At 36.1% G+C, this 72,089-nt stretch overlaps 1 protein-coding gene across 1 annotated transcript; it reads left to right on the forward strand.

Moving 5' to 3' along the window:
• The first annotated feature begins 21,302 nt into the window (after positions 1-21,302).
• On the forward strand, positions 21,303-23,738 carry LOC149166019 (myb-related protein 306-like). Its single transcript, XM_089432449.1, has 3 exons — positions 21,303-21,598; positions 21,788-21,917; positions 22,684-23,738. Exons 1-3 carry the CDS (start codon positions 21,466-21,468, stop codon positions 23,369-23,371), a joined length of 951 nt encoding a protein of 316 aa, XP_089288575.1. The 5' UTR covers positions 21,303-21,465; the 3' UTR covers positions 23,372-23,738.
• The last annotated feature ends 48,351 nt before the right edge of the window (positions 23,739-72,089 follow it).

A 72,089-nucleotide genomic window follows, 5' to 3' on the forward strand; every position in this document is an offset into this window, starting at 1 on the left:
CCTTATGGAAATCATGATAGCGATCAAGCGCAATTAAATAAGGACTGTTGATCAAGCACGCAGATCAACGGTCCAGATCTACTCGCGCAATATCACATCACTCATATGCATACATAGAAGGACTTAGCCCACTGTTTGAAGGATTGGCGACATGCGATTGCGATATATCACATCGCAGCTTTGTAAGGGGTGATGCCAAGAAGGCCAGCGACCATGCGGTAGCGATGCACCAATAGCCAATAAGGCCGATTGGCACATCTGGCTATCGAAAGTCAAAAGGGGTATGCAACATGCGATATAGCCAGACCCGAAAGGGTTTATGAATGCGCTATGATATATTTTGAAGTCCAATATGGAGCAATTTTTTGGGTTTTCTTGTGTATTTGGGGTTTTTCATTATAAACCCAAATACAAAGGAACCCACAACTAGCCACTTGTGATAGCGATATAAAGGTGGACCCAATGGAGTTTAGGACAGGTTCAATAATATTTCAAGTCCAATAAAAGGCGTTTTGGAAAAATTTTCAGTGTTTCTGTGTATTTCTCTATGTAAACAGAGAAACGACTATTTCAGGATTTCAAATGCGCTGATGGTCCCTTCTGTTTAAATATAGGTGGCCACCATACCTGAAGATGTTACACCATGATTGGTTAATTCTCAGAGGGGATTTGAGCGGACAAAGGCCGGAGCCAGAAAGCCCGAAAGGCAAAACGAACAGACAAGCGCCGATAGGCTTAAAAGCCACTCAGTGTTAGAGATAGAGACAAGGCAGTGCTGAGACAGAGAGAGAACAAAGGCAGAGAGCGAGAGGGAGAGTCTGTGTACTGAGAAAGACTTGAGGGATTCAAACAAAACCCTATTTTTTGTTCCTGTTGTGTTGAGACTCAATTTGAGCTCACATTTGTAAAAACTCTACTCTTGAAGATATAATAGAGAGGTCACCACTGAAAGCTGGACCAGGAGACGTAGCCCAAGAGTTTTGGGTGAACTCTTTGATTATTTTTTGTGTTATGTGTGTGTGTTTGTTATGTTTCTCTAACTGCTCCTTGTCTATATTATTCTCAATATTTTCAATCCATTGCACTAAGTAATATAGGTAAATCTTGCACATGAGTCTGTAATACCTTAATATTAATCTAAGATCACATTTTCAGATCATAAGAAAATCAAGACTCTGTAATATGACCCCTTTTAAATACTGGAATAGGTGGGAGATAATGCCTATAGATTTAAAGTACCCCCATACATACACATTTACTCAGTTGTGAATGTAGATAATTTGAAGCTCTACGAGCCTTCCATGCCAGGCCACAAATTTGGCATCAGATGCTTAGGAAAAGTTGAAAAAATACACATTTTTACAAAATAGGTCTAGAACTACAAGATAGGTGAAGCATGACCTTTGGTAGATTGGGTTGAAAGTCAACTTCTAGGAAAACCTAAATGGTACACCTGAGAGAAGGTTATGGAACAAATTTCCTCACTTCATTCAGTAAAAGCTTTTGGGGACGAAAAGCATACCAAAATGAGTAGGTCTAATTCTTATTGGATCATTAGATTGTTTTCCATCCATATTGATTCTTAGAGAGTCGAAAATGTGGAGGAATGAATTCACATGACCAATTTTTCTGGTGGTATCACTTTAGAAAATTTCGAGTCAAAAACTTCAAGATTGAATTTTAGGCCTTAAATGAACACCTATTTTGTTCCCAACCTTAATATGGACCTATCTTCCATAATCTACACGTCAATAACTTTCCAACGATGTAAGAATCACCTCAATCGAAGCTCATATGAGGAAGTTAAGCCTCCTCAAAGTTGACCTATCAAAATTGACAACCATAATTCAAGAGGATGTCATGTCAACCCTCATTACTCATGGAAAAGGGAATGGCCATGTGATCATGATGAATAAAACTCTACAAGACTCCATATTTTAAATTTAGTTCAGGGTTGAAGGAATCATACCTAACCAATAGTAGACTATTTGTTTGTGTTATAACTAACTCACTAGGAGGAAAAGGAAGTTCCATTCTTTCTAAGTGCATTTTTGTTCTATAGGTGAGAAGAGTAGCCAAGAAAGATAGGGAGAGATCATAGAGAGAGGATTTGTTCACTGTATTAGACCACGAAACACAATCCTAGTTCCTTTGTACTCGCATCCATTTTCTATTCAGAGAAAGGGAGTAGAGCAGCCTCACCTTCTAGTTGGGTTTTCTCCCAAAAGGTTTTCCCAAGCTATATCTTGTGTCAATCATAGTTTGTGAGGTTTTATTTTTTTGTTCTCTATTTTCTACATAATTATAATTTGCATTCATACGTAATAAACAATAATTTACAAATCCATAAATCTAATTAGAAATAACCCATCATAATGTACATTTCATATTTTTAAGTATAGTTTTATTAGATCTATTGTGACAAACTATCTCGTGGAATATCCACAACAGTTTATGGACCAATCCCTCCTTCCCAATACCTGTAAGCCTGCTTCAATTATGAAACAAATTGTTGCAATTCCACTCCACCCCTATCCCCAATTAATATAAAACAATATATTGACTTGATTTTTAACAATTTTAAAACCCCTTGTTATGAATGAATTTGATATGATATTGACCGACAAGTGAAACCTCTATGCTTAGATACTAGCGGATCACCCTCTAGCCTAAGCATGTTTGTTTGGATTTCCCCTAATTATAGGCATGGCCTTCCAACATGAGATAGAAAAATGATATCTTTTACACTTTTATTATGTTATGAACATTGAAAAACGATTTTAATTGTTGCAACTATTGGTTCAACTTAACTATATCATTCTCACCTTGATTGGCCTTGATGTCTACTTTTTCTTCCCCTTTGAATAAATATTTGGAAGAGGTATTATTGAAAATTGGTATGCCTTTCAATGTATCCTTTTATAGTTTTTCTTTTTCTTTCTTTTTTATCTAAGACAAATTTTGTGTTAGAGCTACCAAGCTCCTCAAAATGTTTAAACTTACTCTCTATAGTTTCCATGAGGATCGTCATATTATGAGAGATGTCAAAAACATATACTTCGAATTTTGAAAGCCTCTCATCAAAGTCATCCATTGGAATTTTATTATAATCATTTGTCATTGCTAAGGGTTCAGAATATCTTTCTTAAGCCAATTTCTTGATCTTCCAAATTCCCACAAAGACCTTAAAGAGAATGATGATGATACCAATATGATCTATGAACAATTGAAAATTGTGGATCATTACACTAAAATAATTTGTCTAATATATTTTGTATTTTTTTCATAAACTCTTGCTATGTAGTGTTTTTCTTAAGATTTAAAATTCAATATTACTATCTTAGTGCCCAAAATACTAAAATAAGTTGAGATTAAGTCCATGCAATGAACATAAGATGTTCCTTTGGGGAAACCTGGCCAAAATATGAAGACTATGCCTTTCTCTTTTTTTGTTAGCTGTGAAACATAAATACAAAGGAAAAAGAACTCAATATGGATTTACCATGGACATTATGGCTTGCATAGTTTCTATAAGGTCTTTTACTTACTTTGTTATGCTCATCCCTCATCATGAATAACTATTGGAGAATAATAGATTAAAAAAGATGAAATTCATTCTTTTTCTAATGGTCCAATATTTCACATAGGCATGGGTTAGGGTTTTTTGCATGCCTTCATTAAGGATTTCCTTTTGGACCAACTAGAATCTTCTTGTAAGCCCACATGTATGTGACTATCTAGACATGAGTGAGTAATGGGCACTAAAGTGGCATCTATTTAGTACCATACTTGCAAGACTTATAGCTTCCTCATATGAACTTTGACTAAGATGAACTTTGTATCATTAGAAAGATCTCAATATGTAGAACAAAGTTAATAGTCTAGGGCCTATGTTCTCAGAAGTTTAAACCCAAAAGTGAATTTTTTTTTAATGCTCAGATAACATCGCAAAAATTCACAAACCTAATTTTTTGAAATAAGACTTCTCCCTCCTAATATAAATTCTACAAGCTGATAGTTCTAATTTATCAATTTAAAAATATCAAAATAAATCAAATTATTAAATATCCAAAAAATTAAATATACAAGTATCCAAATTTACTTTAAAAATTCAAAATTATAATTACTCTATATTATTATATATTAAATAATTATCTAGTTTCAAATTTTAAGTTATAGAAGTGAATGCATGTGGAATGCATACATAATTTTAATAAATCATTATACATATTAATTTATTTTTCGCAAACCTAAATTAAAGAGATGTTGGAATTACTCCACGTGTTTTATAGAATAATGATTCATATAATTTTATTTTATTATACAATTTAATTAAATATGTGTGGTCTATTTTGGAATAGGTCTGATAGAATTTCCATTCTTTGAAAAATAAAAGTTATGAATAGTCTAGATCTAATAAGTTGATAATATTTTTCATCATATACATAATTCAACTAATGAAAGAAAATATTCCAAATCATTTTTCAGTTTTTCCAAATCTTTTTTTCAATTTTGACCTCCACTCTTATCCTAACATAACAAATTATGGACATTACAAATGACACATGATGACTTTCACAATTTATTTCCAAGGTCCATCTATCTGAGCACATTGTAGAGGCAACTGAAGAGATCCCTTGAGATAGAAGTTCCTTCAAAGACTAGGCCACCCAACCATCATAATTATAATGTTTTTAGTTTCCTCACTTAAGTTGCTACTATGATGGTTCTCTATTAAACATTGCAACTACCAGACGACTCTCCCTCAACTTGAAACTCCTTGGAACTCTCCATGGAAGCAACATATTAGACATAAATGAAAACATTTTTCCCAATAATATCCCATTTGACATAAACAACCTTGTTTGACATCAATTTCAACATTTTTCCCAATAATTTCAACACTCATTATATGGAGGAAGAATAGAAGATTTCATTTATGCAACTGAAAATAGAGGGTCATGCCATGACCTAATGGGAAATCCACACAAAGACCTTGAGGTTTGAGTGATATCCTTCAATGAATAAGTGGGAGGACTTCAAAACCCTCATAAAGTCATAAGTTTATCTTGTTGGGTATGTAGAGGACCAATGGATCCACTGGAAATACTTTAAGCAGAAGCAAGGGTAGAGTGTACAAGAGTACACCACATAATTTATAAAGATGAGCATAGTGTTTAGTATCTCTGAAAAGAACCCATACGTACTCCTGAAGTATCTAAGGGGTCTACACAACCATATACAAAATCAAGTGATGTTTTTCAATCCGAGAATGGTGGACAAGGCTTGTGGACATGCACAATACCCTGAGAACATAAGATTGAACAAAGAAAATTTAGTGGATCAAAGCAGAAGGAGCACTACGATGATTCTAAGGAGGGAAATAATAATTTGAAAGGAGGAAAAATAAGAATACAATAGGCATAGCACACCAGTGAAAAGGCCCAAACAACCACTGTAACATTATTGATCATATCGAAGAGAAGTGTTGGAAGTTGCAACACGGGCTTAACTCAAAGAAAAAAAGATAAGAAGAAGAAGAATCTCATGTCCATTTATTTGAGAAACCGGGTTGAAAGTAGCTCATATGTGGATGAGAAGATCATTTGTAATCAGTATAAAAGGAGGCAAATATAAGTAGCCTTCAACAATAGGAAGAGAACGAAAAGAGCACTCTTCCATATAAGGATATAGGTTTAAAAGATGAAGATTAATGCTTTGTTTGACTTAGTATTGTAGGCAAATCTCATTGTAGTAGAGCTGGTAAAAAATTTGGGATTGGAAGTTCATGATCATACAATCCCATATCCATGATTAGCCAAACCCATGTCCATTGGGTTGGGTAAATAAGGATGAAAAAATAAAGGTAACCAAACAATGCAAAATTATACTTTCTAGCAGTGTTGATTTTATTGATAAAGTAGAACTAGGTGTAGTACTTATTAATGTATGTGGAGTGCTCTTTAGAGGTCCCTACGTATACATGCAAAATGCAATCTTCATGTAGAGAGATAACCAGTACCAGCTCATCAAGGATGGAAAAGCGTTCACCATTAATGAACACAAATGAAAGTACAAAATTTCGCTGGTAAGTTCCAACCAAGCCAAGAAACTGACCAGTTCTAGAAAGAAGCATGTTTTATTATTTTTAAGAGAAAATAAATCTCTAGAAGAGTCGGCGAGAGAAAATGAATCATTGGAGGGGTGTACTAATAAATAGAAACAACAACTTGAAGAGTTTTTACAAGAATACATGGATGTGTTCCATGAACCTAAAGGGCTACCACCCAAGAGGGAAGTGGAGCAAGAGATCCAACTATTGCTAGACTCCCCATTTCCAAACACTGGGCTATACATATATTCTGTTATAAAAGCGAGTGAGGTGAAGAAATAGTTGCAGGAGCTATTAAAATAGGGCATCATTCGGCCAAGTACATCATCATATGGGTCACCCATCATTATTGGTCCAAAGAAGGATGAGACTTAGCAAATGTGCATATATTACAGGGTGTTGAACAAAATTACACTCAATAACAAGTACCTCCTTCCTAGATTAGATGACTTGATGGATCAATTGGAGTAAGAGAAATGCTTTAGCAATCTAGGCTTAAAGTATATATATCACTAGGTTTGAGTCAGAGAAGAGGATTCCTAGAAGATTTCCTTCAAAACTAGGAAATGTTTGTTTGAGTGGTTAGTCCTACAATTCGTCTTATGTAATGCACCGACTACATTTATGAGGTTAATGAATGATGTACAAATCCCTTTTATAGATTCATTTGGTATTGTCTATTTGGATTATATATTGGTATATAGTGCTACCTGGGAGGAGAACATCTGACATTTGGCACAGGTGCTAAAGACATTAAAGAAGCAACAACTATTAGAAAATATCTAGAAGTGTGAGTTTACACATTTGTATTTGGTGTATCTAGGGTATGTGATAAGTAGAGGAGAGATAAAAATAGACCCTACCAAGATGTAGGTCACCATGAAATGACCAGTGACTACTAATGTTTCTAAGGTTAGGAGTTTCAGGTGGCATAGTATCTAAGGAAATTCATAGCCTCATTTTTAGTTGTAGCAACACCATTCCATGACATAATAGTGAGTGGCAAGAGTTTCTAGTGGGGAAAGGGTTGACAGAGGGAATTTCAAGAGCTAAATAATAATTTTAGTTAAGCATTGATTCTAGCATTACTAAACATGCAATGAACCTTTGAAGTGGAGATATATGCAAGTGGGTATACTATGGGAATGATCTTGATGTAAGGAGGAAGGCCTGTATGCTTCCATTCTAAATTATTTCATGGGGAAGTTCTTAAGTATCGTACCTATGAAAAGGAGCCATAGGTCAGAGCGCAAGATGTGAAGAAGTGGAAACACTATCTAATGGGAAATGAGACATTAATCCACACAGATCAACAACCACTATAGTAATTGCATGCCCAAAGTAAGCTACAATAGTCCATGCATTACAAGTAGACGAGATTCTACAATAGTTTCATTTAGTCATCGAGTATAAGAAGGGAAGCACAAATAAGTTTTCCAATATGCTTTCAGGGCCACCCACATTAGGGATCACAACTTTGGGAACTCTGATGCACATGGAACCATTCACCCATGATGCATATAGAGAGGCATATTCAAAGGATGAGGACTTCAAGGAGGTGTTTTAGTAGTTCCAAAACTAGAGTCATGTGCATAATGGTGAAAAAACCATTGACTACCATCTCTAGGTTGGGTTACTCTATAGGATGGATAATTTATTTTTCATAAAGGTGAGTGATTGTTGTTGATTAGAGAGGCTCACACCTTTGAGGTTGCAGATCAGTTTTTTGTAGGGAAGATAGTGGCCAACTTGCAAAGGTAAGTGTATTGGCCTAAGATGCAAGAACAAGTTGCTAGATTTATAAGAAGATGTATGATTTGTTGTACCTAGAATCCTAGTAACATTAAATAGGCTCTCTATCATCCATCACTTGTACTCACTTGTCCTTGTGAAAGAATTTCCATGGAATTTATGGTAGGTTTACCAACAACTAGGAAAGGACATGACTACATGTTCGTGGTAGTTGATAGGTTCAACAAGCTGCGTGTTTTGATGCCCTTTAAAAATACCATTAGTGGGTGAGAAGTAACAAAATTATTCTTTAGACAGGTCTGGGTGCACTTTGGATACCAAGGAGCATCCTTTCAAACATGAACATAAGATTTCTCAGTGCATTTTAGAATACATTATGGGAGAAGATGGAAATGAAGTTAAAGAGGTTTACAACATTTCATCCATGGATATATGGGTATACAAAAGTAGCCATAATTAGGGGAATTTTGAGGTATAAAATGGGCCTCCTAAGGAAATTATAAAATAATAGTGGAAATAATAATAAGATTAGATTACATCATCACATTTAGAGGGAAAAAATAAAAAACTATTTTTTCAACTCGTATTTTCAACTTATCTCCCTATGGGTTTACTCAAATTCAATGCAGCAACATTCATCGGATGAAAATTTTGATTCTTCATCTAAGGAGTACCCATGTTGCATACTTTCGATGGACCCTGCTACAAAAAGAATGAGAAATACATGAAAAATGTGATTGCAATCATGTTTTTTCATGTATTTCTCATTTTTCATGTAGAAGGGTCCATCGAAAGTATGCAACATGGGTACTCCTTGGATGAGGAATTAAATTTTTCATCTAATGAGTACTTCCATCCAAAATTTGAGTAAAACCTTAGGGAGATAAGTTGAAAAAGTAGTTTTATTATTTTATTATTTTTTAATATTTATATTTTTTTACTCCAAAAATGGTGAATCATCCCCCATGGTTGACATCATCATCTTGAATCCTATTGGTTCTTGTAAAGCTTATTTTGGTAGTACATTTTTCTTAGAAGTCCCATTTTATACCTCAAAATTCCCCTAATGTAGGAATTTGGTACAACTTTTGAGGAGTTACAATTAGAAGCATATGAATACCTAGGATGAAAATATGGTATATATACAATGCTCTTATAACATAGTAGTCCACACCTCTATTGGTAAGTCCCCATTTGAATTTTTTTTTGACATTTTCCACCTTCACCTTTGGTTATTACATATCCAAAGTAAGGAGGTGTAAGGGGGGATCTTACATAGGATGCCTTGACGGTTGAAAATTTGATTGAGAAGATCTCGTAGATCCATATATAGGTATATGAGACATTGTAGACGTGACTTGAAAATATAAGACTAGGCATGATCAACACATAACAGATAAGATGTTCAAGTTGGGAGATAGAGTATGATTATAGTTGAAGAAGGAGAGGTTATAGGGTCTTAGTAAGAAAATCAAGGCTCTGCAATATGAACCCTTTGAGATACTAGAAGAGGTGGGAGATAATTCCTATAAACTCAATGTACCCCAATACATGCACATTTACTTAGTTGTGAATGTAGTGAATCTGAAACTCTATGAGCCTTCCATGCTAGACTTAGAAGAGGAATATGTCCTACATTATATAAAGGATTTAGCACCATATTATTAGGAAAAGTTGACAAAAGATACATCTTTTCAAAATAGGTCTAGAACTGTAAGACAAGGGAAGCATGACCTTTGGTAGAATGGGTTGAAAGGACAACTTCTAGGAAAAGCTAAATGGTACACCTGAGAGAAGGTGGAGGAAAATTTTCGTCACCTCACTAAGTAGAAGCTTTTGGGGACAAAAGCCTCCCAAAATGGGTAGATGTGATTCATATTGGATCATTATATTGTTTTTCATCTATCTTGATTCTTTCAGAGAGGAGAAAGTCGAGGAATTAAGTCATAAGACCATTTTGCTGGTCATCCTAGTTTGGAAATTTTCGAGTCAAAAACTTCAAGAGACAATTTTAGGCATTAAATGAACACCTTTTTTGGTCCCAAACTTTATATGGACCCATCTTCCACAATCTACATGTCAATAATTTTCTAATGATGCAAGAAGCACCTCAATTAGAGCTCACATGAGAAAGTCACTCCTCCCAAAAGTTGACCTATTAAAATTGACCACCATAATTTGAGAGGATGGCATGTCGGTGCCCATTACTCATGGAAAAGGGATTGGTTGTGTGATCATGATGAATAAAATTCTGGAAGATTCCACATTTTAACTTTAGAAGAGTTGAAGGTGTCAAACCTAACCAACAGTAGGCTATCGAGTTATGTTATAATCGAGTCACTAGGAGGAAAATGGGTTCCAATCTTTCTAAGTGCTTTTTTGTTCCATAGGTGAGTAGATTAACTGAGAGGGATAGGGAGAGAGCACAAGGAGAGGATTTTTGCACTATAATAGACCACAGGCCATAAGCCTTGATCATTTGTACTTGCAACCATTTTTTATTTAGAGGAAAGGAGTCAAGCAAACCACCTTCCAGTTGGGTTTTCTCGCAAAAGGTTTTCCCAAGTTATATCTTGTGTCAATTGTGGTTTATGATGTTTTATTTTATCGTTCCCTATTTTCTGCATAATTATAATTTGCATGCATACATAATAAACAATAATTTACATATCCATAAATCTAATGAGAAATAACCCATCATAGTGTAGATTTCATATTTTTAAGTATAATTTTATCATATTTATTATGAAAAACTATCTAGTGGAATATTCACAACAATTTACGGACAAATCCCCCCTTCACCATACCTATAAACTTGCTTCAGTTATAAAATAACTTGTTGCAATCCCCCTCTACCCCTCTCCCCAATTAATACAAAACAATATATTGACTTGATTTTAAAGAATTTTAAAACCCCCATTATGAATGAATTTGATATGTTATTGACCAACAAGTGAAACCTTTATGCTTAGATACCAGGGGATCACCCTCTAGCCTAAGTGCCTTTGTATGGCTTTCCCACGAAGTATGGTCATGGCCCTCCAACATGACATGGGAAAATGATATAGTTTACACTTTTCTTATGTTATCAACATTGAAATATAATTTTAATTGTTGCAACTATTGGTTGAACACAACTATATCAATCTCACCTTGATTGGGCTTGATGTCCACTTTTGCTTCCCCTTAAATAAAGATTGGGAAGAGGTTTTATTGGAACTTGGTATGTCATTCTATGTATCCTTTTATAGCTTTTCTTTCTTTCTATATAAGACAACTTCTAAGTTAGAGCTCCCAAACTCCTCAAAATGTTTAAACTTTCTCCCTAGGGTTGCCATGAGTATCATCATATTGTGAGAGATGTCAAAAACTTATGATTCAAACTCTAAAAGCCGCTCCTCAAATCCATCCATTGGATTGTTATTCATTTCTCGTGGCTAAGGTTTCAAGACATCTTTCTTAAGCTGATTTCTTGATCTTCCAAATTCCCACAAAAACCTCAAAGATAATGTTGATGATAACAATGAGATCTATGAACCATTGACAACTGTGGATATTACACTAGAATAGTTTGTCTAATAATTTTGCAGTTTTTCCGTAAACTCTTGTTATGTAGCGCTTCACTTAAGATTTAAAATTCAATATCACTAGCTTATTGCCGAACGTACTAAAATAAGTTGATAGTAAAAGACCACAGGCCAACACAATGGGCATAAGATATTCCGTTGGGGAAACCTAGCCAAAAGGTGAGGACTGTGCCTTTATGTTTTTCCTTAGTTGTGAAATATAAATACAAATAAAAAAAAACTCACTATGGAGTTACCATGGACACTGTGGCTTGCATAGTTTCTATAAGGTCTTTTACATGCTTTGTTAAGCTCATCCCTCACTTTGAATAACTATAGATCAATAATAGATACAACAAAAAATTGAAATTCATTCTTTTCCTAATGGCACAATATTTCACATCGACATCGAGGGTTAGGGTTAGGGTTTTTGCATGCCTCAAGTAAGGATTTCTTTTTGGACCAACAAGAGTCTTCTTGAAATCCCACATGCATGTGACTAGCTAGACATGAGTGAGTAATGGGCACTAATGTCGCATCTATTTAGTATCATACTTGCATGAATTATAACTTCCTCATATGAACTTCGACTAAGGTAATCTTCATATGATTGTAAAGCTCTCAATATGTGGAACCATGTTAATAGGCTAGGGCCTATGTTCTCAAAAAATTTACTCCAAAAATGTGTTTTTTCTCAATGCTCAAATAAGATCCAAAAAATTCACAAACCTAATTTGTTGAAATAAGACTTCTCCATCTTAATATAAATTCTACTAGTTAATAACCCTAATTTATCATTTTAAAAAATATCATAATAAATCAAATAATTAAAAAAAATAAAAATAAGTATCCACTGTTAAGATTCAAAATTATAATTATTCTATATTAGTATACATCTTGAGTGGGCCTAATGGTTAAGAGCATGTGTTTCCTCCTAAAAGATCACAAGTTCAAAACTAGAGGGGTTTAGATAACAATTAAAAGTAATATATATTAAATAATTATCTAATTTTAATTTTAATTTATAAATTATTTCAATAAATCATTATACATATTATTATTTTTTTTCAAAACTAAATTAAAGAGAAGCTAAAATTAGTCCAAGTGTTGTATAGATAATGATCCATCTAATTTGTTTTTATTATACATATTAATTTTTTTTTCCAAAACTAAATTAAAGAGAGGTTAGAATTAGTGAAATGTTGTATAGATAATGATCCATCTAATTTGTTTTTGTTATACAATTTAATTTAATAGCTATGGTTTATTTTAGAATAGGTTTTTTAGAATTTCCATTCTTTGAAAAATAAAAATTACCAGTGACCTAAATGTAATAAGTTGATAATATTTTTTATCATATAGAGAAATAAAAAATTGTCCCACAAACAAAGGAGTCCCATACACAAATTTAAAATTAGATAATAATTAAAAATATTAAATATTAAATAATTATCTAGTTTTAAATTTTAATTTATAAATGATTTTAATAAATCATTATACATACTAATTTTCTTTTTCAAAACTAAATTAAAGAGAGGCTAGAATTTGTCCAAGTGTTATATAGATAATGATCCATCTAATTTGTTTTTATTATACATATTAATTTTTTTTCCAAAACTAAAGAGAGGTTAGAATTAGTCCAAGTGTTGTATAGATAATGATGTATATAATTTGCTTTTATTATACAATTTAATTTAATAGCTGTAGTTTATTTTAGAATAGGTCTTTTAGAATTTTCATTCTTTGAAAAATAAAAACTATGAATAGTCTAAATTTAATAAGTTGATATATGAGTAGTCTAAATTTAATAAGTTGATAATATTTTTTATGTTGAAATAAAAAATTTCAAAATCATTTTTTAATTTTGACTTCAACCTATAATGATTTTAATGACTATCAACCTTTATCAACTATCATTTATAAAAAAAAAAAAACCAATCAATTATAAAATAAAATGACGTCAGGCTCTCCATATCATGATGGCCATATGATATCACTTTCCGTAATTATGGGGTGCTCAAAACACGAGTGATTATAACCAGAGAACTGCTCACTCTGATTGCGTTTTGCAAACCTATCCTTATCCATCTAATTTTTTATTTAAATAAATATGACTACGTTTTACGCATATCTGTCCTCTTAGTTTTAGGTTAAGATCTCACCATTCTTGCACTCGATAAAGACGCTGCACACTTCTCACGCATCCTTTATGATAGAGAATTAAATTTCTATTCCATTCCTGGAATGGGTTGCGTACACATGGAAACTGAAATAAATCATCGCCAATCAAATCAATCAATTAAGCAACTTTCTCGTCGTGAGAATTAATGGTAAAATTTTGGTGAGAATCTTTTGTAAAATCCTGTACACCTCTGTACGAAAAACGTGTGTACTTTGTTGAAATTTTGGATCTTGTCCATTGACTAAGTAACAATAATATGTTTATGGAAAAGTTTATCTGGGTGGAGGAATTGTCTAGAAGGTTGTTCGTAGAAAAAATTCAACAAAGGCGGAAGCAGCGTTTAAATCTTGTTTTTGAAAGTGGTAATGAATTCAGCGCCATCAAAAATGTCTAACAACCTAAAATTTTGAAATTTAACAACTTTAATCTAGATATTCAACGAAGGCAGAAGCAATATTTAAATCATGTTTTTGAAAGTGACAATAAATTCAGCGTCATCAGAAACTTCTAACCACCTAAATTTTGAAATTTAACAACTTTAACCTAGATTTACAAAATTCCCCACCAAAATTTATCAAAATATCCAGAACCTATTTTATCCCAATCCTAAAAAGGATGCAGGTATATCAATGGCAGTCGACATGGGTTTTCAGTGTCGGGTTAGGTCGAGCGATATATTAAATGGCGACGTTGACTCGGGACTAAACCAGACGAGTTAAAGCACAAAGAAAGAAAAAATTGTACGTGTGGACTGTTCGGTATTGTGTGTACGGGGCCACGGTTCAGACACGTTGAAAAAGCCTTTGACAAACGGCAAATTTCCCAAAAAAAAAAACCAAACTGTCATAAATGTTAGAGGAATCTTATGTTTTACGGGATTTCAAGTTTAAACAACACGTTACGTCAAGATTCGCGAATTCTGGCAGGCCCGCCTCATAATTAGGTTCCACAGTCTTCATCCCTGCGAAAAATTCACACCTTCTTTAGCTATGGATTTGATTTTGCCTTATTTGAGAGCAACAGTTACATGTTATTCAAAAAAGGATCTCGGTGCTTTTATATGATACTTACTTTTAACAGCAACAGCTTTGACACCAGGTAAAAATTCGGCAACAGCTTTCATACCAGGTAAAAATTCAGTTCAGTTTTTTAATGCTTAGCTGGCATACATGCAAATTCAGTTCAATTTTGTAATGGATAGTCTATTAATTTTGTAGAGAATTTAATATGTAAAGTTAGAATGTTTTATAGTCTTTTCAGAGTTTATTTATGTATTCAAAAGTATATTTTAAACATTGAAAAATCACAATGTTATTCAAAAATTCTATGGCTAGATTGAAGAAAAAAAGACCATTTAGCGCCCTTTTTTAACACAAAATTTGATTCATTGGAAAACAATGTGATTTAACAATGATCTTGAAAAAGGGTACTTTAACATTGTTTCTATTAATAAAAACCAAACAATTGGATTAGGAATTTTAAGCACCATAAGTTTAAGTTGTTTAATCTATAAAGTTAAACTCAGAGTTTTCTAAAATGCCTAATCCATTTATGCATTTTAAATAATGAGAAATTACAATATTGCTAAAATATTGTATTGCTAGATTGAAGGAAAAAAACTCATTTTGCCTCATTTTTAACACAAAATTTGATTTGTTGGAAAGCAATGTGGTTTAAACAATGATCTAAAAAAAAGTACTTTAACGTTGTTTCCATTGGATTGAGAATTTTAAGCACCATAAGTTTAAGTTGTTTAATCTCTAAAGTTAGAGTCTATCAAAGTTCTTTAGGATGCTTAATCCATTTATGCATTCAAAAGTGCATTTTAAACAATGAGAAATTACAATCTTACTCAAAAATTTAATTCTTAGATTGAAGAAAAAAAATTGTTTGGCCCTATTATTTTACACCAAATTTGATTTATTGCAAAGTAACGTGGTTTAAAAATTATCTAAAAAAAGGTACTTTAAAGTTGTTTCCATTAATAAAAACTAGACAATTGGATTAGGATGTTCAAGCACCATAAATTTAAGTTGTTTAATCTTAAAGTTAGAGCCTCTTAGAGTTTTTTAGGATACCGAATCCATTTATGTATTCAAAAGTGCATTTTAAACAATACTAAATTAAAATATTGCTCAAAACTTGTACTACTAGATTGAAGATAAAAAACATTTTGGCCCTTTTTTAACACAAAATTTGATTTATTGGAAAACAACTTGGTTTAACAATGATATAAAAAAAAAGTACTTTAACGTTGTTTCCATTAATAAAAACTACAAATGGATTAGGAATTTTAAGCACCATAAGTTTAAGTTGTTTAATATGTAAAGTTAGAGTCTGTCAGAGTTTTTTAGGATGTAGAATACATTTATGCATTCAAAAGTGTCTTTTAAACAATGAGAAATTATAATCTTGCTCTAAAATTGTGCTACTAGATTGAAGAGAAAAAAATCATTTGGCCCCATTTTTTAACACAAAATTTGATTTATTGAAAAACAAGGTGGTTTAACAATGATCTCAAAAATGGTACTTTAACGTTGTTTCCATTAAGAAAAACTAGACAATTGGATTAGGAATTTTAAGCATTATGAGTTTAAATTGTGTAATATGTAAAATTTGAGTCTTTTAGAGTTTTTTAAGATGCCTAATCTATTTATGCATTCAAAAATGCATTTTAAACAATGAAAAATTACAATCTTATTTAAAAATTATATTACTAAATAAAAAAAAAAATATCATTTTACGGATTTTAACACAAAATTTGATTTATTGAAATACAACGTAATTTAACCATGATTTAAAAAAAAAAAAAAAAACAAAACTCTAACGTTGTTTCCATTAATAAAAACGAGATAATTGGATTAATGGGGGCGCCGAGATAACACTTTGAGGAATTTCTCAGTGGTCACATAAGGCGAACTTTAGACTCTCTTTAATCCTGAATTTGATTTGGTGGAGTGGCTTTTCGTTAAAATTGTGAAAATGCTATGCTCTTTAATATTAAAAAGTCAGAAAGTAGCCTTCATCTCAATGCTTTTATCGTAAGAAAAATTGTACTTTGAAACGATTCATCAAAAACAGACATGGAAGCAATGAGCTGCTCATATCACACTTGTGAGAAACCAGTTGATAGAGAATGTGAAAATTTACACACTCTAATTCTGATTTGATTTAGTGCATATCAAGGCTGAAAACTCCGCATTATATTCAATGATTTATCCCTTTGACCTACAATATGTCTTCCAGTAAGAAATAGACACGCTTCCTTTATTTTGTTTGCTTGTTTCTAAGGTCAAGAGAACTTGTTTTCTAAGATTAAGAAAAAGTTGATGGTTAAGATTAAATGTTTTGTCTTTTTTATATTCCTTTTTTGTAAGGTTAGGAGAACTTGTATTTTAAGGCTAAGAGAAAGTTGATTGTTAAGGTGGACTGTTTTTCTATTTTATTTGTTCAAGGTTGGGATAATTTTGAAGGTGAAAGTTAATTGTTTATTTATTTATTATCAAGTCGAGAGAAAACTAAAAGTGAAGGTTAATTGTTTTATTATTTATTATTATTATTATAGTTTTTAAGTGCTTGCTTGCCATTGCTTGCCTTTGCTTTCCTTTTGGGAGTGATGGGTTAATGGATGGATCTCAACCTTCAATTATATAATATATATATTATTTATAAAATTGAATATTTAAATTTAATAAATTAATAATAATTGAAGTTAAATATAAAATTATAAAAATTTAATATAAAATTATTTTTTCCACGATGTTTTAGATAGATGATGATCGGGTGTTTGTTAAGGCATTTTTTGATGTGAATTTATTGGTTCAATTCCTTGTCCTAATTAAGGTGATCCGGTATTCTGTTAAGCCACTCTTTAATGTAAAGTCATTGGTTCAATTTCGTGCTCCAATTGAGGTGATATATTAGACATGTTGAAGAAGATATAGTCCTACCAAATTTACAAAAAAATATAAAATTATTTGAAATTATAATTTATAATAGTTTTACAAAAGTATTCAAAAATAATAATAATTTTTTAATTATAAAATTCTATAATTTATAAATTTAACTGTATATTTTTATTAAATATAATATCGGAGTTCTTTTTATAAAAGAATTTTAATTATATTTACATGATATAATTATTAATTAATATTTTAGAATAATAAGTTACTATTTCAATAATTTTTAAATTTGTTTTTAAATTAATTTTAGTAAATTGGAAATAAGTAAAATTATTTATTAATTGGATATAAGGAAACACGTTAATAGGTTTTTCTGCTATTTAAAACTAAAAATTATTGATTAGTGATCCTATTGAAAAGGAATTTAAGCTATTTTAATGTTTTAAATCATGATAAATTTGTTTTAATTTAGACAATATTACATATTATTAATATTTAAATAGAAATATAAAAGTAATTTTCCTTTGTTATATAAAAATGAATTTAATATATAAAATTAATAGGAAATTTCGGAAATAGAAATATATCAAGCTTATATCATAAAAGTTATTTTTTTTATTAAAAACACATTAACTAGTATAGATTCATCTTAATCTTGTATTTATAAGTACTTAGAGAGATCAAATATTTTGAGGTGAAAAATTCTTTTTTTAATGAAAAACTTGAAAAATTGTTTACACATCGAGAGATTTAACCCTCTCAAGGCTCGATAAATTTGGGTTAAAATGGATCTATGATAGTTTAATAGAATATAATTTATAATAATATATTAAAAATATCTCTCTTTCAAGCACACATACATTTATATATTATATCTTGAAAATGGTTGTAGATGCCAAATAATTTATTATTAAGAATGGTATACTAAAAATATGAAATGAATTGAAGCAACATCCCTATGTTCATATATTTTTTATTGATTTGAAAAGACAACTTTTAAACTTAGTTTAAAATCAAATTAAAATATATTGATACTACCCATTTCTTAAAGCAAGTGTTTAAAAAAGAATTTTGAACATTCATTCATAATCAAATGGAGATATATTGATGTTGCTATTTTTTTTTGTGTGATGCATTTATATCTTTAGATTTAACACTCTCTATTGAAATGGAGTATAAATCCATCGTAAATCTAAATATGTTGAGAATTCAAGGGATCAAAAATCAAATTTATTAAGGTGTAATATTTTTTTTATTTAATTTATTAATTTTTTATATTAAAATACTACATTAAAAAAAAATTAATCTTTTTGATACTTACTAGATCCAACAATTAAGATGGATTTACATTAGTTTTTTTAAGATGTTTTCATATGTTATTATTTATTTTTTGTTTAATTATCTATTCCCAATTACTTAAATTAATATATAAGTAGTTATTTATTTATTTTGTTGTCATATAATGTAATTACTTAAATTAATATATAAGTAGTTATTTATTTATTTTGTTGTTATATAATGTTACTTCAAAACATATTTTCTAAACTTAGCCTCTTAATCAACTATCAAAAGAGTCCAATATATTTTTTGAATTGTCAATTAATAAAAAACAATTATTTTTCTAATTTCATTAAAACCTCAAAAGTATAAAGCAATAATTATTTTTTTTTGTTAGGAACTAATTGAGTAAGTGTATTTTTTTCTATTTCTAAAATTCATAATCAAAAGAAAATATTTGTTATTATTATTCTTATAAAATATTTGTTATTATTATTCTTATAAAATAAAATTAGCAATAATTTTTATTTTCAGTTCCACTCAAAAACATAAATTTAAATTTATTTTACTTTAATTTAATTTATAATCTTTTAAAAGTAAATCTTCTATTATTATTAATAACATAAAGAAAATTAACCATTCATTTTAATTTTTAATTCTAATCAAAAGAACATAGATTTAAATATATTTTAAAGTCACTATTGATATAACATATATCCATGTAAAACTTCTTCCTCGTGCCTTTTTTCCTTTTCTTCTAAATGGGTATTGAAGTAAATATTTATATTTTATTAGTTTTAGATATATTTTATTATGTTGAAATACATAACATGTTTTTCATATTAGATTGTAGAATATTTTTTAGGGTTATAATAATTAAAATTTTATTTCTAAGTTATATATATATGTTTATATATTTTACATAAAGAATATATATATTTCATTTATTACATCAAAGTTAATAGTTTTACTTGGCGAAGTTGAATTTAGGTAGAAGGATTCCAATAATTTTTTATAAATGATATATTTTGAATTATATTTATCAATTAAGTTTGTTTTAAATTATCAGAAAGAATGTTTTTTTGTCCTCCAACTCAATTTGGCTAACTGACATAATAAATTTATATGGAATATATTGTTACAATGACTTTTAACTTGATTATGGAATAATTTTGAATAATAAAAAATATCTATTTTTTATCATATAATTTCAACAACTTATCAATTTACTATAATTATGTATATATTAAATCAATTAAATTTATAAACAATTTATTGCTATTTTTAATTTAAATTTGGTAAGACTACATCTTCATCATGTCTAATATATCACTCTATAAAAATGGGAAATTGAATGAATAACATTTTAACACTATTTTACTATTTTAAATCACAAAATTTACATTTATCTTTTAATTTTTAATAAATTTGAACATAAAATTAATTTACAATAATATTTTATAAATAAATAACGTATTCATGACCTATTCAAAACATGACGATATCAAATAAATCAGATTCTGTTTCCTGGTCAATGTGGTATTGATATTCAGAAAGTGATATCCAGTACCCAGCCATGGGATTTCAAATTACATGCAAAGCATGATTATAATAACACCCACTTCAAATAAACACGATTATGGTAACACCAACTTCAAATAAACCTGCAGGTCGTGCCTTGCCTTGTCAAATTCAACGCAAAGCATGATTATGGGCACACCCACTTCAAATAAACCGGCAGGCTGTGCCTTGCCTTGCCCCGCCTCGCCTCGTCAATGTGATGTTTCTACCCATGGAATGTATATTCACGGTGTCCAGCTATAGGATTTGAAATTAATGCTGATGGTGTCATGTTATGGGCAATGGTTCGCTGGGCTGAAACGTGGCAGCGAAGCGAAAACCCAGATGAAAGAGTCGGCAAAGCAAAATTGAAATGAGCAAACACGGGTCGCAGAGTTCTAAGGGTGATCCTGATTCTAAAGCACGAAGCATTATTGACTTGAGTAGATACGATGGTCCATCATTGACAAGCAGCCGTCCAGGACCGTCCAAACTTGCGCAGTACGCCACATTGCAGTGGCATAACGTCTTTCTCTGCCGACTGCCTTTTGTCAATATGTGTGAGAAACCTGACAGAACGGCTTTTGGTGCTGGATAGTGATGATAAGGGCCTCGGAAAGTGTTTTTCTGGACGCATACGGCGGTGAGACAGAAGTTTCACACTCACACCACAGCACCTAAGTCCCGCACCCACCTAATGTTTGACAAGGTCCGATGCCTCCGCCGGTGCTCATTTAATGCACGCGGAACTGGAAGCCCGAGCTGTGTTTAATGGTCGAATTCTTAGGCTGACTCTGCAACATGAATTTAATGGCCGTCACGATCTCCGAATTGTTGACTTTTTCATGATCCATCTGTCTAGCAATGAGTCAGCGAGCTGTGGGAGGGTATACACTGAGTTTTTTTCTCCCAGAAATATATAAATAAATAGGGATGGTATGGCCATGACATGTCATTGTGGTCATGCTCTCTGGTGAGATAATAAATATTAATCTTTATCCACATTTGCAAGCTATATGTGCAGGCAGCCATTGTGTCCTGAAAGTACCAGAGAACACACCAATTCTTACATTCTTTGAGTGAATTCAGGGCTTCCACCGAGAAGATATCAAGATGGTGAGGTCTCCTTGCTGTGATAAAGTTGGGGTGAAGAAAGGTCCATGGACTCCGGAGGAAGATATCGCTCTTGTGTCTTATATTCAAGAACATGGCCCGGGGAATTGGAGATTGATCCCTGTTCGAACTGGTATGATTGTTGTTTAATCCATATTCAGATATCGGTTAAGATGGATCTATGTTATCACTATTCCAGTTTGGATGGGATTAAGATGCATTTATGTTATGTGGATTCAAATTTATAATGATAGATGTTTTTGAATTTCAAATTGAAATGATATTAATAAATGGTTTGTTGTGATGCATGAATATGATTCAGGTTTGTTGAGATGCAGTAAGAGCTGCAGATTAAGATGGACGAACTATTTGAGGCCCGGAATCAGGCGGGGAAACTTTACTCCATATGAGGACAAGATTATTATTCATCTTCAGGCTCTATTGGGTAACAGGTATTCATCATACTCATTGCAGTACTTATGCTGCAACAGCATCAGATAGAATACATATTTGGGGATAATTGTTTTCCATGGACCCAATTGAAATCCTTGCCTGAGAATGTTCAAGTGAGAATTCTGAGCAGATCTTGGATTGCGATTTTTCAGTCTGAAATCCATTGTTTTGTGAATGCTGGATTTGCTTTGCCAATAAGAAATGACATTATAGTTTGCAAATTGGATTTAGTGCTTTGGATAAATGTTTTTAAGTCCAAGTTTTGTTTTTCAATCTCGAGCATTTGAAAAAAATAAATTGCAGAGGCCGAAGCATTATTTAGTGTCAGCTGACTTTATGATAAATATTAGTTTGTGCCAGTTCAACATGCATGTGTAAGGGCTGAAATACTGCTGCTGTTATTGCAAAGCTGCCATATTGTGAACATTACTCTTTCTTTTTTTCCAGAATGAGTGCGCTTTTCATGAAGAGACCCCGTGATTTCCTGCAGTACAACTGTTAAAATTTGAACTTTATACTGTCCCCACATTTGGACTTGGAATCACTTATGTCCTTGTATATATCGAATAAAAAAATCTCTACTGTCATTAATAAGGTCTATATTAATAATTTCACATGTTGAAAGTTTATGAATTCTGAAATAAGTACCATATAATAAACTTAGATATTATTATATTAAGTACTTCTAAAGTTATTTATTTGGTCATATTTTTTGCCACATCTTGAATCAACAGAGCTGTTACAAATTTTGATCTTGTTTTGCAGATGGGCTGCCATTGCCTCCTATCTTCCTCAGAGGACAGATAATGACATCAAAAACTATTGGAATACCCATTTGAAGAAAAGACTCACCAAGCTGCAAACAATGCTTGCAGGCAATGAGCTAAATCATGATGATTCCATCAGAAGATCTTCGTTTTCATCAGATGATTATCGTTCATCCAGAGGTCAGTGGGAAACAAAACTTCAAACTGATATACATCGTGCAAAGAAGGCTCTGTTTGAAGCCCTAAACATGCGGGACCCTTCTTCAAGCCTGCAAACCAGTGGAACAACGTTGGATTCAACTTTTATGGAGAGAAATTCAAATTCATCATATGCAGTCAGTATGGAGAATTTAACAAAACTTTTGGAGGGTTGGAAGCAATCCTCTCCTAATGAAATAAAGGCCTCATCAAATACAATAAATCCTCTTGAAGGGAACCAGTCCCAAAGTTCTCAGTATTCAGCAGAAGTACCCATATCATGTGAGAGTGAAATTGATTGCTTGCATGATGTGGATAATGGAAGCTTAGCATGGGTATCACCGTTTAATTCTTCTCAAGATTATGGTGATGATGGGGGTTCTCTTCATGATTTTTATCTCTGTCAAAGTGACAGTTATCAGAACACTATGGACAGCAATCTTCCTTTTTCTGTACTTGAGAACTGGCTTATGGAAGAAACCAATTAGGACAAGTTCAGTTACAGCATGAAAAAAGGTTCAGTATGTATAGTCAGGGCCAACTCGGCACATGAATCGGGTAGTGTGTGTTTTATTGTATCATCCATGTTCTCATTAATATTCTTAATGAGGGGATCTGCGTTTGAGGAGTTTTCTCTGAGAGAGACTAGCTGAATCTGGACGAAACCAATCAATTCGTGAGACAGCAAATTTGAATGCAACTTTAAAATATGGAGATACACTAGTGTTTCAGCATTCAATTTTGTACAGATGCTAACTCCCCCACACAAGCTAAGATTTTTGCTAGCTAGGGGCTACGTAGTAATTTTCTTGTCGTCACGAATTCAAATAGTTCAGACATTCAGATTAAACATAATGTTGAATCTAGATCTGTGTTTGTTTTCAGCATGGGATGCTAAAATGATGTTATATTTTCTACTTAAATTAAGAGTTCTTAATTTAAATTTGGTTTAAGTTAAACTTGGTTTATGTTTTTAAATTAATTTAAATTTGGTTTAAATTTTTAACATAATTTAAAAATGTACCATCTACCAGGACCTATAACATGTCCAGGATCTATAGACATAGGATCTATAACATGTCCAGGATCTATAATATGTCTCTGCACACTTGAACTCATACATCATCAAACCACTTGAACTATATAACCTACTTTAAAGAACACATACATCATCAAACCACTTGAGCTATATAACCTACTTTAAAGAAAAAAAGATATGAAATGAAATTGTTTTTCATTTCATTAATTTTAATTCTGGTATGCTATTATGTTCTCCCAGACACCCTACTTTAAAGAAAAGAAGATTTGAAATGAAATTGTTTTTCATATCATTAATTTTAATTCCTGTATGCTATTATGTTCTCCCAGACACCAAGCTGCTGAACCTTCATCTACTTTCTAATGGCCTTTCCTTTGTTGGGCATCATCATTGTATTTGCTCAGAAGAGGTGGGACATTTAAAGTAAAGCCTATGTATCACCACAAGACACGAATGAGATTAAAAGTCTAGTAATCCACGCTGATTATGTTTGCTCGATATTCTCTTTGATTGTTTGGGTTTTAGGGAAGTACGCGGTTTTGAATATGACTGGGATCTGCAGCTGCAGCTGGAATTACACTAACCATTAGGTTAGTTTGAAAAAAAGCTGGGGGTAAGCTATTTAAGAAAATATGTTTTTAAATATTGGTTTGAATTACGTAAGAAAATTGGGAAAATGGTGATTACAAAGGTAATTAAAAATAATTAGTAAAAATGGTTAGAAAGCCATGTTTGAATTAATAAAAAATATTCAGTGGTCAGTTCTACCAGCTGCACAATGCTCTACATTGTCCATATACATCACACATTATATAGCAATCATGGATTTAAGGAAGTTAGAACCATACCCTAGGAAATACAAACTAATTCCTATCCTGAGGTACCGTGAACCAATTCACTATTTTAGGATATTCTCCATTATCTCTAACACTCCCCCTTAATGGAGAAGGGGTTCACCAATATGCCTAACATCTCCCTAAACATTTCAAACTTAATTTTTCCAAAAGGTTTAGTGAAAGTGTCTGCAACATTATCACATGTATTACAATATACAAGATGGATTTCTTTTGATTGTACTTTCTCCCTAACAAAATGGAATTGTGTATCAATGTGTTTTGTGTTCTTGTGAAACACCGGATTATGAGAAAGTTTGATTGAACTCTGATTGTCGCATTTGATTGTTGTTGTATCCTTCTGTTCTTCCCCGACATCCTGGAGAAGTCTCCGCAACCAAACTACCTCACACGTTGCTGCACTCATAGCTTGATACTCTACTTCCACTGAAGACAAGAAAACTGTGTTCTGTTTCTTGCTACTCCATGTAAATACCTTGGACCCAATGCTGAATGCATAGCCTATTATGGATCTGTGGTCATCTACATTTCTAGCCCAGTCGGAATCTGTAAATCATGTCAATCTAACATCAGAGGAATTAGTATAAATAATGCCATAGTCTCAAAACACATTTCGCTACATTCCAATGACTCTCAAGTGGCTTGGACATGTATTGACTTAGCACACTGACTGCATAAGCCAAATCTGGTCTAGTAGTGGTCCGGTAGATTAGGCTCCCAACCAGTTATCTGTAAAGTGTTGCATCTGCCTCTTTCGAGCCATCCTCACTCTGAAGTTTAATGTTCTGTTGTAATGGTACTACTGTAGCCTTACATTGATCCATCCTGAATCTTTCTAGTAGACCTTTGACATACTTACCCTGGGACAAAAAAGTTTGTCCTGAATCTCTCTAGATCTCAAGACCCAAATAGTATCTTAATTCACCAAGGTCTTTCATTTCGAACACCTGTGACATTTGTTGCTTGATTTCTTCGATTAGAGAAATAACATCACCTGTAATAATTAAATCATCTACATACAAAGAAATCAACACGATGCGCCCCTTTTCATCTTTCATGGTATACATATTTGTTGAAAATAGCAACAAGAAATGTTAAATATAAAAGTGCTAAAAATAACACTACCATAAATAACATTTCGGGATACCTTCCTATTTTAGTTAGTCACTGAACTAAAATAGAGAAGTAAAATTCAAATTTGTTCTTAGCAGCTATTTGACTAATAATTGATTAATTCATCTTGAGTTAATTAGTTGGAAAAAATCAAACATGAAGTCTATGTGAGGACATGCAATAGTTATCCCATTGATTGATGAATTTATCCCTTAGTTAAAAAGATAAGGATGAGTTGTAATTTGAATTGCAATTAGTTAGCTCAGTTTAACTGAGTTAAGTCCAGTTAGATTAGTTCAAATAATTTGCTGAACTAATTGTGAGTTCAGTTAGTTAATGCATGCATGCATATAACTGTTGCACTTCAGATAACTGAATATTCTCTCATAAATAACTCATGTATGTCAGTTCAGACAAAGACCCAGTTGAGATCAGATGATGGGACAATGTACTATCAGTTGCAAGAATATTCCATGGAGGATATCTCTTGCATGCAGAAGGAATTCATTCTTTGGAGATTGCGCAGTTACTTTTGGGTTTGGTGAGTGTGTGATGAGCCCAATTCACACAGGTGGCAGCATTGGACCCCAAAGAAAACTACACAAGGAAATAGGAGGCTTGGAGGGCTGAGGGAAGGCATATCTTCTGTCTATTTAGTCTATGTGTTGTATTTCTCGATTGTGCAGAGAGAAGGATAGCTTGTGAGCTGATTCTTTGTATAATCTGAACATATTTCCACTTGTATGATAATACAGAGATCAAGGTTTTTAGCTTAGGCTTTCCCTAGAGTATTCTTCTGTGTTCATGTGTGATTGATTTCTCTTTCTCAATTATATGTGTTATATTTGATCTTGCTCAATTCAATTAAGCTTCCACAAAGTTTGTTGTAGAAGTAGATCTTGTATTTTGCTTTAGTATATTGCATAATCTGTTGATCTACAATGTGAATTTCTACATGGTATCGGAGCAAAGGTGATCAAAGGAAAGAACAATATACAAGAAGGGAGAAGTTCGAAGTTTGAGGTTCCTGAATATAGAAATTGAGTTCTTATCACATCTCAATTTCACCAATGGCGTTCAACGGTTTAAGATTCAAGTATGCCCTTGATGGCAGCTTGAATTATATAGCCTGGAAGGATCGCATGGAAGAAGTATTAGAGGATAACGGTCTAAAGGACTTCATTGATCCAGAAGTCCCCATGCCGGCCGTGGCTAATGCTACAAAATTGTAGAACAGAAGAAATGTGTGGCTAGAGCAAGGAGAATCCTTCTGGAGGGAGTTCGAGTCCACATAGTCTTGAGTCTCCATGGGAAGGAGACACCATTTTCAATGTGGAAAACACTGAAAGATCTATATCAAAGCAACAGCGATCAGAGGAAGCTGGCGCTAAAAGACAAGCTTCGGAAAATCAAGTGTGATAAGGGCGACATGATCTCTACATATCTGAACAAGCTCACCACCTGTGGGGATGAGCTTGGAAGTGTAGGGATCATGATAGCCGATGATGACATGGTGAGTCTTGCACTCCTCGGTCTTCCTAAGAACTGGCATAGCTACCAAGACTTAGTAAATGGAAGAGAAAAACTGCCATATTGGGAACGACTTTGGTCAGATCTCATGCATGAGGAGATAAGAAGAAGCACCAGAGATGGATCCTCATCAAAGCAAGATGATGAGGAAAATCTAGCCTTACTGAGTAAGGCGAGGAAGGGGAAAGGGAAGGTGTCCCATTCCAAATCCACTTCTTCCCATGGTGGGAAAAAGTTTGACAAATTGAAAGTGTGATGCTTTCATTGTCATGAAGTGGGCCATTATGCTATGAATTGTCCACAGAAGAAATCCAAGAAAGGATCCTCGAAGGGATCTGATGGTATGACACTGGCCTCATTATTTGAGTTGGATTTCTCTCTTATCGTATGCATGGTTTCATCCATGGTGGGATGTGTTTGGTACCTGGACAGTGGAGCTTCAATCCACATGTTAGGTGACAAGAACCTTTTCAGTACCTTAGAGGAGAAGGATCTCTAGATGCGGATCGAGATGGTTGATGATGGAAAGTACCGTGTTTCAAGTGAAGATACAATTGTGTTTCAGAGGGAGCATGGAGCTCCTCTCACCCTAACTGATGCAAAGTATGTACCAGGTCTGAAGAAGAATTTTGTGTCTGTTGCTATGCTAGAAGATAAAGGCTATGATGTAGTCTTTAGTAAAGGAAAGGTATTCCTGAGGCATATTAGCACTGGACAGACCAAGCGAATTAGGATTCGAGTAAAGAATCTCTACAAGCTGGAGGTGGACGACTGTGCTGCATTGAGTTCCAAAGCTGAGATGGTGTAGAGCCAAGATGTTGGCGAGCTATGGCATAGAAGGTTGGGCCACTTGCACCATGGAGCCCTGAAGATCATGCAATAGATTTCTACCGTACTTCCCAAGGGAAAACTAGAGCAGACAAATACATGCAAAGGTTGTACCTTGGGTAAGTATGTGAAATCTTCCTTTCCGGATCGAGATAATAGAGCTAGAGCAATCCTAGAGCGACTTCACTCTGATGTTTGTGGACCATTCTCTACAGCCTCCACTACTAAACAAAGGTACTATGTTATTTTTATTGATGTTTTTTCTCATAGATGATGGATCTACTTTATGAAAAAGAAGGATCAGACCTTCTTAAGGTTTTGTAACTTTAAAGCCTTGGCAGAGAAAGAATATGGAAAGAAGTTAAAATCCTTGCGTAGCAACAATGGTGGAGAGTATGTCTCCCAACAGTTTAAGGACTTTTGCGCTACAGAAGGAATTAAACAGGAGTTGATGGCACCCCATAACCCACAGTAGAATGGGGTGGCCGAAAGGAAAAACAGATCGATTGTGGGAGTAGCTCGAGCAATGTTGCATGACCAAAGCCTACCACTGCATTTGTGGGTTGAGGCATGCAATACAACAGTATACTTGCAGAACAGAAGCTCACACTGTATACTGGGAATGAAGACACTTATGGAGGCTTTTTCTAGGAAGCGACTAGATGTGAGTCACTTTCGAATCTTTGGATCATCGGTTTATTGCCATGTGACCAAAGATGCCCAGAAGAAGGTAGATCCAACTATTGAATGGGGAATACTTGTGGGGTACACTGATACACCCCACAATTATTGGGTGTACCTGCCTACCAGTGAGAGGACTGTGGTACGCAGAGATCTGAAGTTCAACGAGCAGAAAGCCATGCGAGTATCACTTGAGAGGGAGCTCAAGTTGCATGCAGAGGAGAAACTTTCAGTTCCTAAGTGTTATTGGGAAAACTAGTGTCCATTCAGAGCTGCTAGTCCCACTAAGACGGGTAGCTATCTTTGAAACAAACAAACTAAAGTCACTTGTGTTTTCCTTTATGAGAGATAGATGAGAGAGAAGTAGAGAGTACCAACCTCAGTCTTTCGCTAGTCTCCTTGCTCGTTTCCTCTCCCCCTTGATAGAGCTTTCACCACTCCTTTCTCACTTATCCCGCTTCAAAGAACACCTATGGAGTCAAAGCAGCAAAATACCATCAAAGCATATAGATCTATAACCATAAAAAATGTAGGATTAGAGGTACATTAACCATATAAATGCATATACAAATACAAGATTCAGATATGTACAAGCATATGGAGGAAAACTCAAATAGCTTTATTGATAGAAGTAGTAGAAGAGAGGATTACAACCAAGCTGTCTGATCCAGCATCATCCTCCCAGCATGAAAGCCCTCTTCACCTCATACAAAGCAAGATCACCCAACAATGTCTTCAAAGAGAAACCAACAACACTTCCTTGAAAATTACAAAATTCCAGCCCTTAGATCTCTAGGATGAGGGATCCATATATAGATGTTTACAGGAGAGCGAGTCAGCTTCTGGGATTTTGATTAGTGTCATTTCACTGATAGTTCTTGGTTCCACTTGGAGATTTCACGGTGTCTTACTCATCCCTAGGCGAATTCAGAGAGGCAAGTGTCATATGAGAAGTTTCTAGAAGATTCTTTGAGTTTCCACCTAGCAAACTGCTTCTGCCATTTGTTTGCTCTCGCTCATCGAAACCTACAGAAGGGATTTCCAGTATGCATCGCACCCCCCATGTGTAATAGGTGAGATGCATCGCACCCTATGCATGGAGCAGTCTGTATGGTCTAGTTTTGACCAGTTCTGAGTAGTTTTTCATGGAGAACTTCTGGGAGATGATGTAATCAGCTGACCTTGTTCCGTTAGGGTGTGAAACAACACTTTTAGGGGTTTATAAGCCCTTGGTTTATGGACATATGTGATTGGGGTTGCAGTGCCCAAATATGTCTATAACAGATGCCCCCTAAAGCATGAGGTCGTAAAACTTTTGATGTCGGGTGAAATGCTTTATAATGAGGATCCGAGGTTTTTTGAACTGGAAGGTGACCTGTAATAAGATACAATAAAATACATTATCTTCACAATATTTTCATGATCTAGCTGAGGCGGGCATTCCCATGCTCAGCTTTATAAATTCATATTCATGTACATAAGACAGACAATCGTTTGTGTGGCAGACTGATGATTCTGGTAGAGCCATCATGGATGATTATTTGTGCACCTGTGATGTACATTTGATGCCTTTATTTTCCTGAATATATTGCAGCCCGGATGGATGAAACTAGATACGGGGTCTTCAAACTCGTTCAATCTTCGCCCGAAGTACAAGTCGATCCATGTGAAAAGATGTTTTGATGTCGAACATGGAAAAACATCGTCTGATTACTAGCCAATGATGTAAGTTGTTAACAGGTGCAAGAGGAATCACTGATAATGATGATGACCCTCAAGGTACTGTAGTACAATTCACGTGGTATGAATACATGAGTTGATGTCGAACACCACGTAGAATATTTCGGTCAAAGGCCATTGATGTAAACCTGTCGCCAGAAGTGAGAAACTTGCCATTGAGGCATCCAAGCTTCAAAGTACTGAAAGGGTTGTTCCTAAGTCAACTTCTTGGATAATGAGCTGATGTCAACAAGAAGTGACCCGTCGTAGGAGGGCCTTAATGAATCCCACATCTATGACATGGAACAGAGCAAATGATTTTGTGTAGGTGAAAACGATCTGATGATATAAGGTTCAAGGTGGCAGTCATGAAAAATGGAGAGTGAAGGTATTGCAGTGGATGAAGCATTAGCTAGGTTCTTGAATTCTCTAAGCGACTTCTCTTGAACATACCGACGACACTAAAATGGATTGGTAGCATTAACCCCAAGGTGGATGGTACGGCGGACCAATGGTGATATGACTAGTGAACGGAATAACCCAACCCAACTCAATCATGGTGACAGAGTGAAAATGTCATGTTGAAGAGCGACCTACTACCAATGAAGCTATTCAAGTTTTCTTCCCTTTTTCCCCAGTCATTGCTAACCTGTACCTCTTTATTTTTGTCAAGCTTGAGGAGGATAACATATGCTTGTTCTATAATTTTCCCTTCGGGCAAACTTGTCACTATGTTTTAACAAGCCTAGCGACAGTGAAACTCACTCTTGTTTGCATGGAAAAGTTTATCACTATTGTTTTAATGAGTTTAACGACAAAGATAACTCGGTCCTTTTCAATTTTATAGAGTCTACAAAGGGACGGAAAGGAAACTCCAGTAGTCCTTTTTCGTAATGTAATCCCTTAAGTCTGAAAAAGTATAAAATAATATGAAAGGGATAACTTTTCGATAGTTTTAACGAGCCGAACAAGACAAGCACTCGATATTTTTGTGTAATAATCCCTCGGGTAAGGTTTGGAACTTTTCAATCACGGTAGTGTAAAGAAGGTGGCTAATAGAATCACTCATCGCAGTTGTTCCTCAAAAGGAGTAAACAATCAAATGGAGCCATATGATCGGCTAAAAAGAGTGGAGGTGATGGTAAGAACACGACCAAGGTTCAAAAGCTGATAATTATGCGATCGCAAAGATTATTTATTGAAGGTGGGTTCATTTTTTAATGAGCTTAAACTTTGGGGGAACATTTTCTCATTGCTAGGTTTATTTTTTAATGAGCTTGAACTTCGCGTAAAACTGCTTGTGCCAGTCGTATAATAAGGATGTCTCATCAGTAGGTTCATTTTTTAGGGAGCTTGTCCCATGCACAACTTTGCTCCTGAGCCCTTCGTTATGCAAGCTAGGAATGACCAACCTACGAGTTTAAAGGGTTAAGGGTACAAACTAAAAAAATAAATGGTCGCTTTTCACTTGCATGCCAAAAGGTTTGCATGCCCCCAGGTATAAAGTAGAGTTTCTAGGTCACCATATGGAAGTTCTTACATTATTAAGATTGTTCCATCCACATCACAAACAAAACACTTCCTTGGAAATGTCCATTGAAATGGACAAAGGTGACTGTTGTTGGTGCCAATCACATAACCTTTGACAAGGGAATCCTTTTCCAGTCCAAATCCATTTTCCTAAATGGACAGGGGTATCAAACTAATCATATTCCTACTTGGAAACCTACCTTATATCTGGGGTTTTCCTTCCAAAGCAGACCAAGGCGCATGCCTCCTGGGTTTCAGCCATAATCACCGAATCACTCGCGATCATCAGGTGGACGGACTGGAGATTGATTAGACATTCCTTATGCAAAAAGACTAGTTAGGGATAGCATTTGACTAATAGTTGTGTTTGAACTAGGGAATGAAAGTTGGTCAACTAGGTGGACCACTCTGCCTTCATGTGGAAAGCACATCACTCGGAAGAGTGAGGAAATGATAACTCCCATGCTATAAATGTAGTCACGCCCAAGGAGTAGATTGTAGTCTAGAGGTCCTTGGACTACCATCACATTTAGATGAACAGTTTTCCTTCTCAAAGTTATAGTTAAATTTGGAAGGATCCCTAACGGTCGACTGGTTCCTTTGTTGAAGCCTGTCAGATTTCAAATCTCAGGCAGAAGCAATGGCGAACCAAGCGTTTTCCAAGTGTTGTGGGGAAAAATGCCTATGCAGGACGATCCTATCCACCTAAGGTGTGACAGTGCCTTAGCAACAAACAGAGACAACTATTATGGTATTCTTCCTTTATGAAATGTGACAGAAGAGAGAGATAAATAGACTTACCGGTGTCTTCCGTTTGTCCCTCGATCCGCTCTCTCTTCTCTTTGGGAGTTCACAGCTACTTGCCTTCTTGCTCGTCCAGCTTCAATAGATTCCTGCAAGATCACAAGAGAACAACTACTTGCGACAAGAGAACAGCTACTTGCGACAAGAGAAGAACTCTACACAAAGACAGATATTCACATTCATAACTGATTTAGGATTAGAAATAAATCCAATACACTAATGCAATCATACATCAAAGATACACCAATGTATAGGAGAAACCAAGATAGCTTTATTGATGAATAACAAGGTGCAGGAAGAGATACAACCCAGAAGGCTCCAATCCAACATCTCCTTCCCAGCAAATGGAATTCCTATCTTCACCCCCTTCAAAGCATTAAGCACCCAATGATTCCAATCTCAAACCAACAACAATTCTTTGCAATAACAAAATTCCAGCCTCTAGATCTCATGGAGGAGAGATCCATATATAGATGTTTGGAGAGAGGATGAGTCAGCTTGAGATCTGACTAGTGTCCTCTCCCTCTGTCAGTTCTTGATTCCACTTGGAGGTTCTTGCTTCCACTTGGAGATTTGGAACCTCTTACTCATCACCAGTCGAATTCCCTGAGGCAAGTGTCATTTTGGAAGCTTCCTGGGTTCTGACACCTTGAGAAATGAACTTGCCACATGTCCACTCTCGCTCAGCGTAGGTAGCCAGTGTTGCCTTTGACATTTAGCGCAGGTAGCCAGTGTTGGCTTTGACATTCAGCACAAACAGCTAGTGTAGTCACTGAAATGATCCTGAATTGACTTGTTTTTGAGCAGTTTCTGGTGGAGAACTTCTGTGAATTGCTGTGTTTTGTTAGCCTTGTTCCCCTAGGGGTAGGAACAACATGTTTAGGGACTTTGGATCCCTTAGATTATGGACATTTCATGCTCAATGCTGTAAGGCACAAAAATGTCTATAACAGTTGCCCCCTAAAGTATGAGGCTATTTATCGGGTGAAATGCTTTATCAGGGGGATCCGAAGTTCATCCAATGCTGGGAGGAGACCTGTAATACAATACAATACAATACATTATTTTTCATACTGCTTTCATGATCTAGCTGAGGCGGGCATTCCCATGCTCAGCTTTATAAATTCATTTTTCTGTACATAGAACAGACAATCGTCTGATAGTAGACTGATAATTTTGATGAAATTACCATCCTTTGAGTAGGATGATTATCTGCTGCAATGATGTACATGTCAATGTCTTTATATGTCTTGAATATATATCGCAGCCCGGATGGATGAAACTAGATCCGGGGTCTTCAAACTCGTTCGATCTTCACTCTAAGTACAAGTCGATCCATGTGAGAAATGTTCTGAAGTCGAACATGGAAAGACATCGCTTGATTACCGGTCAATGATGTAAACCGTTAACAAGCGCGAGAGGAATCACCGATAATGATAATGACCCTCAAGGTACTGCAGTAAAATTCACGTGGTGTGAATAAAGGACTTGGCGTCGAACACCACGCAAAATCTTTTGGTCGAAGGTCATTGATGTATACCTGTCACCGGAAGTGAGAAACTTGCCATTGAGGCATGCAAGCTTCAAAGTACTGAAGGGGTTGTTCCTAGATCAACTTCTTGGATAATGAGCTGATGTCGACAAGAAGCGATCCGTCAAAGGAGGGCCTTAATGAATCCCACATCAGTGACATGGAACGGAGCTAATGATTTTAATGGAGGTGAAAACGATCTGTGACATATGATTCAGGGTGGCGGTCATTAAAGGATAAAGGATAATGTATGGCAGTGGATGGGACACGGTTGACTTTTCTGAACGACTTCTCTTGAACATATGGTGACACTGATGCGATGGATCGGTAGCATTACCCCAAATATGGATGGTATGGCGAGACCATGGTGATGCAACCGGTGAATGAAACAACCCAACCCGATTGTGGTACGGAGGAAAAGTGTCATGTTCAAGAGCGACTTGCTACCATCAAAGTTTTCTTTAGTTTCTCCCAATTTTTCCCCAGTCATTGCTGACCAGTACCTCTTTATTTTTGTCAAGCTTGAGGAGGATAACATATGCTTGTTCTATAACCTGCCCTTCGGGCAAGCCCATCGCTATGTTTTAACGAGCCTAGCGATAGTGAAACTCGTTCTCGTCTAAAGACAAGTTTGTCGCTATTTAATGATTTTAACGAGTCTAACGACAAGGATAACTCGGTCCTTTTCATTTTTAGAGAGTTTGAAAAGGTACATAAAGTTAACTCCAAAAGTCCTTTTTCGTCATCTAATCCCTTTAGTCCGAAAAAGTATAAAACAATACAGAAGCGATGAGTTTTCGATAGTTTTAACGAGCCGAACAAAACAAGTGCTCGATCTTTTTGTGCAATAATCCCTCAGGTCCAAAAAGATTAAAATCTAGAGGAGGGATAGCTCTTCCTGTCCCTTTAATGAGCTGGAAGGCCAAGGACTCGGCAATCTTTTCATATTTTACGAGTCAGTTGAAAAGAGCTTAAAGAAGACTCATCTTTTGAGGAACGAGTGATAAACAGGGTTAGCAGCTGATTCCAGGTACAAGTTGGAATTTTCCAATCACGGCAGTGTCACAAGGATGGCTAGGTGAAATCACTCTTTGCAGCTGTTCCTCAAAATGGGTAAACAATCATATGGAGGTGAACGATCGGCCAAATGAAAAGTGGAGGTGATGGTGCAAACACGACCAAGGCTTTGGTGGCTGATGATATTACATTCACTGTGGTTATTTACCGGGTAGTTCATTTTTTAACGAGCTTAAATGCGGGTGGAAACATTTTCTCGATATTATGTTTATTTTTTAATGAGCATGAACTATGTGTTAAAACTGCTCGGATCTTGCGTTTATTTTTTAACGAGCATGAACTGTGTGCCAAAACTGCTCGAATCTTGCGTTTATTTTTTAACGAGCATGAACTGTGTGCTAAAACTGCTCGAATATCCAGTCATATGATAAGAATGTCTCATTAAGATTCTATTTTTTATGGAGCTTCATCTTACAAAGCTTTGCTCCGGATCCTTTCGTTATGCAAGTTCGGAAACGACTAATCCTACGAGTTTAAAGGGTTAGACCTACAGGTTTAAAGGGAGGACCTAAAAATTTTAAAAAATAAATAGCCGCCCCTTGCTTGCACTCCAAAAGGTTTGCATGCCCCCAGGTATAAAATATGATTTCAAGGTTACCCTTACTTTGTCCGCCAAAACATTTTTTTAAGCAGGAAAGGCCTACCTCTTTCAGGTTACCAAAGATTGCTCTATTCACGGCCACGAATAAAACACTTCTTCGGTGATGTCTACCGAAATAGACAAAGGTGAGAGACGATGCCCGCCAACTCACATAACTTTGACAAAAGAATCTTATTCTAGAACAACCCCTCTTCCATGCCGGACGGGGTACGGACTAGTCATATTCTCCTGTGGAAACCTACCCTATACCCAAAGTTTTCCTGCCGAAGCAGACCAGGACGCATGCCCCCTGGGTTCCAGTCATATCCTCCCGGATTACTCGCACTCATCAGGAGGACGGACCGTGGGTTGAGACATTTCTTGCGTGAAGAGACCATTTAGGGATGGTATATGACTATTTGCGATGTGCGATCCGGGAAATGAAAGTTGGTCCATGAGCTTGACCACTCTTCCTTCATGCGGAAAACACATTACTCTAAAGAGTGAGGAGACGATGGCTTCCATGCAATATATATAGTCTTGTCCAAGGAGTAGGTTATAATCCAAGGGTCCTTGAACGACCATCACGTTCATTTGAACGGTCTTCCCTTTCAATGTTATGGGCACATTGGGGAGGATCCCTAAAGGTCGACTGGTTCCTTTATCAAAGCCTGATAGATTTCTCATTTCAGGCAAAAGCGCTGGCGAACCAAGCGCTTTCCAAGCAATAGAGGAAAGGATACTCACAGATGCCCCCTCATCAATGATAGTGCCAGCCATTACCATTCTGTATATTTGAACGATAATTCTGAATGGTATGCTTGCTGGCAAACGGGGTCTGCCTAGTTGGTTCCAGTCGAACGAGACAACTAGGTTGCTTGGTGGTGGGACCGAATAGACGGTTGGGTATGACTCTGACGAAGTTCCTTCCTGCGATAAAGGAATGGGCAAATTGCCCCCTTGTTCGTCGGAGTCTGTGTTGATGAAGAGAATTTGGACGGTGTCGTCTTTATTCTCCTCTGTGATGGTATCATTCGAAGATAGAGCCTCTGAAGGCAAAATCGGGTCAACTGCCACCTCAACCTTTTGACTTTCGTCAGGCATGGATCCAGACGGTTCATCTTCAATGATAGGTGCTTCGGCTGACCACCTGGGCGGGCCAGTCAGGTTCTCAACTAGTGAAGGACTTGGCAGGAGTTTTTGATATCCAGGAGGAAGTTGCACTGGTAAAACCGGGCGATCTTCCAAAACTCTTTTAGCCTCGTCTAAGAAGGGACAACGGTGGATGGCATGGTCGCCTTCACACAGTTTGCAGGGAAATCTAGCTTTCCCTTTCTGTCCTGTGACTTCACTTTCACTAGTTGACGGTGAGCAGTCAACATGGCTATCAGAGGTTGATGCTACCGAATTGTGCAAACGGGGAGACCAGTCCCTTAGTATCCGAGGGATGCAGGGACAATCTCTGTGGAAGTGGTCTCCCTTGCATATGACACATGGCGATTTAGGCCTTGCTAGTGCTGTGTGTGGATTTTTGTCAGACGACGCTTGTTTGCCCCCAGTCGTTTTTGGCTCCTTCTTCTTCTTCTCTTTCTTCTTCTTTTCTTTCTTCTCCTTAGGAACTTGGTTTTTTGTTTTACCAGTTCCGTCAAGCGAAGAGGAAGGAGGAGAGGAAGAGTTGGATGAAGTAGAAGGCTGGTTGGCAACTCTGGTTTGGTCTAACTGTTGACTCGACTGTTCAGGAATGGTGGTGTTCTGAACGACATTGGTTGAAAAGAGCCAGACTGGCAGGTCAATTGTCAGTCCTGGAAGCGACAATGTGGCCATATGGGGCGCACCAACATCTCCCCAAGAGGAGAAGGGACTAGGATCTCCCCCAAGGGGAATTCCTTGGTTGGTGTGTTCCATTTTTTCAACCTAAAGATCAATGCAGGAATAGGGGTGATTGTTCCATTTAAAATAAATTTTTAACGACGCTTAGACACAATTGCTTTTTCAGTTTTAAAGAGTCGAGAAAAAGCTAAAGATGACTCTAGTCTCCTTCGATGTTTTAACGAGCCCGAAGTGACAAATGCTCGGATGGACTTTTTCCATTATAGAGTCTGAAAAAGGCCAAAAGGAACTGCTCTGGAGTTCTAGGCAGAGGGTGTGCCAAACTTTTCGCAAAACCGCAGAATACTTTTTAGGGTACGGGCGGTCGATCTTCCTGAATGCTGTGTTCAGTGCATTGCGATCAGTAGGGCGGCCGACACGGCTTCCTAAGGATAAAGGTTTTATTCCTATAGGGGTCTCCCAATATATATGCGACGGTACGTGGGAGCACAATCCGTACTGGCGCTATCGTCCCTCAGGAGGAATCACCCACCATCCACGAGATCGACAGTCACCAGGCTTAACGACGCCGGAACACGTCTCTAGCCTAGACCTCTATGTTGTGCGTTATGTTGCAAAGCGTTGTTAAGTTCATTCAATTTATTTTAGGTTGATCTTTTTCAGAAGTTTGCCTTTCAAGGTTCACCACGAGATGTATGATACAATTCCTAAATGCAGTCTAAAGATGATAAGCAAGCTTTATATCTTTTCAACTTTGAAAATCCTAGCTACAAAGGGAAAAGAAAGACACCATCTTTTCTCAAAGAGCAATCAGCACACTCTAATGCACTTTTCCTAAATTAGACATGCAAACTATCAAATGCAAATGCACAATGTAGGTGTTTGTTTTCCTCTTTCTTAGTATTGATGCCTACAAAGAAAGCTTTTTGTACAATTTTGAATTTGCTTTTAAATGACAAATACAAACAAGTTTACTTTTTCGAAATCAGAGAGGGTAGAAGAGATTACAACACTTAACGATTCTCGAAATGAATACTTGTTTTGACACTTAAAAGAGACAAACTCAAACCAATAAGCAAAAGCAAATGTATAATCAACTGTAAACAGCCAATGAACTCTCTCCTAAGATCACAATCAACAGATCTGAATCAAGGGCTACAGGATGACTATTTCACTCATGCAAAGGAAAACTGTAAATGATGCCACAAACACATAAAAACACTCACAGTCTTTTTGTACAAAAGGAGGTGGAATTTAAGCAGAGAAAAGGAGTTATCAGACTGGTACCTATGCTAGTTATAGGCTGCAAAAATCAGAGATCAAAACAAGGAAAAACAGAGCAGAGAACCCCAGCTGCACAAGGCCAAACTGGTTCAGCGCAACCTCAACACAGGGGTTTTGACATTCAACGCAGGTAGCCTTCACGGGAACTGCGTTGAAATGCAGAATCCCTTCACTGGGTCTGCGCTGAAGGAGAAACTCTCGTTTCCCACAGGTTCTGGGTCACAGATTGCTATTTAATTCACTGTTTCAGGCCAAATAAAAGCAACAAGCAAGGTACAATCAAAGGGATGCTTTGAGGGAGTACTAAGATCTATCACAAAGGATCATCAAATCATTTGTGAGTCCGTTGTTCAGATCATAGACAAGTCCAGTGATTGGATCAAGGCAGCAACTGTCTACTTTGCATCCGGGAATAGCAGATGCAGTTCGATTGTTGCTGTCAAGTCTATGAAACAAACAATGATAGAAACACAAATAAAATGACTAAACAGATCTCCCTAGTGGAGTCGCCAATTTGTTGTGGGGAAAAATGCCTATGCAGGACGATCCTATCCACCTAAGGTGTGACAATGCCTTAGTAACAAACAGAGACAGCTATTCTAGTATTCTTCCTTTATGAAATGTGACAGAAGAGAGAGATAAATAGACTTACCGGTGTCTTCCGTTTGTCCCTCGATCCGCTCTCTCTTCTCTTTGGGAGTTCACAGCTACTTTCCTTCTTGCTCGTCCAGCTTCAATAGATTCCTGCAAGATCACAAGAGAACAGCTACTTGCGACAAGAGAACAGCTACTTGCGACAAGAGAAGAACTCTACACAAAGACAAATATTCACATTCATAACTGATTTAGGATTAGAAATAAATCAAATACACTAATGCAATCATACATCAAAGATACACCAATGTATAGGAGAAACCAAGATAGCTTTATTGATGAATAACAAGGTTCAGGAAGAGATACAACCCAGAGGGCTCCAATCCAGCATCTCCTTCCCAGCAAATGGAATTCCTATCTTCACCCCCTTCAAAGCATTAAGCACCCAATGATTCCAATCTCAAACCAACAACAATTCTTTGCAATAACAAAATTCCAGCCTCTAGATCTCATGGAGGAGAGATCCATATATAGATGTTTGGAGAGAGGATGAGTCAGCTTGAGATCTGACTAGTGTCCTCTCTCTCTATCAGTTCTTGATTCCAATTGGAGGTTCTTGCTTCCACTTGGAGATTTGGAACCTCTTACTCATCACCAGTCGAATTCCCTGAGGCAAGTGTCATTTTGGAAGCTTCCTGGGTTCTGACACCTTGAGAAATGAACTTGCCACATGTCCACTCTCGCTCAGCGCAGGTAGCCAGTGTTGCCTTTGACATTCAGCGCAGGTAGCCAGTGTTGGCTTTGACATTCAGCGCAAACAGCTAGTGTAGTCACTGAAATGATCCTGAATTGACTTGTTTTTGAGCCGTTTCTGGTGGAGAACTTCTGTGAATTGCTGTGGTTTGTTAGCCTTGTTCCCCTAGGGGTAGGAACAACATGTTTAGGGACTTTGGATCCCTTAGATTATGGACATTTCATGCTCAATGCTGTAAGGCACAAAAATGTCTATAACACCAAGCAGTTGAGGAAAGGATACTCACAGAAGCCCCTTCATCTATGATAGTACCAACCATGATCATTTTGTAAGCTTGTACTATGATTCAGAATGGTACATTAGATGACAGGCAGGGTCTGCCTAGTAGATTCCAATCAAAGGAAATGACTAGATTGCTTGGAGGTGGGGCCGAATAAACGACCGGATAAACCTCTGACGAACTTCCTTCCTGCGGTAAAGGAATGGGTAGATTTCCCCCATGTTCATCAGAGTCTGTGTTTATGAAAAGAATTTGAATGGTGTCATTCTCATTCTCTTTGGTGATAGTATCATTTGAAGGTGGACCCTTCGAAGACAAGATTTGGTCGACTGCCATCTCAACCTATTGACTTTGGTCTGGTGTGGACTCAGAGGGTTTATCTTCATTGATAGGTGCTTCGACCGACAACAATGGTGTGCTAGTCAAATTTTCAACTAGCGATGGACTCGGTAAGAGTTTCTTGTATCCAGGAGGAAGTTGTTGCGGTGATGCAGGACAATTATCCAAGACTCTTTTAGCTTCGTCTAGGAAAGGACAACGGTGGAGGACATGATCGCCTTCACACAGTCTACAAGGAAATTTAATTCTTCCTTTCTTTCCGTTGGCTTCGTTTTCGCTAGTTGATGGTGTGCTTTCAACATGATCGTCAGCGGTTGAAGGCACCGGATTGTGCAAGCGGGGAGACCAGTCCCTCAAGATCCATGGGATGCGAGGACAATCTCGATGATAGTGGTCTCCCTTACAAATGACACATGGAGATTTAGGTTTGGAAGGTGTAGTGTGTGGATTTTCACTGGACGATGCACAGTTGCCCCCTTTCGTCGTTGGATTCTTCTTCTTCTTCTCCTTCCCTTTCATCTTCTTCTCAGTTACTTGACTTTTAGCGTTACTAGCTTCACCAAGCGAAGAGGAAGAAGGAGAGGGAGAAACAAATGAAGTAGAAGGTGGGGGAGTGACTTCAGGGTCACCTAGTTGCTGATTTGATTGCGAGGAGTTGTGGTTTTTTGAACGATAGAGGTCAAGAAAAGCCATACTAACAGGCCAATTGTGAGTCCTGGAAGGGACAATGTAGCCATGTGTGGAGCACCAACATCCCACCAAGAGGAGAAAGGACTAGGATTTCCCCCGAAGGGGAAATCCTTGATTGGTAGACTCCATTTTCTCAACCTAAGACCAACGAGAGAACAGTGACGTTATTCCAATTAAAATAAATTTTATGATCCTTTGACACAACTTGCTTTTTCAATTTTTAAGGGTCGAGAAAAAGCTAAAGATGACTCTAGTCGTCTTCGATTTTTAATGAGCCTGAAGTGACAAGTGCTCAGATGGACCTTTTCTTTTAAGGAGTCTGAAAAGGAACGAAAGTGACTACTATGGAAATCTAGACAGAGGGATTAACAAACCAATTGCAAAACTGCAGATTACTTTTTATGGTACGGCAGTCAATCTTCCCGAATGCTGTGTTCAGTGCATTGCAATCGATAAGGCGGCAAACACGGCTTCCTAAGGATAAAGGATGTAGCTTATTGTGGTCTCCCAATATATACTCGACGGTACATGGGAGTAAAAGTCTATACTGGCACTTATCGTCTCAAAGAGGAGGAATCACCCAACCTACGATGAAGGCGATAGTTACCAGGCTTTACGACACCGGAATATGTCTCTAGCCTAGACTTCTAAATGTTGTGCATTAAGTTCCAAAGCGTTTTTATGTTCATTGAAGTTTATTTTACAGTTGATCTTTCTTAAGAAGTTTTCCTTTAAGGTTCATTGCGTGATGTAGATATACAATTCCTAAATATGCAATCTAAGATGATAAACAGTTGTTTACTTTCTTTTTGCAATGAAAATCCCAGTAGGGGTCAGGGATGCATCTTTTTCAATCCTAGCGCTTTGTTCCTCGCTCGTGGCACTGCACTCCTTGCTTGCAGAGAGATCAGTTTCTCCACCTACCTTCAAATGGCAAGCGCTCACCACCCCAGGGACGGAGTCACTCACTCATTCATATGGGTGAGGACCGGAGGGGCTCGACTGCTAAGGCCGCCATCGATTTGGAAGCTCATCCATCATATGGGTGAGGACCGATGGGTGAGGACCGACAGGGTGCATAAAGCTACTAAGGAAAGAGAAATGAAATTCTTTCAACATAGAGCAGAGAGCACACACTAGATGCACTTTTCCTAAATCAACTTCAGCATGCAGTCTTAATGCAAATGCACATGCATGTATTGTTTTTCAGTTTCCTTAATGTGAGAATGACAAAGGAAAACTAAGTATAGATCTGAACTATCTTCTTTCAAAGCGATAGTAATAACAATTTTCTCTTCAAAAAACGAAAGTAAGGTCAAGTCGACACTTTGCGATTTTGAATTTAAAACTTCTTTTGACACTTTAAATACAAATGATTCAAATCAAATACAATGGCAAAAGTGTAATCAACTATCTAAGAGAGGAATGCTTTGTGACACTCTTTTTCTTGACTGAAAATGACACTTGCGACACTTTCAAATCAAAAGATGATAGTTCGATTAAGCTACTATTTGCAAAGGAGAATTGTAAATGATGAAAAATACATAAAAAACATTCACAAGTACTTTTGATGGAGGCTGAATAATGCAAAGGAATATGGTTTTGACAGAGATATAATGATCATAGACAACAAAACTACTAAATAAAGCTGAAGACAATGAAGAAAAAACCAAAATATGGAGGCAGAAACAGTCTCATTCAATGATCACACCTGTAACATAGGGAAATAGGGATGCATCTCACCTGTAACACATGGGAGGTGCGATGCATCCAAGTTTCCAAGAAGAGATAGTGCGGTGGTCAGGGATGAGACTATGCTTGGTTTTCACTCACAGTTTGCAACTAAGTTCAAGGATTTAGGCTGAGCTAATGATTGTTAGTAAACACAAAGTATAGGGGCTGATCTAATGAGGTTATTTGAGCTACCACTAGGGAACTTAGGATGTTTGCAAGCTAGATGTTCAGTTCATAAACCAACCTAGAGATTGACTGAAGCAACGTTGATCTACTTTGCAGTTGCATAGCAAAAGCAATTCGAAGGCTAGCTGGCTTGACTTCAGGCTCCATCTGTGGTTTATAAAGCAAACAACAAGAACAAAACAAACAAACTATTTGCTCCCAAGTATGGTCGCCATTTTGTTATCAGGAAAACTAGTGTCCATTCGGAGCTACTAGTCCCACTAAGACAGGTAGTTATCTTAGAAACAAACAAACTAAAGTCACTTGTGTTTTCATTTATGAGAGATAGATGAGAGAGAAGCAGAGAGTACCAATCTCAGTCTTTTGCTAGTCTCCTTGCTCATTTCCTCTCCCCCTTGATAAAGCTTTCACCACTCCTTTCTTGCTTGTCTTGCTTCAAAGAACACCTGTGGAGTCAAAGTAGCAAAATACCATCAACGAATAGAGATCTATAACCATAAAAAATGTAGGATTAGATGTACATTAACCATATAAATGCATATACAAATACAAGATTCAGAGATGTACAAGCATATGGAGGAAAACTCAAATAGCTTTATTGATAGAAGTAGTAGAAGAGAGGATTACAACCAAGCTATTTGATCCAGCATCATCCTCCCAGCATGAAAGCCCTCTTCACCTCATACAAAGCAAGATCACCCAACAATGTCTTCAAAGAGAAACCAACAACACTTCCTTGCAAATTACAAAATTCTAGCCCTTGGATCTCTAGGATGAGGGATCCATATATAGATGTTTACAGGAGAGTGAGTCAGCTTCTGGGATTTTGATTAGTGTCATTTCACTGATAGTTCTTGGTTCCACTTGGAGATTTCATGGTCTCTTTGAGTTTCCACCTAGCCAACTGCTTCTGCCATTTGTCTGCTCTCACTCATCACAACCTATAGAAGGGATTTCCAGTATGCATTGCACCCCCGTGTGTAATAGGTGAGATGCATCACACCCTATGCATGGAGCAGTCTATATGGTCTAGTTTTGACCAATTTTGAGTAGTTTTTCATGGAGAACTTCTGGGAGATGATGTAATTAGCTGACCTTGTTCCTTTAGGGTGTGAAACAACACTTTTAGGGGTTTAGAAGACCTTGGTTTATGGACATATGTGATTGGGGTTGTAGTGCCCAAATATGTCTATAACACTAAGGAGGAGGAGCCTCAGATTGATGCGGAGCAGCTGCATGCAGAGGATCTGGGAGTGGAGACATCCACTTATGCTGAGTCTTCGAGAGATGGGCAGAAATGCTCAAGGGAAGCTGATAGGTTCATGCTGGATGTGTGGGAGAATGTGGGACAACCATCTTCTCAGCACAGATAGAGGAGGTCACCCGAGTGGTACACTGGTTACATGGCCCTGGTTGGGGAGTGTCTAGAGTCCGAGCCTTCTTCATTCGAGGATGCAGTGCAGTAACCAGTCTAGGTTGATGCAATGGTGGAGGAGTATGATTCCATCATTTAGAACTGTGTTAGGGATGTTGTCCGAAGACCTCAAGACAAGTCAGTGGTGATTTCCAGATGGCTTTACAAGGTAAAGCAGGCAGCTGATGGAAGTGTTGAGAAACATAAGGCAAGTTTTGTTGCTCGTGGTTTCTCACAGGTCGAGGGGATTGATTACGATGAGACCTTTGCTCCTGTAGGAAGGTACTCATCTATCAGATCAATGTTGGCATTATCAGCTCAGATGGGTTGGAAAATCCATTAGATGGACGTGAAGACAACATTCCTCAATGGGAAGATTGAGGAGGAGGTGTACATTGAGCAGCCAGAAGGTTTCGAGACCTTCAATCGTGAGTCGCATGTGTGCCGACTCAAGAGGGATTTGTATGGGCTGAAGCAAGCACCCCGTGCTTGGTACACCAGGATCCACAGCTATTTCACTAGGTTGGGCTTCACCAAGAGTGAAGCAGATGCGAACCTTTACCACATTATGGTAGAATGTAAGCCATTGATCATTGTTCTTGATGTCGATGATCTGATTTTGATAGGTGATGATCAACTGACCTAGTCTTGTAAGGAGGACCTTGCAAGAGAGTTCAAAATGAAAGACATGGGTCTTATGCACTACTTTCTATGCATGGAGGTGTGGCAGAGAGATGGAGAAGATTTTGTGTCTCAAGGCAAGTATGCCAATGAGATCCTCAGGCAGTTCCATATGGAGAAGTGCAAACCCATGTAGTATCCTCTAGCTGGGAACTGGAGGAAGGAGGATGCTACTTTAGGTGAGGTAGTAGCTGCTACTGTTTATCGACAGCTTGTGGGTTCACTTATGTATCTAGTGAACACATGACCAGACTGATGCTTTGCGGTGAACCAGCTGAGTCAAGCTATGGTTCAACCTACCAAGCTGTTTTGGAAGGCAATGAAGCATGTGATAAGATACGTTAGAGGCACATTTTAGTATGGATTGTGGTACAGACAGATAGAGGGAGTGAAGCTTCAAGGATTCATAGATGCAGATTGGGCAGGGATTCTGTTATCTCAAAAGCAGGCCCTGGAAGGCTGCAAACTAGGAAGACTTCAAGTAACTGCTTCAAACCTACTTTAGGCTGAGGCTTAGCCTCCCCAACCTGAGAGGGCTCTCTCAAAGGATTAAAGGTTTTTTGATTATGATCAGATGGCTAACTCTTGTGAAACAAATAAAAATGAAAATGGTGGAAACACAACTAACAAGTATCCATTGGGCTTATGGAGTCATATATGATTCAGTATTAACAGTAGGGTTGGCTTTGCATAAAAGTCAAGGCATTCAGATTTCAACATATGCAGAGCACACCAAACACATAGAAGGCAGTTTACGAGTATATGAAGGAAATCAGAGTACTGTAAGCGATTTCTAAGTAATCAAATACTCATAACACTGGAGATAACATGAAAGGACAACAAAAGAAACTCATACATTGAACTCTCTATGATTCTTAAGAAGCATAAGCTAGTACTGTATTACCAAAAAACAGAGTCTTTACATAAGCCAAATATCAGAGCTTTTTTTCCATAAATTTCCAACCCTTGGTACATTGCTCTTTCTCCTATATATAGAGTTCTTTTACAAAGCTGAGATTCCTCCTCCAACATGAGGGGAACTCGAATTCTACTTCTTATGAAACCTATTCAAATTTTAACTACCTAGTAAATGTAACAAACTTCTACTAGACTTTTTGGAGATCTAAGTCAAATAGGAGTCTAACTCCATATCATGGTAATAATAGCCTTAATTACAATCATTCTTGTTCTTTGACAAATGGTCTTTTTTTAGTTTGGCTGTGGTGGATGTTCGAAGCTCCATACTGGTCCTCAATGTCACATCTTCTCCATTGCCCCTGAAAAATAGGAAACTTACCCTGTTTATCTGCCTTTGGTTTTCCTCAAAGATATTCGAATCCAATGAACCATGCCCTTCATCTTTGATTATACAAAATATATCAGAATGCCACATCCTTGATGTGTTGTCAACCTTTTCCACGTGTGAAGACAAAAGCTCCTCCAAGCTGTCTGACATATCATGGACTGTAGTAAATGTGATCACTTTATAACAAAATGTTTAGAGTTGGGTTCGAATATATGTTTCCTCCACTTGTCTTGACCTTGTTGAAAGTTGATACCTTTAGGTGATCCCTTGAAGATATTCCTTTTTCAAAAATTTTCCCTCGGTCTTTCAAAATTGGTTGACTGAGTTTAAATTATGTAGCTTCAGCAGTTTCGTAGCGCGCTACGAAACTGCTGTGCATTAGTCATCATCTTCAGCAGTTTCGTAGCGCGCTACGAAACTGCTGTGTAATTCCAAAAACACAGTTTCAACCCAAAATTTTGCTATTTTGAGCCTCTTGATATTTAAACATCCCTTTCAATTGCTCCAAAGCTTTTCAAAACTGAGTGGAAATGTATGATTCTTCAAGAAAGATTATAACAAGGAAAACCATCAAAATTTGAAACATAGCCTTACTTGATGTGTGACTCCCTTAAGGAAATTCTTTCTGCTGGCTTAACTGTATCTTTAAGTCTTCAATTTGTTTCTTCATGACTCTGATCCCAGCTCTCAGGTTTGTATTGACCTTTCTGATCAATTTCACTTCCTTTATTGCAGGGACAGTCCAGCTATGGAATTGAACATTAAAATCAACCACCTCGGGTATTTGAAATGTTTTGTCCTCCAACCGAGCTTGCATTTGGTTAAAATAAGCCTCCTTGATTGCAAATTTCCTGGAGGCTTTCTTCAGTCTAGCAATTTCAAAGTTTGCCAATTCCAACCTCCTTTTCAACTCTTCCATACTATCTTCTTCTTGAAGGGTAAGTGCTTTGCCTTTATCTTTTCCTACATAAGGCTGTGTTACCTCCCCTGTTTCATCTGCTCTTGGCAGTACCTCCTGTATTTGTTTAAAATTCCTCGTTATGGGTCTCCTTGGCTTAAATACAAATTGATCAATCTAATCATCAAACTTGAGTTTTTTCGAGGCTTTGACTCTCTTAGCCTTGTCTTTTCTTGACTCTATCAAATCTGCTTGAACCAGGGGAGATTCTTCAATGTCAATGGCTTGCAGTAAGTCATTTAAGTCTCCCTTTGAAATAGGGCTTTCTTCAATAATCACTAATTTTCCTTTTTCTTTAGCTACCTGGCTCCTAGTCCTTCTTCTTTGAACTCATTCACCTGTGCTTGATTCATGTGCACCTTCTTTGACTTGAGCTTTCTCTTTAAGGGACTGCTGGGGTGTATCCTAGATAGTCAGTGGCTTGGTGAATTCTCTTACTTGTTTCCTAGCCTTCAACTTTGAAAACCTCCTGGATCTTGTTTCTGCCTGATGACCAGTTGTTGTTGGAAGATCTTTTGCAACATGAGGATTGAGACTGGTCTCGTTCTTGAAACCAGACATGAATATAAATGTGGGCCAGTCCCTACCTACTCTCTAGAGTTCATGCAGAACAATCAACTTAATTAAACTGTGGTGAAACAATGAGGTATCACAGGCTTCTTTCCTTAGCTGCACCTTATCACACATTTTACTTAAGCTACGGAATAAATAAAAAGGTAAATCAAGGGATATCTTTCCTGTAAAATGTAGCAGAAGCTTGAAATGGTATGAATACACCTTATTATATCTCCCTTCACAGGTAAGGTACCTTTGTATACAGGTAAGCAGATTGGTATATGAGTCCTTGACATAATTTCTAGGCACAGACTTGTTTAAATTTGAGTCAATGTACTCCGGATTCAGAAATTATTTGCAGGGGTTCATATCAAATTTGAAATTCTTAAACCAAGTTTCTTGTCCCCTTGGAATCTCAGTAACTGTGGATATTACCTCTGGTGAGACTTGCAATTCGAGCATCCCAACCTTCGAATTTAGCCCTGTGAAATTCAAAGCAAATTCCTTGGTGATTTGTGCATGACCTCCCTGGAGTTTCTCACAAAAATTCCAACATCCAACCTGCTTGAATGCATGCTCAACTTCTTTGTTTTTCAAGACAATGTCTACACCTTCAGGTTCGTTTCTCAAGCATCTGCCTGATCTGTGGTCTTTTCTTTCTGTAGATCCCTCCATGAGACTTCAGCGTAATGAAGGTTTGAAATGCTAGCACTGCTCAAACTTCAATCTTTGCCTCGCTTGAATGGCTGCCTCGCTTGATAACTGCCTCACTTGATAACAATGCATTCAAATTGAAAACTTGCAGACTTGCTCCCCATGCAACGAATACAATCATCATTAAGACTGTGAATACCTGGCTTTTCTTGGAACTTGAAATCCGTGTGTACCAAGGTACCTAGCGGCTGTAATGATGGAGATAAGCGGTTGGACATGATATGTGGAGTGTATAAGCTGACAGTGAATGATGCAACCATAACTGAACTTGACAGATTTGACAGTTAGGAAAGATTTGCTACGGATTGCACGAATCTCCGATTTCGTAGTGCAGCCATTGTGAAATTTGAGTTATGTGCTATGAAATCACCTAAAACATGTTGCACTGCGAAACTGCTAAAAAGATTTAAAAGGATTTATGCACTGCGAAAACACTTCAAAATGATTTATGCGCTACGAAATCACCTAAAGAGCTTTGTGGCACATAGTAACCTTTGAACAAAGCTGACACATGGTTATGAGAACAGTGATGAATGAGAATGCATAGTTGACCTTTATTTAAGTATACCATCAAGACTCCTAAGACTCAGACTCTAAGGCAAAAAAAAATCAAACTTAGACTAGCACCGACCTTTACCATCAAACTAATGTGAGAAATTTGGGCATTAGACTTCTTAAGTGATAACAATGGCTCCACTTGGGATAGTGTGCTCTTGTAGTACACTAAGAACTCACAGGTCCGGTGCTTTATCCATTTTATGACAAACATAGATTTTCTTGACGAGCATCTTTTTCCAGCTTCTTGGGCCTTCACCTCGGGCTTAAGCTTTCTGTTCAGCTTGTCATTATTTGCAACAAAAGAAAAACTGATAGAACGGGTATATACAATGTTGTGAGAAACTGGTAGGATCTTGATCAATAATAATGCTTTATGAACCTGCCATTGACAGGTCCTCCAGCATATAATTTTCCATCAATTTCTTGCAGAATGTAAGTGTTGTTTCCATGAAAAGTAGAAATTTGATATGGGCCTTTTCACAAATTTTCAAATTTATTGTGCTTACCTTTTCCTTCAATTCTAGCTTCCCATTTCAACACTCTATCATGGATTTGAAAAGTAACTTCTTTGATCTTCTTATCAAATGTTCTCTTGATTCTGTTCTGAATTTTTTGATGACTGTCATACACCTCATTTCTTTTCTCCTGTAAGGCTATTAGCTGATTGATCCTTCTTTGTACAATGTTTGGTTCCTCCTCTAATCCTTGAATCAGCTTCATTACAGGTACTCCAAGGGCTGTTGGAAATATGGCTTCAACACCGTATACTAACTCATATGGCGATGTTCCAATGGATCTCTTTGTACAAATCCGGTCAGCCCACAAAGCATATTTCAATTTCAAATGCAAAGCTTTCTTATTTTCCTGTAGCAGCTTCTTGATGATCCTCACAAGGCTTTTGTTTGATGATTCGGCAAGGCCATTTCCTTGCAGATAATAAGCAGTAGAGTGTCCAAGAGAAATGTGATACTGATGGCAAAAATTAATCATCTTCTTGGACTTAAAAGCTTGAGCATTATCAGTTATAATATTCATTGGGCAACCAAATCTTGAGAATATATTATTTTCTAAGAAAGAAATAATCACTTAATCATTTGCTTGCCGTGTTGGGACCACTTCTATCCATTTGGTAAAGTAATCAATGGCTGTGAGAATCCAGCGATGCTGACCTGATGAAGGAGGATGAATTTCCCCTATAAAATCCAATCCCCATTGCTGGAAGGGCGCTTCAACATATATAGGAACCAAAGGCAATGGCACAAGCTTCCTCTTTCCTTCAAACACTTGACATTCATGACATGTAGCTACCTTTTTATAGATATCTCTGAACATAGTTGGCCAAAAATATCCAGCCCTCAAGATCTTGTTTGCAGTAGCTTTCCAATAGTGATGTCCTCCACAATCTCCCTTATGGAATTCATCAATTACTTTATCAGCTTCTTCTTCAAGGAGACAATTTAACAATATCCCTCCTGCATCTTTCCAAAACAAATTTTGGTCATACACAAAATATCTTAAAGATTTCAGCTTGACAAATTGGGCTTTGGATTTTGAAAGATTAGCAGGGGCTTTATTATGCTGCAAAACAAATGCTACATCCTTGTACCATTCTGAAACCAAGAATTTTTCATTTATTTGGACCAACTCCTCTTCATTTTTAGAAATTTCTGAGATCTCTGTACTCAAGTTAATGTCAAGATAGTCCAAATTTGATTGTGTCAGTAGCTTGGCTAAGCCTTGACCCTTTACCAACTTCGTGGGTTTAATCTCAATGTCGTACTCTAACAATTTTTCTATCCACTTGCCCCTTTTTCCATCCAGATCAGCCTGTGTTAGAATATGCTTTATAACAGCATTTGGAACATAGGCAACAATGTGAGAATGCAAAACATAGATCCTGAAATCCTTTATTGCTTTTACCAAGGCATAAGCTTGCTTCTCTAGGATATTATACTTCAGTTCAACATTTGATAATGTCTTGCTAAAGAAAGAAATAGGTTGTTCATTACATTGACTTCCCTTTTGCAGCAGAACTCCAACAATTGTATCCTCAGAAGCAAATGTAAAAATAAGGAATTCCTTGGTAAAATCTGGGCTGATAAGTACTGGTGCTTGTGTGAGTGCCTTCTTGATCTCCTCAAACGATTTCTTTGCTTCAGTTGTCCACTTAAAGTCCACTCCCTTTTTCAACATCTTTGTTATACTCTTGACAACTTCAACAAAGTTAGGAATGAATCATCTAACAAAGTTGACTTTTCCAAGGAAGGATTGAATTTCTTTCCTACTTCTTGGCAGATCTAACTTTTGAATTGCACTAACTCTATTAGGATCAATCCTAATTCCTTCTTCAGAAATGATATGACCAAGAAGTTTGCGAGAAGTTAAAGCAAAAATACTTTTGGTTGGATTAAGAGAAATACCAAACCTTCTACATTTCAACAAAACTCTTTCAAGGTGCTTCAAATGATCTTCTTCTCTCTTTGAAAAAACTGTGATATCATCAAGATAAACCACCACTGATTTATCCTTTTCTTCAGCAAAAGCAATATCCATTGCTCTCTGGAAAGTGGCTCCTGCATTCATGAGACCAAAAGGCATCTTGGCGTACATGAATGTTCCCCATGGCGTTGTGAAGGTTGTTTTCTCTTGATCATCTGGATGAACAAGAATCTGATTGTACCCTGAGAAACCATCAAGCATAGACATCCTTTGTGAACCAACAATGTTTTGCAGAATCAGATCCATCTTGGGAAGAGGATAATTATCTTTCAATGAAGCTTTATTCAGATTTCTGAAGTCTATACAAATCCTGATCTCTCCATTCTTTTTCCTAACTGGGACCAAATTAGCAAGCCAATTTGAGAATCTGATTGGAACAATAATCTTAGCATCAAAAAGTTTTTTCACTTCCTTTTCAATCAATGGCATAAGAAGAGGATTAATTCTTCTTAACTTCTACTTGAAAGGTTTTTCATTCTCCTTAATAGGAATGGTATGCTGTATAATTGAGGAATCATATTGTTTCAAGTCAGCATAGCTCCATGCAAAAACATCAATGAACCTTTTCATCATCTCAACATATTTAGTCTTCATATCAGCTGAAAGAAATTTTGAAATCTTGACCATCTTGGGTACAACTAAATCTCCTAATTTGCAGCTTTCCACCTCTTCCTCATCAGCTTGTAATTTTGGGGCTTTGAATACATTGTTTTGATCAAACAATTTCTCAAGGGGAATGAGACCTTTTGGAATCAAGTTGTTTTTTAATTGTAAGACTTCAGAATTTTCCTTTGATTCTACAAACATGTTTTGCTGATCCATTTGAGTGCTCACAAATTCTTCCTTTAACTCAATGAAATTCTTTACCTGCTGATCATCCTCAAAGACCTGCCAATTAGTGATGTTATCTGGTATAACTGGTCGGTGACGAACCTCCACCTCATACTTTTTAGAAGAGTGCATAGGAATAATAAAAAGACTGGCAGAAACAGCAAGAGAGTCTGCAATAGAGTTTTGGTCTCTGGTTTTGATACTAAAAGTATGAGCCTGAAACTTTTCCAACATATCCAACACTAAGTTTCTATATGCCCTCATCCTTACATCCTTGGTTTTATAAGCACCTTCCACTTGTTTTATTATCAATTCAGAATCTCCACAAACAACAATGTTTCTAGCTTTCAACTTTAACAAAGCTTCTAAACCCAAAATCAGAGATTCATACTCGGCCATATTGTTAGTGCAATCAAAATTTAGCTTGTAGGAGAGAAACTTACTTTCTTTATCAGGACTTTTGATCCAAATCCCAGCTCCTGCCCCCTCTCTTCCTGCTGATCCATCAAAATATAATGACCACCAACTTGTTGTCTCATTTTCATCCTCTTGCTGATCTCCTTGGCACTGGTTTCTTGAAATTTTATCCTCTGATTCTTCTCCAGCTGACTCATTGAAAAGGATGGCTGATCTGAGACTAGTATCAAATGAATAAATGGGAAAGTTTTGAGGTTTATCTTTTCTACTTACCATATAAGCCATTCTGGTCTCCCGATATAGCCTCCTTTGTTAACCAAAAACAGGGATAGTAGCATAGGTAAGGTCCATCTGCATCGTGCCCTTGATTTTTGCTGCCCACGATCTTGAAAGAAGCATCCCAAACTTAGGTGGAATGTCAGCCACAACAATGTCCATGACAATTGTTTTCGCTGGAATTTGTGTGAGACCCACAACAACATCTTTAATCAAAATAAAACATTGAACTCTTTCTGAATCAAAGGAAAATAAATCCTTATATGGTCTAGTTACCTCTAATTCCAATCTTTCCATGATCACCTTGGGCATAAGATTATGAGATGCCCCTGAATCTAACATAGCATTATGTAAAGTCATATCATGAATGCTAATGCTTATGTAGAAAGGAGGAAACTCTTCATTCTATTCATCTTCAAGTCTTGGACCCAAGTAAATAATAGGATTATCTTCTTGTACATTTAAGATATCAGCTACTCCTGGTTGTGAATTGAGCATTTCAACAATCTTACTTCTGTATTTGTCTACCTTGAGGATTTCACTAAAGGGGACTGATATCTTGATTTTTGAAATCTCATTCTCAAGGTTAAAAACAGAAACAGTCTTCTCAATTTCTTTATTAGGGGATGGAGCTTGAATATCCTTTTTTCCAGGTGGAGAATCATCTTTACCTTCAGCAACCTTTGAGTTGTCCTTCTTATCTTCAATAGATTTTGAGGCATCCTTCTTGGGCTATGCTTTGCTTGCTGTAATGGGCACGTTTCTATTCCTAAGATTGTACTGCTTTTGCATCTCAAAGATAGCATGCTGATAGCCCTTTAAATGTCTGAAGGTTCTTCTCTTGGTTTGGTCATACTGGACTCATCATGTTCTTCCTTAGTCAAGAAAATCCCTGACACTTCTTCATCAAGACAATGGATGGACTCTTCAGAAATTTTAAGTTCATCTTCTTCATCCACTTTTGCTGGAAAGGAGGTCTTATTGGAGGATTTGGCTGTTGATTTATGTTTTCTCTTGGCCTTTGTTGATTTTGAGGTCTTCTGAATTGAGGATTCCTAAATTGAGGTTCCTACTACGCTGGGGGAGCAGAGGTATTCCCAAGAGCCAACCGATCCATCAATTTTTCCATGGTCTTCATCATTGAGTCAAACTTATCTTCTGGAGCTGAAGTGGAAGGTTTCTCTTCTTCTTTCAGTTTAGCTTTTTCCATCTTTGATTTCTTAGCAGCAATCATGTTTACTTCTACTTTAATTGCATCATTTTGCTTGGCAACAAGAGTAGCAGAATCCCTTTCTCTGAGTAATAGAGAGAAGTAAGAATCAAATGCTTCGACATATCTCAGTTGTGCCAAGGCCCCAAGAGGTTTCAAATGGGCTGGGATGGAATTGTATATTTTATTAAACCTCTTGGAGAAGTTTTGGATGGTTTCATCAAGAGCTCTTCTAAGATTGTTGTATTCAGTAAGAGCTTGGATAGGGTTAGTTCTATTTCCCCATTTCCTTAGAAAACTATCTTCAAACTCTACCCAACTGTGAATGCTTCCATATGTAAGAGCTTTAAACCATTTCCTAACCTCTCCAATGAATGTTTGTGCAAATAGTCTTAGCTTCACATCCTCATCATCAACTTCCTCTCTGTCAAAAAAATCATTGAATCTGTCTACATGTTCTTCTACTGTGATATCTTCATCCCCACCCCATGTTGGAATTCTAGCAGCATATTTGTTGGGAAGGTCATGTAAAACAGCAGGGAGGGCTAGTGGAGCATACCTAGCAGGTACGGCCATAATTAATGGAGGAGTAGTGATGATAGGTACTGTAAGCACAGAGGAACCAGAATTATATGAGGTGGATTTCCTAATGTCTGAGAGATATTAGGACTAGCAGAGGCAGAGGATAAAGTGCTGATACGAAAAGGACTATTTGGACTTTGCAAACCACTGAAAAATGTACTCCAATTTGGAAGGGGTAGACCAGTTTTAGATTTGAGTAAGTCTTCAAAAGGATCAAGCTCTTTGAGTTTATTTAAATATTCCTCTTCTAACAACAATTTAGATGTAACAACCTCCCAAAATTCCTCCTTATCTTTTTGTGACACTAAGGACGAAATATCAATACCTCTTTTTTGTAAATCTAGAATAATTCCAATAAGTTCTTCTTCATTTTCAGACCTCAACAACACCTCATGAATCTTATCATAAATGATTTTGTCCTCAGGACTTCTTGAAAATTCAGAGAGCAAAGATTTTGAAAAAGATGGAGTACTTGGTGTTTCAGTAAATCTTTGTCTGTTCCTTGAAATGGTGTTTCGATTGTCCACAGGAGTAGGTGGATCTGGGTTAGGATTGCTCCGTGTATATCTCCCTCTCGAAGCCACCTTTTAAACTTTGAAAATATTTGGAGTCACCAAGGTAGATTGCAGCCTCGAAAAATATTCTGAGCTCCTGCTACCTTCAGAAGTTCAGTCTCTTTATTTCAGGAATGAATAATCTTCAAACTCCCGGCAGACGCACCAAAATGTTATCTCAAAATCAGGCCCTGGAAGGCTGCAAACCAGGAAGACTTCAAGTAATTGTTTCAAACCTACTTTAGGCTGAGGCTTAGCCTCCCCAACCTGAGAGGGCTCTCTCAAAGGATTAAAGGTTTTTTGCTTATGATCAGATGGCTAACTCTTGTGAAACAAATAAAAATGAAAATGGTGGAAAGACAACTAACAAGTATCCATTGGGCTTATGGAGTCATATATGATTCAGTATTAACAGGAGGGTTGGCTTTGCCTAAAAGTCAAGGCATTCAGCTTTCAACATATGTAGAGCACACCAAACACATAGAAGGCAGTTTACGAGTATATGAAGGAAATTAGAGCACTATAAGCGATTTCTAAGTAATCAAATACTCATAACACTGTAGATAACATGAAAAGACAACAAAAGGAACTCATGCATTGAACTCTCTATGATTCTTCAGAAGCATAAGCCAGTACTGTATTACCAAAAAACAGAGTCTTTACATAAGCCAAATATCAGAGCTTTTCTTCCATAAATTTCCAACCCTTGGTACATTGCTCTTTCTCCTATATATAGAGTTCTTTTACAAAGCTGAGATTCCTCCTCCAACATGAGGGGAACTCGAATTCTACTTCTTATGACACCTATTCAAATTTTAACTACCTATTAAATGTAACAAACTGCTACTAGACTTTTTAGAGATCTAAGTCAAATAGGAGTCTAACTCCATATCATGGTAATAATAGCCTTAATTACAATCATTCTCGTTCTTTGACAAGTGGTTCTTTTTTAGTTTGGCTGTGGTGGATGTTCGAAGCTCCATACTAGTCCTCAATGTCACATCTTCTCCATTGCCCCTGAAAAATAGGAAACTGCCCCTGTTTATCTGCCTTTGGTTTTCCTCAAAGATATTTGAATCCAATGAACCATGCCCTTCATCTTTTATTATACAAAATATATCAGAATGCCACGTCCTTGATGTGCTGTCAACCTTTTCCATGTGTGAAGACAAAAGCTCCTCCAAGCTGTCTGACATATCATGGACTGTAGTAAATGTGATCACTTTATAACAAAATGTTTAGAGTTGGGTTCGAATATATGTTTCATCCACTTGTCTTGACCTTGTTGAAAGTTGATACCTTTAGGTGATCCCTTGAAGATATTCCTTTTTCAAAAAAATTCCCTCAGTCTTTCAAAATCGGTTGACTGAGTTTAAATTATGTAGCTTCAGCAGTTTCATAGCGCACTACAAAACTGCTATGCATTAGTCATCATCTTCAGCAGTTTCGTAGCGCACTACGAAACTGCTGTGTAATTCCAAAAACATAGTTTCAACCCAAAATTTTGATATTTTGAGCCTCTTGATATTTAAACATCCCTTTCAAGTGCTCTAAAGCTTTTCAAAATTGAGTGGAAATGTTTGATTCTTCAAGAAAGATTATAACAAGGAAAACCATCAAAATTTGATACATAGCCTTACTTGATGTGTGACTCCCTTAATGAAATTCTTTCTGCTGGCTTAACTGTATCTGTAAGTCTTCAATTTGTTTCTTCATGACTCTGATCCCAACTCTCAGGTTTGTATTGACCTTTTTGATGAATTGCACTTCCTTTATTGCAGGGACAGTCCAGCTACAGAATTGAACATTAAAATCAACCACCTTGGGTATTTGAAATGTTTTGTCCTCCCACCGAGCTTGCATTTGGTTAAAATAAGCCTCCTTGATTGCAAATTTCTTGGAGGTTTTCTCCAGTCTAGCAATTTCAAAGTTTACCAATTCCAACCTCCTTTTCAACTCTTCCATACTATCTTCTTCTTGAAGGGTATCTGCTTTGCCTTTATCTTTTCCTACATGATGCTGTGTTGCCTCCCCTGTTTCATTTTCTCTTGGCAGTACCTCCTGTATTTGTTTAAAATTCCTCGTTATGGGTCTCCTTGGCTTAAATACAAATTGATCAACCTGATCATCAAACTTGAGTTTTTTCGAGGCTTTGACTCTCTTAGCCTTGTCTTTTCCTGACTCTATCAAATATGCTTGAACCAGGGGAGATTCTTCAATGTCAATGGCTTGCAGTAAGTCATTTAAGTCTCCCTTTGAAACAAGGCTTTCTTCAATAATCACTGATTTGCCTTTTTCTTTAGCTACCTGGCTCCTAGTCCTTCTTCTTTGAACTCCTTCACCTGTGCTTGATTCATGTGCACCTTCTTTGACCTGAGCTTTCTCTTTAAGGGACTGCTGGGGTGTATCCTGGATAGTCAGTGGCTTGGTGAATTCTCTTACTTGTTTCCTAGCCTTCAACTTTGAAAACCTCCTGGATCTTGTTTTTGCCTGATGACTAGTTGTTGTTGGAAGATCTTTTGCAGCTTGAGGACTGAGACCGGTCTCGTTCTTGAAACCAGACATGAATATGAATGTGGGCCAGTCCCTACCTACTCTCTGGAGTTCATGCAGAACAATCAACTTAATTAAACCATGGTGAAACAATGAGGTCTCACAGGCTTCTTTCCTTAGCTGCACCTTATCACACATTTTACTTAAGCTACGGAATAAGTAAAAAGGTAAATCAAGGGATATATTTCCTGTAAAATGTAGCAGAAGCTTGAAATGGTATGAATACACCTTATTATATCTCCCTTCACAGGTAAGGTACCTTTGTATACAGGTATGCAGATTGGCATATTAGTCCTTGACATAATTTCTAGGCACAGACTTGTTTAAATTTGAGTCAATGTACTCTGGCTTCAGAAATTCTTTACAGGGGGTCATATCAAATTTGAAATTCTTAAACCAAGTTTCTTGTCCCCTTGGAATCTCAGTAACTGTGGATATTACCTCTGGTGAGACTTGCAATTCGAGCATCCCAACCTTCAAATTCAGCCCCGTGAAATTCAAAGCAAATTCCTTGGTGATTTGTGCATGACCTCCCTGGAGTTTCTCACAAAAATTCCAACATCCAACCTGCTTGAATGCATGCTCAACTTCTTCATTTTTCAAGATAATGTCTACACCTTCAGGTTCATTTCTCAAGCATCTACCTGATCTGTGGTCTTTTCTTTCTGCAGATCCCTCCATGAGACTTCAGTGTAATGAAGGTTTGAAATGCTAGCGCTGCTCAAACTTCAATCTTTGCCTCGCTTGAATGGCTGCCTCGCTTGATAACAATGCATTCAAATTGAAAAGTTGCAAACTTGTTCCCCATGCAATGAATACAATCATCATTAAGACTTTGAATACCTGGCTTTTCTTGGAACTTGCAATCCGTGTGTACCAAGGTACCTAGTGGCTGTAATGATGGAGATAAGCTGTTGGAAATGATATGTGGAGTGTATAAGCTGACAGTGAATGATGCAACCATAACTGAACTTGACAGATTTGACAGTTAGGAAAGATTTGCTACGGATTACACGAATCTCCGATTTCATAGCTCAGCCAGTGTAAAATTTGAGTTATGCGCTACAAAATCACCTAAAACATGTTGCACTACGAAACTGCTAAAAAGATTTAAAAGGATTGATGTGCTGTGAAAACACTTCAAAATGATTTATGCGCTACAAAATCACCTAAGGAGCTTTGTGGCACATAGTAACCTTTGAACAAAGCTGACACATGGTTATGAGACCGGTGATGAATGAGAATGCATAATTGAGCTTTATTTAAGTATACCATCAAGACTCCTAAGACTCAGACTCTAAGGCAAACAAAAATCAAACTTAGACTAGCACTGACCTTTACCATCAAACTAATGTGAGAAATTTGGGCATTAGACTTCTTAAGTGATAATAGATTCCATCAAACCAGAAGAGCACTTCTGGAGGAATCTTCAACCTTGGTTCAACTGTAGTTTCCTGGTACAATAGGAAACAGAGATTAGTTGCACTTAGCTCAGCAGAGGCTGAATACATGGCTGCTAGTTAGGATGCATGTGAGGCCATTTGGATGTGGAAGATTCTAGTGGGATTGCTTGGTCAGAGGATGGATCCAACTGTGATCTACTGCTATAATCAGAGTTTTATCAAACTCTTTGAGAATCTAGTTTTTCATGATGGGTCCAAGCACATTGATATCCGGTATCACCATCTTCGAGACTGTGTGGTCAAGAGGATCATGTTGTTGATGTATGTTTCGACCGAGGAATAGGATGTAGATATTTTGACTAAGGCATTGTCAAAATGCAAGTTCAAGTTCCACAGAGATAGGATTGGGGTTACTGATAATCCATTTCTTGTTGAGAGGGAGTGTTGAAAATAGCAAGAAGAAATTATAAATATAGAAGTGCTAAAAATAGCACTGCCATAAATAACATTTCGGGATACCATTTTAGTTAGTCCCTGAACTAAAATAGAGAAGTAAAATTTGAATTTGTTCTTAGTAGTTGTTTGATTAATAATTAATTAATTCATCTTGAGTCAATTAGTTGGAGAAAATCAAACATGAAGTCTATATGAGGACATGCAACAATTATCCCATTGATTGAGGAATTTATCCCTTCGTTAAAAAGATAAGGATGAGTTGTAATTTGAGTTGTAATTAGTTAGCTCAGTTTAACTAAGTTAAGTCTAGTTAGATTAGTTCAAATAGTTTGTTGAACTAATTGTGAGTTCAGTTAGTTAATGCATGCATGCATGTAACTACCGCACTTCAGATAACTGAATATTCTCTCATAAATAACTCATGCATGTCAGTTCAGACAAAGACCCAGTTGAGATCATTTGATGGGACAATATACTATCAGTTGCAAGAATATTCCATGGAGGATATCTCTCGCATGCAGAAGGAATTCATTCCTTGGAGATTGCACAGTTACTTTTGGGTTTGGTGAGTGTGTGATGAGGCCAATTCACACAAGTGGCAGCATTGGACCCCAAGGAAAACTGCGCAAGGAAATAGGACGCTTGGAAGGCTGAGGGAAGACATATCTTGTGTCTATTTAGTCTGTGAGCTATATTGTTCGATTGTACAGAGAGCAAGATAGCTTGTGAGCTGATTCTTTGTATAATCTGAACATATTTTCACTTGTATGATAATACAGAGATTGGGGTTTTTAGCTGAGGCTTTCCTTAGAGTATTCTTCTATGTTAATGTGTGATTGATTTCTCTTTCTCAGTTATATGTGTTCTATTTGATCTTGCTCAATTTTATTAAGCTTCCGCAACATTTGTTGTAGAAGTATATCTTGTATTTTGCTTTAGTATATTGCGTAATCTGTTCTATAGTGGGAATTTCTACAAGATTAAGGTCGTTTTTACTTCTGTTGTACCCTAGTTGCAGAAAAAATGAATCAATCTTTTTGTACCAAGACCTAGGTGCTTGCTTTAGTCTATAAATAGCTTTCTTTAATCTACATACTAAATGTTCTTTCCCTTTCTAGACAAACCCCTTAGGTTGCTCTAAATAAACCTCCTCTTTCAATTCTCCATTTAAAAATGTAGACTTTACATCTAGTTGGTGAATCATCCAATGTTTCTTAGTAGCTAAAGCAATCAACATTCTAATGGTATTTAGTTTAGCTACAGGGGCAAAGGTTTCTTCATAGTCAATGCCTTGTTTTTGTGAATACCCCTTTGCTACCAATCTAGCTTTTAGTTTATCTATGGTTCCATCTGCATTAAACTTTGGTTTATACAACCATTTACAATCTATGGTTTGTTTCCATTTAAGACGTTCAACCAGCTCCCACGTGTTGTTCCTGATTATAGATTCATATTCCTATTCCATAGCTATTTTCCATTCACTACATTCATTTGTTTCCTTATAACTAGAATGTTCAACAAAATTCATCATACTAGTTATAAAAGCATTTTCCCTGTATCTAGCAGGCAATTGAGTTTGCCTACATGATCTTCCAAGCATTGGTGTAGCTTCTAACCTATTATGAGTTTCCTTTGCTGGACTCGGCTTGACTGCTGCATCTGAATTCTCTTCTTCTGCCTTTGTTTGTTGATCCTGGTTGTTTCCTGTTTCTTTGGTTTCTTCCACCATGAATGGAATATCGCATTCCTCATTGCGCTTATTAGATTCTTCATGATCCTGCTCATGGAATATGAAATCTCTACTAACAAAAATCTTGTGAGTAGAGGGATTAACTAATATATAAGCTTTATATTGTGAATAATACCCTATAAAGGTACATCTGATGTCTTTTGAGTCTAGTTTTCTTCTGCCTTCCTTTGGAATATGGGCAAATGATTTAGACCCAAACATTTTTAAATGTTTTATTGCAGGCTTAAATCCATATAATGCTTCATAAGGAGTTTTAAACTCAAGACTCTTTGTAGGACTCCTATTTTTCAAATAAACTATAGTATTCAATGCTTCAACCCAAAAACCATTTAAAAGATCCTTACCTTTCAACATGCTCCTAGCACATTCCACCAATGTTCTGTTCTTTCTTTCCGTTACTCCATTCTGCTGAGGAGTATGGGGTGCTGTGAATTGTTGTAATATTCCATGGTCTTTACAATACTTGATAAGTTCATACTTCCTATATTTTCCCCCTTGATCAGAGCAAAGAATTTTTATATGCTTCCCTGTTTGCTTTTCAAGCATGTTTCTGAACTGGTTAAAGTATTCAAATGTGTGACTTTTCTTACTCAAAAAATATACCCAAGAAAACTTTGTGCAGTCATCAATAAACAGTAAAAAATACAATGCACCTCCTAATGACTTTTGTTTGCATGGGTCCACAAATATCTGTGTGCACTAATTCAAGTATGTCTCTCTGTTTCTTCTCTACTTGAACATGGAATTATTCTCTATTCATCTTTCCCAATGTACAAGAATCACAATCATTATGTACTTGTTTTAACATAGGAAGATCTCTTACCATTTCCTTTTTCTGAAGTAACAACAAATCATTGTAGTTGATACGACCAAATCTCTGATGTCATAGCTCTTCTGTAGTCAAACTCATTGCTGTCAAGGCTCCAACTAGTACTAGTCTTACATCCAATTTGTACAGACCTCCTATTCGAATTCCTGTAGCAATAGTCTTCATGCCATCTAACAGATCTTTAATATAACAGTTAGATTTAAAAATTCAACTTTGAGATCTTGATCTGTAATCATGGATACAGAAATCAAGTTCTTTGTTACACCAGACACATACATGACATTATGAATTTGTCTTACAGTACCATTAGGTAAAATGACAGAAATTTTTCCACACCCTTTGATCTGATGACTTCTATCATCACCTAGGTAGATTTGTGCTCCGTCGTTGATTACTTTAAAATCTTTGAACCATTGCTTTTCCTCGTCATATGTGTTGATGCTCCCAAATCTACATACCGGATGTCTGCATCAACATTCTCATCAAAGTATTCCATGAACAATCTGAAGTTCTGCTCATGATTATCACTTGCGAGATGATTTGCATGTCTTTTCTGCTTCTGTTGTTGTTCATGATATTTCTTCTTCCTGCACTCCTTAGCTTTATTACCAAGTTTTCCACAATAAAAACATTTAATTTCAGAGTTGTTTCTATTTGAAAGAATACCTTGAGTCTGATTTGGTCTTTTCTATGAGTTTCCTCCATTTTGCTGTTGTGGATTTCCATTTACTTTGAAGAAGTTATTTTTTGCCATCAATGCAAGATCGACATTCTAGGGCTTTAGAGTCAATCTTCTTTCTTCTTCTTGCATTAATATTCTTGTCAGTTCTTCAAACTTTGGGATTTTCTCTCTCACATTTATTGCAGTGATAAACATTTGGTAGTCATCGGTCACACCATTCATGGTAATGGTTACTAGATCTGTATTTGCAACTGTTTCACCAATGTCTGCTAGTTTGTTCTTCAAATTTTTTATCCTCGCTATGAAGGAAGAAAATTTTTCATTTTCCTCCATCTTCAGGGATAAGATCTTTCTCTTCAGGAACAGAAGACGATTTGTATTCCTGATCTCATACAAATCCTTTAAAATTCTCCAGATTTCGCTTGCTGATTTAAATTCTCTGATATGTGGTATGATGCAGTCTTTCACTGACATCTTCAGCAGCGTCCTTTCTTTACCTTCTCGCTTCTCCCAATCTAGGATCGATGCTGATCCAACTACTAGTTTTTGCTCATCCCCATTTGTAATCGTCCAAGCATTCTGCACTTCTAAGAGAGTCTGCATCTTGAATTTCCAATTCACATAATTGGAGCCATCGAGCTTGTTATGCTCATTCAAGTATGCTTCAATCATTTGATTATTCATCTTGATGATTTAAAACAAACTTGACAGGTAAAAAAAATATATGTTAGATCTACCCCAGATCTATGTCAAAGAAAAAAATCGTTGATCTCCAGAAATTTGATTTCTGGTATTTTCAACAGGCTCTAGCATTGGCTGATCCCTTGTAGTCTGCTTTCCCTTTGCACTCGGCCTCCGGGCAAGTCTCCACCACACTGTGCACTCTCCACGGCAGTCTTGTGAGGAACCACATATAGGGTTGTCACAACCTTCTCTCTACAGACCTCGACCTCCACACAGCCTTCTCTCGGCAGCCACCGCCAAGATGCAACCCCTTTTTTTTTTGTTTGCACGGTCGACGTGATTAGCCAACACAGATTCATGACGGTCTACACAACTATCCAACACGGATTCACGATGGTCATCCAAAATAAAATATGAGAATTCTCACAGTGGGATTGCGTGATTTTTCCCCCAAACCACGCGACGATTTCGCCTCAGGCATGCCTTTCAAATCCTTCACTTAGCGAACAGGTTTCTCAACCCTGTAGCTCTGAAACCATGTTAAAAAGCGATGTTTGAATTAATAAAAAATATCCACTAGTCAACTCTACGACAGAGAGTATGAACCAAGAGAGTCTGGCTCTGCAGAATGCTCTACATTGTCCATGTACATCACACATTATTTAGCAATCATGGATTTAGGGAGGTTAGAACCATACCCTAGGAAATAGAAACTAATTCCTATCCTGAGGTACTATGAACCAATTCACTATTCTAGGATATTATCCATTATCTCTAACAAAAATATATCACAAGAAAATACAGATCTCAAGATTAAGCTTACTAAAAATCTTCATCGAAATCATAAATTAAATTCTAAGTTTGATTGTAAGTTTTGAGGGTCCTCATGTCACATCTTTCCTTTCGATCTTAAGCTTGAAACCAATGTTGAGTTAAAATGATAGTCTTGACTTTCAAAATTGTTTGTATAATTAATTAATTAACCTATGAAAATAATATTATTATAAAATAAATAAGTAAATATTAAGTATTTAATGGAATAATACAAAATATTAAATAATTTGAGTGAGTTTAATCGTTAAGAATGATATATATATATATATATATATATATATATATATATATATATATATATATATATATATATATATATATATATATATATATATATATATTTATTTATTTATTTATTTCTGAAGGGGTCATTGGTTCAAAATCACAAGGGGATAAAGAGGTAGAGTGTGTACATGTCCATGAACTTAAGCAGTGATTGTGCTATACTAGTGTAATTTTATAGATTAAATGATTGGTAAACATTAATAGACATCAATTCATTGTAGAAATAAGACACTTGTCTAATAATATATCTCACATTGCCAAAATTAAAAAGAAAACAAAAAACAAAAAAATTAACTAAATTATAAATTTATTATATTATTATTATTATTACTATTACTATTAGTTATAATAGGAATTAATATATCAATTACACATTTATGCATTTAAAAAATTATGTAATAACAACATAGTAAAGCAATACTCAACCAATAGAGTTCAATGATATATTAATGAATCTATTATTTTATTTTTAATTAAATCGGGAAATAAAAAGGACATAACTACTTTTGTGATACTTCTCATCCATCTTTCTTAACTAGTACTGAAATAATACTCACCCCTTTTTCTTAATTACTATGTAAAATATCTTTTTAAGAGTAAATCCCTACCATTCACCTAATAATTATTGATACATCGTAACCTCTCATTTATCAAGTGTCCAAAGGGATTAAATCTCTTGAAGTGCAAACTTATTTTAGAGTGCAACACTTGAATGTTAACACCTTGAGAGATTTGATCCATCTCAAAGATAGATCTAGAGTTAAAATGATCTATATATCTATATATATATATATATATATATATATATATATATATATATATATATATAGATAAGATCCCCATGCTAAAAATTTATACTATAAAATGAATATATAAGAGCTTTTACTTTCCATTACTTTATTTATATATATAAGGTTCATATAAAATTATGTTACCTGATATGGATATTGAAATATTCTATTTATAGCTGAGATTGAAATAATTTATATGCCAAGTCTATGGTAAGCATGAACTTAACATCTCCTTCATAATGAGTTGTAATATAAACAATATTTTAAATGCAATTTGTCAACTTCATATGAAATAATGAAAGACTACACATCTCCATCATATTAAAAAGTATAAATAAAGTTATAAACAAAATTAATTTTTTTTTACTATGAATTACTTTCTTTTTCTATATAAAATAATATAAAATTAAGGTAGTTTGAAAATTTAAACATTAAATATTTTGTAATTAATATTTTCTTGTTATTAATTATTAATATAAATATTATATTATTATATTTAAATTTAATGTTACAAAACGACATTGTACGACATCTCTCCCATAATAACTTGCATAGTTAAAATGTTGGATTCCCAAATCTAAAATTCCCTATTTCAAAATTTCAAAATAAGCATGCCTATAGGTATAATAAGAATATCAATAATTTTATACTCATCATTATGATCATAAATATACTATGAAGGGATTTCATGGAGATGTAGTAGTTTGTGATGTGCACCATGATTGGATAATTTTGATCCTATATTCTAGTCACTTGGATTAGGCAAAGCTATAGTGGATACAATGCATTCAAGGATTTCCCGTTTACAAAATATTGGGTTATTATAACTGCTTTTGGATCCTTAGCCTTATGAGTAGTTTTAGCAATATGGATCACTTTTTGAAATGTAATAATTTTGCGCTATGTCCTTTCAATTACATGCTATATTATGTAATGTATAATTTAATACAAATTAAATATATTATATCATTAGAGTATTGATACTATTTTATAAGATAAAATGAATTGATGTTAACACCATGTTTCTTAAAGGGTTGATTACCTTCTATTGGTCGATTAAAGTAGTAACAAATGTATGCATATCTATCATAGCTCTAGACAACAAAATTAAAGAAATATTAGTCCTTAAATATTACCCATAATATATAGAATTCAAGAGAACATTCAACATTGGTTCATATTAAATGAAAAATATTTCTAAACTATATACATGTCATGCATTATGTGTGATACCTTCTCATGCAATGAATACCTAAACAAGATGCTACCCTTAAATTGTTTGAAAGAATGGTAAGGAGATGTTCTATCATGGAATGTGAATATGGTAGGTTATTTCATAATAATAACCACGAGGAAGCATTGCATTTTTCAACAAAGTAATTTAGAACATTGACATTTTCCAATTTGTTGGTTCCATTCATATGCTATGGTCAGGCTCATTTGAATTGCATAAGTTTCAAAGTATGTGATTGAGTATATGTTTAGGGGATGGTGGAAGAATAGGTACTCTTTCACCTGAAATTTGGCACCTAATCCTCTACTTAAAGCATACTTTAATAATTGATTTGGACAAAAGAAAGTAAGAAGTAAACCTTAATGCATTAAAGGGTAGAACCAAATAATCATATAATCATTGATGCATTCTATTCCTAATGAATTCGATAAGGCGCCAATATATATTTATACATGTATTATTTTGTCCTTCATGGCTAGAAATATATTCATATAAAGCGCTATAAATTGAGATAAATACTAATCCAATAGAGCCAAAGCCTTATGAATATTACACTACAACAAAAAAGGTCATTGGTGAGGGTCATGCCTATGTTGGACCTTTAAGGTTCATCACCAATTTTGCATACGGTGATAGTCCTTAAAAGAATGTCATTGTAAGTGCATATAATGATGTTCCTTTAAGGTTTGTCACCAAAGCCATTTTCAATGACACTTTTGGCGAGGGTTGTTAAAAGCCCATCACTAATTCTCTCTCTGGTGACACTTTTAGTGACGATCTTTTATTGGCCCTCACCAATGCTTTTTTTTAGTTAATTTTGGTGATGGTCAATTTTTTTTTGTCATCATTGATCATTCCAATGAGTTTTTGATGATGCTATGTGACTGTTGCTATACTTTTTGTCAAAAAATAATGATTTAATACCACTTTTATGGAGTCTTTTTCATTGTGTATCCCAGGCCATAGTGGTCAGAGTCAATCAATTTGTTAAGAAGCAATTAGTGTATATCATTTCCCTCAAGTAATGAGAATAAAGGTTTCCTATAATTAAACACATGATTCATCTTTGTTAGTTTTATTGTCTAACAAATTTCCTTTAGATGAAGTTTCACTAGTGTGTGTAGGAACCATATTATTATTTGATACATAACCATGCTCAGTTATTTCTATTAATGATAGAGACTTAACACTCCTCAACACTCTTGGCACACCTTTACATTCTTTAGCACACACTAACATTCCTTGGTAGCTCACATATCTTGGAAAGTATTTATACCTAGAACATCTTACCATGACTAGCGCACCCAAGCACATGTTGGCATGCCCTAGCACAACATAGAACTCCCCTAACATGCGTTGGCATGCATTTCCATACATTAGCACTTGGCACACATTAACATGTAACATGTATTGGAACCTATTGTTAGTGTGCCTAGCATGCCCCTTTTGAAAAAGGTAAAATCATGACTCATTAACCCTCTTATGTGTTCATTTCCTTGCATTTTAGCTTGGTTATCCCTTTTGTTTCCTTGACACTCCTTAACACATCCTAACACACCCTCACACCCTACACATCCTGACATGCCTTAGCACTTGACATGTCATGGCATGCCTTCTAACTATTTGGCACATGTTAGCACACCCTAGAAGTCCCTAGCACAGTCTGGCACTTCTCGACATGTCTTGGTATTCCCTAGCATGTCTCACCACTACCTAACATACCTTGTCACTCCCTCCTTGGTACGCTTAACACTCATTGACACTCTTTGGCATTCCCTCATATTCATTCATTGTCATGCATTTTTACCTAGTGCTCCCTTATGTTTCCCTAGTACTCTCTAACACTCCTTGATATGCATTAGCACTCTCTGGAATACCTTAACACTTTTCAACATGCCTTTCTACTCCATATCATGTGTAACACTCTGACACACATTGACACTTGGCATGTTTTGGAACTTGGAAAGTATTAGCATGCCTTACATGTGTTGGCATGGTTTGACATGGTTTAAGATGAAAGTTATTTGATATCAATTATTGGAAACTAGGAGAGAAGTAACAGAGGAAGATTTGGCACTTAGAATGCCCCTAAATATATTTTTCATGGTGGTTTTTTTAACCCCCCTAGAAAGTCATGAAAATTGCACTTTTGTTTTGGCGGGGTGTTTCTAACAATTGCTTCTAAAAGTGATTTCTCATGACTTTGTGTGGGGTGTGTGGAGCGATAAAAAGGTGTCTTTTAAATTCCTAATTATCTTCACATTAATTATCAACCCAGGGACGACTTTTTATTCCAAGAGTGTACTCAGTCTGAGGCGGCTATTTACTCAAGAGTAATGTTTTGCAGTATAGTGCTTAAAATCCAAAAGTAAATGAATGCTTGAAAAAGAAATCTACCAATAACATAAACTCAAATGCTCTGAAATCCAAATATTCACTCAGCAAACATCAATTGAGGATACAGTAGCAGTAACTCATTCCTCTAGAGATTGATGCAATTGAAATCAAACTAGAACAAGACAATCAATCTGGGAACGAGGAAGTAATAACCAATGTTCTCTACAGTTGAGAGTCCTGCTTTCAAGCAATTAAAAGGAAATCAAAATTGAACTAAAGATGCTATTGAAAGTAAACTAGGAAAACTCTTTAAAAGGACTCTTGCAACGAATCAACAGAAATGAACAGCAAAGCTTCATCTAACAAAAATGATTTATTAATGGAAAGGAATAGCAATGCTAAAATACTAGAATTAAACAACAATCTTAAATGGAACCGAACAGCAAAACTAAGTAATTAAAAAGACACAGCAACTATAAATGTAATTAAATCAGCAACCTTAGCAGCAGAAACATTAATCGCAGTTATTGAAGCAACAACAATCGTAGTTATAATTGAATAGTAACTTAATTGAACAGCCATTGCAATTATAAATGAGCAGCAATTAAATGGACCACAGTCTTAATTAGACAGCACAGTATTAGATCATAATTATCAGCAGGACATTTCAAGTTATAATTAATAATTCTATCACTGACGCAATCCAATTATGATTTCAACGAAATGTTCATAAACAAAAGATTACTGAACAAAACAATTAAAAGAAATGAAAAGGAAATCAAACCATCACACGGAAGCAATTGTAAAGATATGATACACAGCAGCAGCAGCGTACTCCACCAGAGGCTGGGCCCTTAGCCACCAACAGACGCTGCTGGGTTACTTCAGAATGAAAAGAATGAACAACAACTCCCGAATCAGGTATTAATCATTAAATGGTAAAATCATTACAACAACAAAAGCTTGAGGATTACAGCATGAAACAATCCTTTCTTCCTCCTATCTTCTCATGAATTCTTAATTCTAAATCCTCAATTCTCCATTATTTTTCCATCCCCCCAAATCATCCCATCTCTGATCTCTGTTTTCATTTAAATAGATAGAGATCAGAGAGCAGTTACAATAGAATAACTACAACATGATTTCTATTACAAAATTGGATTGTTTCCAACCAATTGATAAACAAGAAGATATATTTCCATCCAGCTTTCAACAAGAGCAAGACGAATTTGGCTTTGCAACTGAGATTTGGAGGACGGCCGCAACAACAAATCTGAGAAAATCATGCTCAAAGAACCCTGCGTTTCTCTCAGTACAAGCTGAATTTTGGCAAACCATTCTTTAATAAAGTTAATTGGGTCCGTTCTGGACAACACCCATGTTCCGGATTTTCCAGATTTTGCTTCATTTGCTCAGAATCTCAACCGCCAAACTGTCACTTCTTATTCCAGCGAATTTCTGAGTTGGCACTTTTAATGGTCAAATCTTTAATCTAGAAATTATCTTGGAGGTTAAAAATGGTGAATAATGTTACAACCAATTTATTGAGACTATCATTGATAAAATCATGCACAATCATCAATTTATTAGAAATGAAGGAGAATAAATAATATTCATCCATAAGAGCATAAATCATTTATAAAATGGATTTAAATGATAAATTATAACAAATGATATAATAGAGAAGAGTAAAAATGGATGAAATAAGTGTTACAAAGTGGTCGTATTCATGGCCCAACATACCCCCACACCGAATATATTGCATGTCCTCATGCAACAAAAACTGAATATGTTGCATGTCCTCATGCAACCCAAAGACAAAACCCATGTGTTAAC

This window comes from Pinus tabuliformis, chromosome 5_1 (genome assembly GCF_031772625.1).
Source record: "Pinus tabuliformis cultivar Carrire ecotype Pingquan chromosome 5_1, CPIR1, whole genome shotgun sequence".
Lineage (NCBI taxonomy): Eukaryota > Viridiplantae > Streptophyta > Pinopsida > Pinales > Pinaceae > Pinus > Pinus tabuliformis.

Bases quoted from the DNA above. Each gene is read 5' to 3' on its own strand.
- LOC149166019 (XM_089432449.1), top strand. From the start codon at position 21,466: ATGGTGAGGTCTCCTTGCTGTGATAAAGTTGGGGTGAAGAAAGGTCCA. The intron at 21,599-21,787 runs GTATGATTGTTG...AATATGATTCAG, and splicing joins ATTGATCCCTGTTCGAACTG to GTTTGTTGAGATGCAGTAAG. The intron at 21,918-22,683 runs GTATTCATCATA...CTTGTTTTGCAG, and splicing joins CAGGCTCTATTGGGTAACAG to ATGGGCTGCCATTGCCTCCT.